The sequence below is a fragment of the Salmo salar genome, chromosome 09, assembly GCF_965601325.2.
Source record: "Salmo salar chromosome 09, fSalSal1, whole genome shotgun sequence".
NCBI lineage: Eukaryota > Metazoa > Chordata > Actinopteri > Salmoniformes > Salmonidae > Salmo > Salmo salar.
This window is the reverse complement of record NC_138299.1, coordinates 77098870-77155158: the sequence shown is the minus strand read 5'-3', so window position 1 is coordinate 77155158 and position 56289 is coordinate 77098870. Positions and strand designations below refer to the sequence as shown.

The following is a 56289-nucleotide window of genomic DNA, read 5'->3' as shown; positions in this document are numbered from 1 at the left end:
GGTTGAGAGCTTCAAGTTCCTTGGTGTCCACATCACCAACAAACTAACATGGTCCAAGCACACCATGACAGTCGTGAAGCGGACACGACAAAACCTATCCCCCCTCAGGAGACTGAAAAGACTTGGCATGGGTCCTCAGATCCTCAAAAGGTTCTACAGCTGCACCATCGAGAGCGTCCTGACTGGTTGCATCACTGCCTGGTATGGCAATTGCTCGGCCTCCGACCGCAAGGCACTACAGTGGGTAGTGCGAACGACCCGGTACATCACTGGGGCCAAGCTACCTGCCATCCAGGACCTTCTTACCAGGCAGTGTCAGAGGAATGCCATAAAAATTGTCAAAGACTCCAGCCACCCTAGTCATAGACTGTTCTCTCTTACCGCACGGCAAGCAGTACCAGAGCGCCAAGTCTACGTCCAAGAGGCTTCTCAACAGCTTCTACCCCAAGCCATAAGACTCCTGAACATATAGTCAAATGGATACCCAGACTATTTGCATTGCCCCCCCCCCCCCTCTGTTGTCATCTTTGCATAGTCACTTTAATTAACTCTACATGTACATACTACCTCAACTAACCAGTGCCCCCGCACATTGACTCTATACCAGCACCCCCCTGTATATATTATTTTTTTTTACTGCTGCTCTTTAATTATTTGTTCCTTTTCTCTCTTATTCTTATCAGTGCACTGTTAGATAGGGGCTACATAAGTAAGCATTTCACTCTAAGGTCTACACCTGTTGTATTCGGCACATGTGACTAATACAATTTGATTACCAATGATGACAGCCTACATGGAGGAAGTGAGGGCCCTGGTGGAGTAGTGCCAGGAAAATAACCTCTAAACGTCAACAAAACGAAGAAACTGATCGTGGACTTCCGCAGCGGAGAAGGTGAATAGCTTCAAGTTCCTCAGAGTACACGTCACTGACAATTTGAAATGGTCTACCCACACAGACAGTGTGGTGAAGGCGGCGCAACAAACTTTTACAGATGCAGCATTGAGAACATCCTGTCGGGCTGCATCATCACCTGGTACGGCAACTACACCACCCGCAACCGCTGTGCTCTCCAGAGGGTGGTGCGGTGTGCCCAATTCATCACCAGGGGCACACTGCTTGCCCTCCAGGACACCTACTGCACCCGATGTCACAGGAAGGCCAAAAAGATCATCAAGGACATCAACCACCCGAGCCACAGCCTGTTCACCCTGCTATCATCCAGAAGGCGAGGTCAGTACAAGTGCATTAAAGCTGGGACCGAGAGACTGAAAAACAGCTTCTATCTCAAGGCCATCAGACTGTTAAACAGTCTTCACTAGCCGGTCTCCACCCAGTACCCTGCCCTGAACTTAGTGACTGTCACTAGCCAGCTACCACCCGGTTACTCAACACTGCACCTTAGAGGCTGCTGCCCTATGTACAGAGCATTCGGAAAGTATTCAGACCCATTCCCTTTTTCCACATTTTGTTACGTTACAGCCTTATTCTAAAATGTATTAAATCTCCCTGGTCTGTGGTTGAATCTTTTTGAAATTCACTGCTCAACTGTGTGGGGTACAGTAGAGATTACATAGTCATAAAAAAAAAATCATGTTAAAAACACTTATTGCACGCCGAGTCCATTCAACTTGTGACTTGCAAAGCACATTTATACTTCTTAACTTATTTAGGCTTTCCATAACAAAAGGGTTGAATACTTATGGACTCAAGACATTTTAGCTTTTAATATATAAAATAATTATCCACTTTGACATTATTGGGTATTGTGTGTTGGCCAATGACAAAAACAATATAAATGTAATCCATTTTAAATTCGGTCTGTAATAACTAAATGTGAATAATTTCCGAATGCACTGTACAAACAGAGCACACTGAATTTTTTGGTGCCTCAGACAGGCTGAATCGACAACTGGAGGCATATACAATACATTCCATTGATCAAGCAAATAGCTGGCTGTTTTTACATAAAACACTTAATTTATTGAGGTGTAAAAAGTGTGGAAGGGAATTCAAGGGATTAAGTAGCCAGCAGATCCGACCCGCTTGTTTACAGCTGTACTAGTGTCAGACAGCATTCCTGTGTAGATTAAGACACTGCGGAGCCGGCGCCAGATATGGCTCGGAAAACTTCTCAATCCAGGGATGAGAAATGCATTGTACTCTGAATTGTCCCATTATCCCAACTGTTACACTAAAATTTAACGACTGCGACTTCTTCCGGAAAACTGTCCTTTCCGTCCTCATGCTAGGTAGCAGAAGTCACAGCAGCCATTTTGGAATGGCAGTGTTAGCCAATCAGCTCATTTGTTCAACACGAAATGCCATTCCAAATGGCTGCTGTGGCTTCTGCTACTAAAACTAGCAGTGTTCAATCTCCGCTGTGTCTTAATCCACACAAGAATGCTGTCCAACCCTGTAAGCAAGCTGGTTGGATCTCCTGGCTAAGAATGAACACATCAATACAGGGAATTGGCTTATTCAATTTGACAGAACTTAGTTAAAACAAAAATACAATTTCAACAGAAGAGTACTGTTGGTCTAACCAGCAAAGGAGAACAGAGATTTGGGGAGGTATTTACGGAGAATAAATGAAGGGGAAACCTAAATACCTCAGCACCTGTTCCTCCACCCACCAGGATCCTAAATAACTACAGATCATCACAAATTTACTTTAAAAAAAAAATATATGCTAAGACCATCAACTGCTGGTAAATGTGACTGAAAAGCTCCTGCCCAGGCCAGTCAACCCACGACATTCGGATCACCGGTCCATATTTCTCAAACCCCAAACCCGACTGCAGCCGAGTCAAATTGGTCGCACAGGTCTAGACCTTATCCTCTTTCACTTCCTCCATCTGTCTGTACTAATTTACAGGCTGTAGAACTTAAGGCTTCTGTCCATTCCGGCGGAGGAAAGGAACTGAGCATTGTCTCCAAACGCCACGCCGGTCACCAGGCCAGAGTGGTCTGGAAAAAAGAGGGAAGACAGACATGATTAAAGATGGAAAAGAGCGACATGAAGGTGACTACTGTAAGATGAGGCATGCCATATGACAGTTTTTCCTAACCATGTGTACATATGTATGAGTTGTTTTATCACTGGTGAGCAAACAAGGTCAGATGAAGGTTGAATGTGGATATAAAATGTTAGAGGCTATGAATGTTTCTCACCACTGAAGTTTAGGACCTCCGACCACTGCTTGCAGATGTACACCCTGATGTCAGATCCACCCACAGCCAAGTACGTACCGCTCTGATCAAACACCAGAGACTTAACCTGAGAGAAAGAGAATAAGGTTCCACTGACAAAGTCCACAAGAAATAACTGTTATTCGCAGTAAATTAATTAGCTATATCTGTCCGATAGATGGGGAATACTGTGACTAGCAGACTGCACGGCTGCTCATTCTCACTTCGTAGTTGTTGTCCAGGGCGATGGTCTTGAAGTTCTTCAGTTTCCTCAGATCCCACAGCTTCACAGAGCTGTCCTGGGCACCTGGAGCACAGAGAGAGACTGGGTCAGGTCATGAGAAATACAGAACACTGTTTTGTCATTACATTTTAGATTGAATTGATAAACAAAGGGCTTTATTGGCATGGGAAACATGTCTACATTTGCAAAGCAAGTGAAATGGATAACAAAAGTGAAATAAACAAAGCAGAAATGAACAGTAAACATTACACCTACAAGTTTAAAAGGAATAGAGACATTATTATGGCTGTGTACAGTGTTGTAACAATGTGCAAATAGTTAGAGTACAATCTATTGGCTCGGTGGTTGGAGAGACTGACCTGTGGCCAGGTAGTATCCGTTCTCAGAGAAGGCGATGGAGGTGACGGGACCAGAGTGGCCGGGGAAGTTGGCCACGTTGGTGCGCTCCTTCAGATCCCAGATCTTGATTTGGGAGTCAGCTGTTCCCGTCCCGAAGATCAGACCGTCAGGGTGGAACTGAGCACAAGTCAGAGCTGGGGAGAAGGGGGGATAAATATGTGACAGGGAAAACCGGAACCCAATTTCCATATTGTGTCTAGCACAAACACTTACCAACACCAGCAGCCTCATCAGTGACTTTGGTAAGGACTCGGCCAGTTTGGATGTCAGAGAAGGCCCAGTACTAAGAGAGAGAGAGAAACAGAGTATTAACACACATCCAGACCTGCCAACTTTCGAGTACCAGACGCACACGGGAAATTGGAGATTCAAATCGCACGCTTAGCAAGTGCCGAATCGGAGTTCTTTCCCCAGCACAATCGTGCGCTCACTGTTTGTGAGTCTAATCACAATTATAATCAACACTAAAAGCAAAATCATTTTGAAAACAAAAGCAAATGATCGGGTTGACACAGACCGCAAACTGGCTACACAAAGCTTCAGTTGGCCACCGCAAAGGGAATCTGACCGCTGTTCAGTTGGCCACCGCAAAGGGAATCTGACCGCTGTTCAGTTGGCCACCGCAAAGGGAATCTGACCGCTGTTCAGTTGGCCACCGCAAAGGGAATCTGACCGCTGTTCAGTTGGCCACCGCAAAGGGAATCTGACCGCTGTTCAGTAGAAGAGTCCTCTGTTTCAGCCAATTTAAAGGTCCCTATTGAATTTCTTTGCAGCGCATAGATCATTTCAGATTTTCGAAATTGATAAAATCTCAAATCTAGTGCCAAGGCATTTTAGAAGCATTGCCTCTATAGCTAATACAGGAAACTCATTCATTCTTCATCGTGCAGTCTTCTAAACTCCCCACTCCATTTAAGATGTTTATATTAGATTATACTTTTGTAATGCTTTTTGTGACGCGGATCATAATTACAGTTACAGTCTATCAGGTTGTGATATCCTCGTAATGTTTGGTGGAAAATACAACTAATGGGACGCAGAATTAAATGTATATCACACTCGCACAAATGCGACCAGTTATTTGTCGAATTTGCATTTCATTTCTTTCACTAGCAAATGCTAGTGAACTGCTTGCACTTAGAGCCCACTGAATGCCCATCTTAGGTTGGCTAACGTTAGCTTGAAACTATTAGTGTTTACCTTTCCACAACACAGTCGAGAAGAGATTTGGCCATGTTGAAGTACAGCTGACAGGCAGCAAACTCAGCATCACAACAAACAGGAGGGGCAGACACGGGGTAGCTACGTCCAATAATGATGTATTCATCTCCATGTCCGTTGACACAAACTCCGTACATGTCCGTGTGTTGCAGCTCGAGAATCAGGATGTTACATTTACTCAGTGGATTTACTGAGTAAATTACTTTATTACAACGTAATTTTTTTAATAATCAGGCCCTATTCATTTCTGCATACTTTTAACTCTGATCTTGTACCTGCGTACATGGACAGATAATTGCATAGTTGGCACGCAAAATGCGTGCATGTTGGCCGATCTGCACATCCACCAACACAGAGTTGCCATCATTTACTTTTGACAACAGTACAGCTGGTGCATTCTATTCCACAGCCCAGGGGACCCGGGTGCTGGGACAATACAGGGGACTGACCTGGTCCTCAGAGGAGCTAAGCAGGTAGTCTCCGGTGGCGTGAAGTGACAGCCCGGTCACGCTCGCCTCGTGAGCTCTCACCACCTGGACACAGTTACCCCCGGTAACAGACCACACCCGGATGGTGCTGTCTGGAGAGGCAGAGAACACCACCGACTGGAGAAGACGGAAAATATAAATAAATTAAATAGTGTGGAAGGAAATTAGGCAAGTTAGTTGGTGCGGGTTACAAACTAAAACACAGCACATGTTCAACCGGGTACACAGATCAAGTCATCTTTTAACTCCTTTACTTAGAATTTCACTGTATGCTCAATGCTACTTCATACAGAGGTTCTCTTAGATCCTATGTCCTAGAAGTTCCACCCAAGACAGGTGTATAGACACGTATTGTTACCTGGGAGGGGTGGTAGATGACAGAGGTGACCTTCTTGGTGTGACCCTTGAGGGTGGCGATGATCTGCTCCTCCTTCTTATCAAACACAACCACGTTCTTATCAGCCCCTCCTGGCAACACAGAATACAGTCATCATGTACACTGTTTAGATATGCAAGAAAAAGAGATGTGGGGGAGAGTGGGGGGGGAAATTATTTTTTAAAGAGGGTGCTTACCAGTGAGTACTTTGTTAGTATCTGAAGGACAGAGGTCCATACACAGGATTCCTGGGACACTGGCGCTATGAAGACCCTGAGAGAATCAAAAGAACAGACAGTTCAGGGCAACCTTGGATAGTACTCAGCAGCTCAGTCAGTCCAACTACAGGTTATTAGACAGACAGTAGTACTCACAGCGTGGGAAGCCACTTGTCGGTACTTGCTCAGATCCTCAGCCCTGACCAGCTCCTCTGGCACAGTCTTGCCTCTCTGGTTAGGGAGTGAGAAGGGAGGAGTGGGAAAACAAAGGACCAAATGAGGGTGTATTAAAAGATTGAGTGGTTTGATCATCCATCTGTGCAATCCTACAACGCATGAGACATCTTCCTGAATTAAAATCTGACCTTCTTTCTCTCTGTGGTAAGGACGGTGGCCTTATCTTGGAGCTGAAAAGAGAGCAGGAGAGAAGCAACAAAGATGTTAATCACAGTTCAATGAATCACAAATCCATTCCCATATTGGGAGAGTCACAGTAATGAGAACACTAACCACAGGGGATTAGGAGAGGGAGAAAAATATCTTACCTTCTGGATGATCTCTGGGGTCATTCCCACCTGCTCACTAACCTCCATGGGCTCCCCACCTGCACCCTGCGAGAGGTAAACCAACACAGAGAAGACGAGTTAGAAAAGAGTAACAGCATGAATCCTCAGTCTCTGATGGACAGGAATCCTGTTTGATGGATGGGAATCTAGGTCAATCACTCACCCCAGCGGCTGGCTGAGAGGCAGGCATAGCCTGAGGGGCGACCAATCCGGCTTGGGGCTTGAGTGTGGCCAGGGCTGTAGAATGGGAGAATGGGCACAGAGTAAGCAATGGCCTTCACAGGTCAGTGAAGGAGAGAGGGGGGGGGGGGGGGGAATTCAGACTATAGAGAACCCCACCAAGGCTCCCTTGGCTCTCTCTTACCCTCTCTGGCTGCAGTGACCTCCTTGGTGAGACGGGCGATGACTCTGCAGGCTGCGTCATGCTGGTAGAGGGCGTGAGAGAGCTCCTGGCGAGTCGTCTGCAGCTGCTGCCTCAGAGTGAAACTGTGGAGCATCACCGCATCCTTGAAAGAGAGAGGGGGAAGACATTGAGGGAGAGATTCAACACGACTGAGGAACAGTATTTGGCTGTAACACTGTCCACAGTCAGACCACAAACTCCAGACGGTCTAGACACTCACCCACTCATCTTGCAGAGACTTGAGTATGGCAGGAATACTGGTAGCGGAGGCAGCCTTTGGTCGGATAGGATGAGACACTGGGCAACAGAAGAAAGGGCAGCAAAAACAATGATTTCAAATCAATAACTAAATATATGAAAACACTGAACCAACTTAGTTCTCCTTATTTAGCCAAAACTAAAATCAGTACACGTTTGATGTGATTAACCCTACACGATTACGTTAACCGTCTACTCCTGCCCTCTGTTTACCTTTAATATCGATAAGTTGCTCCTCGGACAGTGGTTGGCCGTTCATGGGGTCAACTCCATTCTCCGCGATGAACTTCTCGATCAGTCGGCGCTCGAACACCTGGTTGGACACCGGGGACACGCAGGGGTGCTCCGGGACCTCATTGGAAACTGAATAGGGGAGGAAGATTAAATCAACGTGGCCTCATAGCATTCCATATTATTCTGTACACTCAAATTTGTTAAATAAAAAAATATTTTAAAAAATGTATATGTTAAGTATCATAGTTTCAAAACGTACTGTTACCAATTTGCAAAACGTATGATATGTTACGTTGTAGCCAACGTTAGCTAGCTCTAGGAGTTAAGGTTAGGAGTTAGGTTAAAGGGTTAGCTAACATACTAAGTAGCTGCAAAGTAGCTAAACAGTAGTAAGTTGCTAATTAGCTCAAATGCTAATGTTGTCCGTGATGAGATTCGAAAACGCAGCCTTTTGGTTGCTATACGTTTGCGTATTCATATTTCAAAACTAACATAACATATACTAATTTCAGAGTCCCGGATGTGCGTTACTATGTTACGTCTAGTCTGAGACCAGTTTGTTACGGTTAACTAATAAGCCACCATGAATAACATGTTGTGACAGACTACAATCAGCTACAAGCAAACGTTAGCTTCCTAGCGTTGCACACTGTTAGCTAGCCAATGCTAACATTAGCTAGCTCATTTATTGAGGCATGTTCAACTTACTTGCGCAAACCAAAGACATCTTTCAAGTGCACGTCCCTCCACAGCTAAGCACGAACCGTTGGTGTTACTTTTGATGGCAAACTATCTTGAAATGTTTTGCCTAAAAGGCAACTAACGTTATTGTGCCTACTTTATTTATGGTACAAGTTTGCACGCTGGCGTTTCATTGCCGCTTCAAAAACATTGCATGCTGGGATAGTATCAGTTCTCCAACACGGGCTCTTCTTCGTTTTGTTTTCAGCTCATTCAAACAGTAATATAAATCACCGCCCCCTACCGTCATTAAACTAGTTTTATTTTCTTCAACATAACATTATTTGACTCACATACCAATGATACGTTAATAATACACAAGAAAACATTGGGAAAGTATGATGTGAAAATCATATATTGACACACTTTCAGATTGTATTTATTTTGGCATCAATGTAAATACCTGGTGAAAATAATAAGTCATATACTCATATGGATGCCATTTTATAGAAATAACTCAAAGTTTCTTACTTAACGATATGTTATCTAAAAAAGATAAATTGGTTATTGTGTTCATTCATTGGATTAATAGTTGGTAACACATGCAGTTAGCTATGCTTTTAGATTGAGAGGCCATTCCCTTATCAATCTACTACAAAATCTTACAATTCCTTATCTCTTCTTTAACCTTGCCTACCATCCTAATGTAACAATATAATTACACACATTACAGCAAATATACAGACATCTATGGTTAAAATGTGTAGTCCTGAGGGTTCGAGGTAGGTAGCAGCAAAGTAATTGTCGGGTTGAGTTCTAGGAACATTAACTGTCCAGTTGTACAAATTAATGATATTCCAAATGCAGGGTATTGCTCATCTCATGCTTAAAAAGAACAATAATGAAATGATCATACATACATTATATGAAGTAATACTCAATACTCAAATAGGAAGGCACTTTTTGAGTATTGAGTATTAGGCACTATAGTGACAAAAATCAGCCATGAACAGTAATATATATATATGATCATATCTCCCTCCACTATTTTCTCTCCTCCCTTTCTTTACCTGCGTTCACTCTTCTTCTCTGTGCTTTTATAAGAAGTTGAGTTTGTCAGAAGTGTAGATGCTGCAAGTCTCCGAGGTATCTGTGTCCAGTGGAAGTGTGGAGAAGTAGTCTTCTGCTTTCCTCCATCTCTCCTCGACTCCCTCTTTCTTGATCTGGAACTGAAAACAGTCTTCAGATGAGTGGAGGCAGTCGGAGGCGCCAGCGACAGAAAAGGAGATCACCCTCTCACTACCAGCAGTCTCCTGAGGAGAGAGAGTCAATGATAAAAAGAAAGAATAGAATATACCTGTCTATTGTGAAACAGAATATAGAAATAACAGAATGTATTTACCTCTCTACTGGGAGTGTGAGTAGTGGCAGTCTCAACTCTGAGTCTGTCTGTCTCCTGTTGTCTCCCAGTCCTCACTGGCTCAGGGGAGGGCTGTGGTGCACTGTTCACTACAAGTGGTGCGCTGTGCACAACAGGAGTGTAACCCTGAAACAGACACACGTAATATAGAAATTAAGAAAGGTAAAAAGAAAAACATAAGACAGAGCCTACATTTACAACTTCACCATGTACCTACAGAATGTGTATGTCTGGGGCTCCATATTTTTGGCGTTCCAATCTGCTGTGAATGACCGTAAAAACCATAGGGCTGGGGGCTGGGCGGACTGTAGTCCTGCAGGCGACAAATAAAACAACTATGTAAATATCACAACCACTACACTGAGTATATTAAACATTAGGAACACCTTCCTAATATTGAGTTGTATATTCAGCATAGACACACAGGGGAACACACAGGAAGACCAACATAAACCATCCACAGATAAGCTGTATGTGACCCTTGACCCAATTTAAAGATGGAAGGAACTGATGCCTGAGGAAATTCAGACTGGCGTAAAGGACTGGTTCTATTTTTACTCTGACACTCACTTCAGAATGCGATATCATACAGTTGAAATAGATGGACAACATAGTACCATGACAACAGGCTCACAGCATTGCGCACATACAAACCCTGGAATAACCCCACCATATTGCTTCTACCTTCCAAGCTCACACATAACTCTCACTCTACAGCCGTCACCTGGACACTGACTCTTGGCGGGTTAGCTGCAGGTGTGTGGTGACCTCTTAGGCCGTTGATGATCATAGTGAGGCTGCAGTTAGGGTAGCGCTTCATAAACAGGATGAAACCAGCCAAAGTCACAAACATGCCAGAAGGGACGCTGATGGACTTGAGGACCGCTCTCCATCTAGCAGTCTTACCTGGAGAAAAAAAAAAAAAGAAGAATCGGTAGAGCCATAGATACAAAGGGTGTGTGAAAGAAAATAAATTAAGGGAAAGGGGGATACCTAGCCAGTTGCAATTCTGAATGCATTCAACTGAAATGTGACTTCCGCATTTAACTCAACCCCTCTGAATCAGAGAGGAAGAGCTCTGCATCACGTAAAGGGAAAAGCTGTTGCTCACAGACACACACACGATCACTGTCCCTCACCGACCACATGGAGAACGGTAGATGACACCAGGTTGCCGTCCTGATCTCGAATCTCATACATCCCATCATGCTTTGCACTCAGCCTGGTGATGACCACCTCGTTGACAGTCCTATTTCTCCCCAGAGAGATGAGGCCCCAGTACCGGGAGTCCTGATCCACGATATGCCCGTCCCTGATCAGCTGCACGGGGCGGGAGTACCGGGAGTCAAGGGGAACATTGGAGGGGTTGGACGGGTGCAGGGAGGGGGTAAAAATGAGGTGGACATGAGGGACAGGGAGAAACAGGGGAAGGTTTAGCGACTCCTTAAAGAAGCGGGTGACATTGAAGGTGTGCCCTGCACCCACACAGGTGATAATGAGGAGCGAGAAAGAGTATGGGAAAGAGTGGAGTGGAATGAGGATGGTGAGGGACATCCAGATGAAAGAAAGAATCAGATAGATACAAGCATTAAGTGTCAGTTTGGACAATTTATCAGACTGCTTAAAAACTAATATCGCTTTCTTATCTCCATCGCTCTCTTAACCCTCCATCTAGATATTTTTGATATTTCCAGTGCTCACCATTGACAGTGAGTTTGCTGCGGGAGATTACTTTCCCATTCTCATCTCTGATGGTGTAGTTTCCCTGGTCTGCCTGGGTCACCCTCTCTGCCACCCAGGCCCTCCCGTCCGACCCCAGCCTCCCCCGGCCCGCCTCACTGGTCTCGAGGTCCGTCCGGTTCCACAGTACCACCGGCTGGGAATCAGGGGGGGAGCCCCGGGGGGAAAACTCCAGCAGGGAGCCATCTTTAGGGATGTTGTGCTGAAAAGTCTCCCCATAGCCCCGTCGGAAGGTTTTTATACATTCTGAGAAAGGGAGAATGAGAGAGAGATGACATTGAGAGTTATAAAAATGTTTCAAATGTCATACAATCAATTTCAACAAATATAATTAATCATTATATAATATTATAGAGAAAGAAACATACAGTAGAAAAAAATGGAGAGAAAGAGGTTGAGAGCGGTAGTCCCTGTGGCTGAGTTGTACCTGAGACAGTGAGGCGAACAGTCTCATCTGTGAATCCAGAGGACAGCTTGATAGAGTAGAGTCCCTGGTCACTGTGTGTGACGTCCTTCAACAGCAACGTTCTATCTTTGGTCCACTCAAACCGCGGGTCCTTCAACTACAAGACACAATAGCAATGCTTAGCATACAGGAACACGCTGTGCACATGCTGTACACACGCTACTGTACCTACATTGTTATTCTCCAGTAGCACTCTTCTTGGTCCTGGAGGGTAGCTGGGGGTAAAGGTCACAATCCTTGACCCTGAGTAGACCGGCAGGCGGAACTCTTGTCCAGAACACACTATCTGGAAGTCTTCATTCCAGCCTGAAAAAGAGAGGGACAAATAGAGGGAGGCAGAATGACATGTAAGACATTGATAGGAAATGAAATGATCAAAATAAAAAATGTGAATTTTTACAAATCCATGTGTGAGTTTTTGTGGATTGAAAAACAACCACAGCAACACTGGACAAAGAAAAGCTACGGGGAGAGAGAGAGAGATGGGAATCCAATTCTTCCAACATATTACTACTGTAAAGTAAATCACTGGTTGAACAACCATCTACGACTGGAACCAACAGCTATAACACTAAAATGGCAACAACAAAAAAACTCACCCAAAGAGACAGGGATGCTGAGAAGGGTACTCAGTAGGATAGAGAGGTGCATTTTCTGAGGACAGACACAAGACAGCTGTAGAGACACACCCACTGGGTCAGAGTTTAACTGTATAGCTGGTTCTAATTACATCTCACTTGTATCCGTCAAAATAAAGCCTACTTCATAATCTATGGAAGATTTGTTATACATATTTTAACATAGTTGAAAATGTGTTAGACATAATAGATGTTAGAAAGCGGACAGAAAATTCGTTGTACAATACAATAGGCTAACAGTATGGTATTCCAACAATGAATCTAGTGCATGATGAACATTTACAACTAGGCTACAGAAAACAAGAATAGGATTGTCCATGATTCATGGCCCATGAAACATTGTTTCATCGCTGCTCTCCTTTTCGACAGTGGAGTTTATCGAAAAACATCACCAAGGTAACTTGGTCCACAGAGCTAGTGGACTACTGTACAGTCAGTTGAACACTACAATTGTCATTCACCCCACTCCCCACAATTACCGAGCCAGCAAACACTGTTCACCATCAATCAACTACACAAGGGGGTGCTAAAAGTCTATCTTTAGAATGTTGCACTGCTAATTTCACACGACCTGTGATGCTGATATTTTTCGCTGAATATTGGATTAGAGTATTAGGCTATTATCGACGACATTAAACTAATGCACTACGACAAAATATTTTCCAGTAAGCTACTTATCGGAGCAATTTCTTAGAATCAACATTGAATAAAATGCAGATGTATTAGATGCCTATATTTGCACTCACCTATGCACGACGGCAAAATATACAGTGCTAATATTTTATATTATTGTATTGCAAGCCCATGTAGTGAATGAGCCAAGCAGCGTAAACCTAATTAACTGCGTATTCTTTGGAGGTTCTTCTTCTTCTTCTCTGGTATAATAGCATTTGCAACAATTGGTGGATATGCATGTCGCCACCTACTGTACGGCTGGATAATACGATCCCTAAAAATGGAAAATGCGATGTAAAAATATTCATACAAACGATCAAAAATAAAATTAAACTAACCAAAATCAATCTGCTTTGCTCCCTACACAGCCTCAGAAGGAGCCTAGGAGGTCGTGAGGGAGGTTGTTTCCTATGCTGCTACCTGGTCTTAGGTTAGCGTTCCAGGTCGTCTTTTTAAAATCAGATTTCACACAAAGACTGGAATGTTGCAGTGGCCACTCATTAATCGCAATCTTCTAATGCGCAGCGCAACTAGAAAATTATGACCTGGAACGCTATCAAGGTGCTGCGTAGATTATCATAAATCACCCCAATTTGCAGATAGTGGGTTTATGAAATTATATACTGCACAGGCAGGAATGTAGCCAACCGGAATGTCTCCACTAGGCTACAGTCTAGGGAAGTTTCAAGGCTCTGTCGACTTTCTGGGCCTTTTCTAATTTGGGAAAAAAGTCAGTCCTCCGCTCTTTCTCCTCTAACCTCTCTCCCCAGTGACCCGGAAACAGATGAGCGATCGAGGTCGAGCCTCACCCTCTTCAACATATATATCAACAAATTGGAGAGGGCACTAGAACAGTCTGCAGCACCTGGCCTCACCCTACTAGAATCTGAAGTCAAATGTCTACTGTTTGCTGATGATCTGGTGCTTCTGTCCCCAACCAAGGAGGGCCTACAGCAGCACCTAGATCTTCTGCACAGATTATGTCAGACCTGGGCCCTGACAGTAAATCAAAAAAAAAGTCCAGTCGCCAGGACCACTAATACAAATTCCATCTAGACACCGTTGCCCTAGAGCACACAAAAAACTAGACATACTGTACCAGGGCCTAAACATCAGCGCCACAGGTAACTTCCAGAAAGCTGTGAACGATCTGCTATTCCCTAACCTTCCATAACAAAGCCATCACCTACAGAGAAATGAACCTGGAGAAGAGCCCCTTAAGCAAGCTGGTCCTGGGGCATTGTTCACAAACAGACCCCACAGAGCTAACTTTTGGGTGAAATACCACAATGTGCAATCACAGCAGCAATATTTGTGACCGTTTGCCACAAGAAAAGGGCAACTAGTGAAGAACAAACACCATTGTAAATACAACCTATGTTTAAGTTTATTTATTTTCCCTTTTGTGCTTTAACTATTTGCACATTATTACAACACTGTATATAGACCTAATATGACATTAGAAATGTCTTTATTCTTTTGGAACTTTTGTAAGTGTAATGTTTATTGTTCATTTTTTATTGTTTAATTCACCTTTGTTTATTATCTATTTCACTTGCTTTGGCAATGTAAACATATGTTTCCCATGATAATAAAGCCAATTAAATAGAAATTGAGTGTCAATTTGTAGGTAAGTTAATGGAAGAGTGTCCTCCCTCCATAGCCACCTTTCAACGAAAATAGTCATGTAGAGCCTATACCTGAGTCCTTTGCGGAAGAGTTTTGAAATATGCCACACCCCCTTTGAATCAGCTTTTGTTTTGTCGGAAGACAAACGTATGCACACTTTTAAAAACAATATGCTATTTATCTTTTTATCTATACAATGTCTTGCACAACTAACTTAATGATACTCAATGCAGAAATCGCTCTGCCATTTCCTGGTTGCTAAAATTCGAATAGTTTATTTGACAAAATAAGCAAGTATAGTATATTATAAAGCAGGTGCGTCAAGCTCATTCCATTGAGGGCCTCGTGTCTGCGGGTTTTTAGTTTTTCCTTTCAATCAAGACTTAGACAACCAGGTGAGGGGAGTTATTTACTAATTAGCGACAATTAATCAAGTACAAGAGAGGAGCGAAAACCTGCAAACACTCCGCCCTTCGTGGAATAAGTTTGACAGTTGGTGTAGAGAATCTTTGAATCATCTAAATCGCTGTTAACTATATTTTCCACAACCAAAAATATTGTATTTTCAGCTGTGTGAAGCTGGTGTACAAAACCAAAAGACACAAAAATGAAACTTAAGAACGGAAGCATAGAAATAGCGCACATAGAACGGATGTACCACTTCTTAGACTTGCTTTAAATGACAATGACAGATCTATAACTTACATTTATATGGGAATTTTGTTGGGTTGCCAAAAAGTTACATACTACAGCTTTAATTCGTTTTTATTACTTTAAACATGTATTTCTGGTCCCACCCCTGTAAACAATTTTCAAGTACAGAAGCAAGTGCATACAGAATTAAGTGCATTTTCCTCAACCTTCCCTCACTTTGCAGCTTTCCTTACGCTGGGTGTGTCCCCACGTGACTCACATTTCAGGGAAAGCTGTGATGTCAGGTGGACTTCAGTTAGGTGTTAGCAAGACTATCTTCCTTCCGCCTCTCTTCAATAACCTTCAAACTTTTTTGAAACGAGGAGAGAGTATGCTGGAGTTAAGTATTTTGGATTGAGAAAAGGCCATGGGCTTTAAAAGTGATCTCAAATAGAGTGCCACTGTATGAGACATAATACCCATAAAATGTAGCAGTCAAACAGGGAAATGGTTCCAATTGTTTTTCCACCATTAATTTTTCCCATAGGGGATTTTAGAAACACTTAAAATAAGGGCTGTGTTTTGTGTAGGCGTACCCTATTGTGATGTTTTGATAACCATGTAAATCTCTCGAGGACAAGGTGACTTTTATCAATATATTTGCCTGTATTCACCCCGTAAAAATTAAATGCTAATTAGCTGCTAATGTGGCTATCATAAAGAACTACAAATGCCATGATGATTTGGCAAAGGTAAGAATCTCTGGATTAACTATCTAACGTTAGCAAAGGTGTCAGCTAGAGATGACATGTATGAGCTTGCAGGGATTTGTAGTTTTACATGTCTATTTTACGCTAATTAGCATTTTCAAATCTGAGAGTAAATGGAGCCGAATATATTGACAAGTCACCTTGTCCAAGTGAGGAATTACATGGTAGAGTTCGCGCCCCCCTCACGTATCAGATGTCCTTGTCAGTCATCCAACATGTATGGGTGTGTTCATTATGGCCAAATAGTGCAAGCTAAAACTCCCATGCAGTGCTTTTTTAAGGTGGAATGGGGGTAATGCTGTGCTATTTGAATGTTTTGACAATTAAAAGACTGACCTTAAATACATGGCGAGGGAGAGTTATCACAAAATGGCATTGAACAAGGACTGCAACTTTTTCGGATTATTTAAAATTCTGACAAATAGCCTAGGTGTTTTCACTAGAAACAAAACGGAAGCAAACAGAGAGGGACCTACCTCAATATCTCCAAACTCGTTTCATTGCAAAATGTTTTCGCTATGGTGTGCATTAGTCTAATGAATACACCCTAGGTCTTGACATCTGAAAATAAATAGCCTTGAAGTCTAGGCTATAAATTAGTGGCCTATATATGAATTCTGAAGATGACTTATTTGTCATGTTTGCATGCCATTATGAAAGATAAGAAGTTTAAAACTCATGTGACTTGTGTAAATGCTTCTGTCCTCTGTAGATCATGTGTCTCCTAGTAAACTCAGCAAAAAGAGAAACGTCCTCTCACTGTTAACTGTGTTTATTTTCAGAAAACTTAACATGTGTAAATATTTGTATGAACATAACAAGATTCAACAACTGAGACATAAACTGAACAAGTTCCACAGACATGTGACTAACAGAAATGGAATAATGTGTCCCTGAACAAAGGGGGGGTCAAAATCAAAAGTAACAGTATCTGGTGTGGCCACCAGCTGCATTAAGTACTGCAGAGCATCTCCTCCTCATGGACTGCACCAGATTTTAAATTTCTTGCTGTGAGATGTTACCCCACTGTTCCACCAAGGCACCTGCAAGTTCCCGGACATTTCTGTGGGGAATCGCCCTAGCCCTCACCCTCCGATCCAACTGGTCCCAGATGTGCTCAATGGGATTGAGATCCGGGCTCTTCGCTGGCCATGGCAAAACACTGACATTCCTGTCTTGCAGGAAATCACGCACAGAACGAGCAGTATGGCAGGTGGCATTGTCATGCTGGAGGGTCATGTCAGGATGAGCCTGCAGGAAGGGTACCACATGAGGGAGGGGGATGTCTTGCCTGTAACGCACAGCGTTGAGATTGCCTGCAATGACAACAAGCTCAGTCCGATGATGCTGTGACACACTGCCCCAGAACATGACGGACCCTCCAAATCGATCCCGCTCCAGAGTACAGGCCTCGGTGTAACGCTCATTCCTTCGACAATAAACGCAAATCCGACCATCACCCGTGGTGAGATAAAACCGCGATTCGTCAGTGAAGAGCACATTTTGCCAGTCCTGTCTGGTCCAGCGATGGTGGGTTTGTGCCCATAGGCGACATTGTTGCCAATGATGTCTGGTGAGGACCTACAAGCCCTCAGTCCAGCCTCTCTCAGCCTATTGCGGACAGTCTGAGCACTGATGGAGGGATTGTGTGTTCCTGGTGTAACTCGGGCAGTTGTTGTTGCCATCCTGTACCTGTCCCGCAGGTGTGATGTTCGGCTGTACCGATCCTGTGCAGGTGTTGTTACACGTGGTCTGCCACTGCGAGGACGATCAGCTGTCCGTCCTGTCTCCCTGTAGCGCTGTCTTAGGCGTCTCACAGTACAAACATTGCAATTTATTGCCCTGGCCACATCTGCAGTCCTCATGCCTCCTTGCAGCATGCCTAAGGCATGTTCACGCAGATGAGCAGAGACCCTGGGCATCTTTCTTTTGGTGTTTTTCAGAGTCAGTAGAAAGGTCTCTTTAGTGTCCTAAGTTTTCATAACTGTGACCTCAATTGCCTACCGTCTGTAAGCTGTTAGTGTCTTAATGACCGTTACACAGGTGCATGTTCATTAATTCTTTATGGTTCATTGAACAAGCATGGGAAACGGTGTTTAAACCCTTTACAATGAAGATCTGTGAAGTTATTTGGATTTTTACAAATTATCTTTGAGAAGCCGGGTCCTGAAAAAGGGACGTTTCTTTTTTTGCTGAGTTTATTACTGAGTGCCTTATTTATTTATGGGTGAGTATAGTGCCATCTGTACTTCACCTCTCTCTCTCTTTCAAATACACACGCACACCTCCCATCTGTTACTCATCTGTCTTTGAAACCCTCAGGGTCAGTTGTTGAAGAGGTTGAGGTGTAATACGGCAGAGAATACATGATGCCACAATGACATTTCAATTTTGTTTACCAAACTTCTTCCAACCAATTTCCCCCTGGGGTCCCAAGAAGCTTGGGTTGGACGGACCTGAGATGAGCTGTTTTGGAATAAGGTCAGAAGGGGAACTAATATGGGGATCCATAATAAATACAAATATGCAAGTGTTTTATTTTTCACTACATGTCTTATGCACTTTTAAGACCTGAAGACAGACTTAAGTCTAAGTATGTATTTTTGTCCTCATCTCCAGCTGAAGGACCCACGCTACATAAGTAGGACCTACAACTCCTTGACAGTACCAAATGTGATGGAAAAAAAATATTCCCATCCCCCTCTATCATGCTTGATAGACATTCCCAGTCTTCAAGTTGAAGGTGAGGGATTTCAACAGTAGGTCACAATCTGATTACACCTACAAAACATATCTAATACAGATACACTGCTCTCATAACTACTATCACCACCCTCTCTCTTGTCTCTGCTCTCATAACTACTATCACCACCCTCTCTCCTGTCTCTGCTCTCATAACTACTATCACCACCCTCTCTCCTGTCTCTGTTCTCATAACTACTATCACCACCCTCTCTCCTGTCTCTGCTCTCATAACTACTATCACCACCCTCTCTCCTGTCTCTGCTCTCATAACTACTATCACCACCCTCTCTCCTGTCTCTGCTCTCATAACTACTATCACCACCCTCTCTCCTGTCTCTGCTCTCATAACTACTATCACCACCCTCTCTCCTGTCTCTGCTCTCATAACTACTATCACCACCCTCTCTCCTGTCTCTGCTCTCATAACTACTATCACCACCCTCTCTCCTGTCTCTGCTCTCATAACTACTATCACCACCCTCTCTCCTGTCTCTGCTCTCATAACTACTATCACCACCCTCTCTCCTGTCTCTGCTCTCATAACTACTATCACCACCCTCTCTCCTGTCTCTGCTCTCATAACTACTATCACCACCCTCTCTCCTGTCTCTGCTCTCATAACTACTATCACCACCCTCTCTCCTGTCTTTTTTTTTTTTTTTGTCTCTGCTTTTTTTTTTTGTCTCTGCTCTCAAAACTACTATCACCCCCAGCACCACCCTCTGTCCTGTCTCTGCTTGCTCTGATAGGGTCTGCCGTAATTATGGGGAGAAGTACGCCCTGCAGGACTTTACTGCCTGGGGCTCTACCTCTCAGCCGGTGGTCCAGTGGAACCGCACAAACCTAGGGACCTTCAATGGGGAGGGGGGAGTCTGGAGGGTAGAATGTGGGTGTTAAGGGATCTCACCCAGGCACACTCGGGCCACTATGCCCTCCAAGGCACTGACAGGAGGTTGATATCTACAACGATGCTTAATGTCACAGCTGAGGGAAGATTCTGCCTACAACTTTCACTTTTATCTTGTTTGTCATTTCCCCTCACCCCAAATAATTTAACATTATTTTTATTATATCACTCGCTAATGCAATGCGTGTGAATGTCTCTCTCAGCACGTAGTACTCTAGGTCTTTCGGTTACTGTGTTCATTGTCATCATTGCTGAGGTGGCTGCATGCTGCTGTGTGAAGAAGTGTTGCTGCAAGACTGAGACCCCCAAACTAGACGGCTCTGTTCCTATGCCAGGACAGCCGATGGTGTAAATACTACTACAACAAACCAACATGTGTATCAAGGTCTAACAGGAGGATGTTAACTCCCACAATATATTTTGGGGAATATTTAACTTTGTGTATGGTTTTCAGGATAACTGTGAACCTTCTGCACCAATTTTCCGTAGCCACCCCAGGAAACCAGCTTTACCTGTAGGTGTATTCTCTCCTCTTTTATTTTGCCCTCTGCCTATTCCTTTATTTATTTACTAATTTCAAAATCTCTCACACTATCTCTACCCCCTGAGCCAAACAGTCTCGTTGTGGACAGTGAGCCGAATCCCTCCAATGAGACGAGTTTTCTGAATCCACTGGTTAGTGTATTTGATCCTCTATTTAATTTTTGCTCTAGTCACTTCCTGTAAACTAGACATAAAACATCTCTCCTCCTCTGTTTCTCACATGTTCTTCTCTCTTTCTCGCTCTCCAACCTGACCGTGTGTTCTTTTTCCCCTCAGCTGTACAATCTTGTTGTGGACAGTGAGTCTAATCCAGCCAATGGCAATGAGACTACACATGTGACTTCCCCTCAAATCCCCCCTATGATAATTCTTTGATATTTTCGACCCGGTGATTTGTATGTGTTTGTCTAATTGGTACAATGTGAGGAAGTCCTTATTACTGTTCGCCTGGCAACCCAGAATCGTTACTCTGGCCAAAATCTACACCACTCCCACAGATGTTAGTTTCTTCTCCACAATAAATCCGGATCGGAGTACTTCCCCAACCCTTCACTGGATGTGAACACATTCGTGGCCGTCTGTTTGGGCCAGAGTCTGAACACACGTCGGTAAAGTGGTGGTTTGAAAATTCGTCATTGACTTTGATACTCTGATTGTTAGCGACGATCCAATCGCTGATGACTTTATTTTGTACAATGCCCCTTGTGCCCCTCTTCACCACAAACAACTTCAATGATGGCAGTCTCAGACAGTATGTAGCAAACGATAGTGCAGCAGAAGAAGTGTGTCAGGCTATATTACCAAAGACTTTTTTATAACTAACCCAAGATAGATCAGAACCTGTCGTTTGCAATGGGAGCAAATTAATCATAGTGGGCAGAACAAGCATGGAGGTGGGCAGAGCCAAGCACAAGCTAGTGAGATCCTATTTGCGCGTTCCAGCATTTTGCATATTTCCGTTAGGGAACTCCTACCCTTGCACTCTAAAACAATGCAAATCAAAAAAATGCAGTCCACTCGGTGTGTTACATATTCTCGTTTTGGAAACAACTGTATGGAGATCAAATGTTTCATTGATGAGGAAATTAGCGGCCAAAATGTCGGCCAAAATCCATCTCGCTCCATCTTCTCCCACTGCCGGCCACTGTGTTTTCTCTCATCACCATATTTGGTAGTGAGTGGAAACGCCAACCGGACGCTTCACATTTATACATCTGGTGAAACATCAGGCTCATTGTTCTATCCATGATATTACTGTATAGTTGTCAATGTATTGGTTCACTCTGAAATGTTTTGGAGCACCAGCTTGTGCTAGCTGATGTTTTGAATATGAATACTGATTTCTCAACTGATGAACTTTGTAATATAATAAACTACAATATAAAAAAACATTGATCAACATCTCTCATTGACTATCACTGAATGATTGTAGTTCCCGCAGAACCTGTTTTGAAATGTTCCAGGAGTTATTTACATTTACATTTACATTTAAGTCATTTACCAGACGCTCTTATTACAAATTGGTGCAGTCACCTTATAATATCCAGTGGAACAACCACTTTACAATAGTGCATCTAAATCTTTTAAGGGGGGGGGGGGGGGTTAGAAGGATTACTTTATCCTATCCCAGGTATTCCTTAAAGAGGTGGGGTTTCAGGTGTCTCCGGAAGGTGGTGATTGACTCCGCTGTCCTGGCGTCGTGAGGGAGCTTGTTCCACCATTGGGGTGCCAGAGCAGCGAACAGTTTTGACTGGGCTGAGCGGGAACTGTGCTTCCTCAGAGGTAGGGAGGCGAGCAGGCCAGAGGTGGATGAACGCAGTGCCCTTGTTTGGGTGTAGGGCCTGATCAGAGCCTGAAGGTATGGAGGTGCTGTTCCCCTCACAGCTCTGTAGGCAAGCACCATGGTCTTGTAGCGGATGCGAGCTTCAACTGGAAGCCAGTGGAGAGAGCAGAGGAGCGGGGTGACGTGAGAGAACTTGGGAAGGTTGAACACCAGACGGGCTGCGGCGTTCTGGATGAGTTGTAGGGGTTTAATGGCACAGGCAGGGAGCCCAGCCAACAGCGAGTTGCAGTAATCGAGACGGGAGCTGACAAGTGCCTGGATTAGGACCTGCGCCGCTTCCTGTGTGAGGCAGGGTCGTACTCTGCGAATGTTGTAGAGCATGAACCTACAGGATCGGGTCACCGCCTTGATGTTAGTGGAGAACGACAGGGTGTTGTCCAGGGTCACGCCGAGGCTCTTAGCACTCTGGGAGGAGGACACAAGGGAGTTGTCAACCGTGATGGCAAGATCATGGAACGGGCAGTCCTTCCCCGGGAGGAAGAGCAGCTCCGTCTTGCCGAGGTTCAGCTTGAGGTGGTGATCCGTCATCCACACTGATATGTCTGCCAGACATGCAGAGATGCAATTCGCCACCTGGTTGTCAGAAGGGGGAAAGGAGAAGATTAATTGTGTGTCGTCAGCATAGCAATGATAGGAGAGACCATGTGAGGATATGACAGAGCCAAGTGACTTGGTGTATAGCAAGAATAGGAGAGGGCCTAGAACAGAGCCCTGGGGTACACCAGTGGTGAGAGCACGTGGTGCGGAGACAGATTCTCGCCACGCCACCTGGTAGGAACGACCTGTCAGGTAGGACGCAATCCAAGCGTGGGCCGCGCCGGAGATGCCCAGCTCGGAGAGGGTGGAGAGGAGGATCTGATGGTTCACAATATCAAAGGCAGTAGATAGGTCTAGAAGGATGAGAGCAGAGGAGAGAGAGTTAGCTTTAGCAGTGCGGAGAGCCTCCGTGACACAGAGAAGAGCAGTCTCAGTTGAATGCCCAGTCTTGAAACCTGACTGATTAGGATCAAGAAGGTCATTCTGAGAGAGATAGCAAGAGAGCTGGCCAAGGACGGCACGTTCAAGAGTTTTGGAGAGAAAAGAAAGAAGGGATACTGGTCTGTAGTTGTTGACATCGGAGGGATCGAGTGTAGGTTTTTTCAGAAGGGGTGCAACTCTCGCTCTCTTGAAGACGGAAGGGACGTAGCCAGCGGTCAAGGATGAGTTGATGAGCGAGGTGAGGTAGGGGAGAAGGTCTCCGGAAATGGTCTGGAGAAGAGAGGAGGGGATAGGGTCAAGTGGGCAGGTTGTTGGGCGGCCGGCCGTCACAAGACGCGAGATTTCATCTGGAGAGAGAGGGGAGAAAGAGGTCAAAGCACAGGGTAGGGCAGTGTGAGCAGGACCAGCGGTGTCGTTTGACTTAGCAAACGAGGATCGGATGTCGTCAACCTTCTTTTCAAAATGGTTGACGAAGTCATCCGCAGAGAGGGAGGAGGGGGGGGGAGGGGGAGGAGGATTCAGGAGGGAGGAGAAGGTAGCAAAGAGCTTCCTAGGGTTAGAGGCAGATGCTTGGAGTTTAGAGTGGTAGAAAGTGGCTTTAGCAGCAGAGACAGAAGAGGAAAATGTAGAGAGGAGGGAGTGAAAGGATGCCAGGTCCGCAGGGAGGTGAGTTTTCCTCCATTTCCGCTCGGCTGCCCGGAGCCCTGTTCTGTGAGCTCGCAGTGAGTCGTCGAGCCACGGAGCAGGAGGGGAGGACCGAGCCGGCCTGGAGGATAGGGGACAGAGGAAATGAAAGGATGCAGAGAGGGAGGAGAGGAGGGTTGAGGAGGCAGAATCAGGAGATAGGTTGGAGAAGGTTTGAGCAGAGGGAAGAGATGATAGGATGGAAGAGGAGAGAGTAGCGGGAGAGAGAGAGCGAAGGTTGGGACGGCGCAATACCATCCGAGTAGGGGCAGAGTGAGAAGTGTTGGATGAGAGCGAGAGGGAAAAGGATACAAGGTAGTGGTCGGAGACTTGGAGGGGAGTTGCAATGAGATTAGTGGAAGAACAGCATCTAGTAAAGATGAGGTCAAGCGTATTGCCTGCCTTGTGAGTAGGGGGGGAAGGTGAGAGGGTGAGGTCGAAAGAGGAGAGGAGTGGAAAGAAGGAGGCAGAGAGGAATGAGTCGAAGGTAGACGTGGGGAGGTTAAAGTCACCCAGAACTGTGAGAGGTGAGCCATCCTCAGGAAAGGAACTTATCAAGGCGTCAAGCTCATTGATGAACTCTCCAAGGGAACCTGGAGGGCGATAAATGATAAGGATGTTGAGCTTGAAAGGGCTGGTAACTGTGACAGCATGGAATTCAAATGAGGAGATAGACAGATGGGTGAGGGGAGAAAGAGAGAATGTCCACTTGGGAGAGATGAGGATTCCAGTGCCACCACCCCGCTGGCTCGATGCTCTAGGGGTATGCGAGAACACGTAGTCAGACGAGGAGAGAGCAGTAGGAGTAGCAGTGTTATCTGTGGTAATCCATGTTTCCGTCAGCACCAGGAAGTCTAGGGACTGGAGGGTAGCATAGGCTGAGATGAACTCAGCCTTGTTGGCCGCAGACCGGCAGTTCCAGAGGCTGCCGGAGACCTGGAACTCCACGTGGGTCGTGCGCACTGGTTAGAGTGGCAGCGGCCACGCGGTGTGGAGCGTTTGTATGGCCTGTGCAGAGGGGAGAGAACAGGGATAGACAGACACATAGTTGACAAGCTACAGAAGAGGCTACGCTAATGCAAAGGAGATTGGAATGACAAGTGGACTACACGTCTCGAATGTTCAGAAAGTTAAGCTTACGTTGCAAAAATCTTATTGACTAAAATTACGAAAATGATTCAGTACTGCTGGCTGGTGGAGTAGGCTAGCTAGCAGTGGCTGCGTTTTTGACTTTGAACGTGTAGCTGGCTAGGTAACCTCGATAGTTTCAGTACTACACCTTGTCATGATACAAAAGCAACTCTGTAGCTAGCTAACATAACACTAATCAAGATGTTCCTTTGTAATGTATTTAGTTTCTACAATGCTGCTCGTCGGTAATAGTTGGCTGGGTTTGGAAAAATGGTTGCTATTCACAGTATTAGGCAAGACTGTCTTCTCTTCTTGTGCACCAGTTGCATGGAATAGTCTACAATCCATGCTTCATCTAGATATGTTAGTGCCCCCCTAGCAGCCCGAGTATGGTAACTGCTGGTGGTGAAGTAGACCAGACTACAGAGGTAAAGAGGGAATTTACCCAAAAGGGCTTTGTAGATGAACACATACAAATGTATCTTTCTGCGCATATAAAGTGAGGTCCAACCTACCATTTGGTACAATGTGCAATGGTGGGTGAGTGACTTCGCATTTGTAATAAAGCTCAAGGATGCATGATAAACAGAGTCCAGTCTCTGTAAGACGGAGGAGGTTGCATGCATATACAACAAGTCACCATAATCAATTACAGAGAGAAAAGTGGCCTGAACAAGCTTCTTTCTAGCGATAAGCGGGAAAAAAGCCTTATAACGAAAATAAAAACGCAATTTCAATTTAAGCTTTGTCACAAGATTATCCACATGAACTTTAAAGGACAACTTGTCATCCAACCAAATACCTAGGTATTTATTTTGGAATCCCAAAAAGAGACGCAGCGTTTAGACCGATTCTGGACCTCCGCAACCTCAATGGGTACTTGAAGGTACTGAGGTTCCACATGCTGTCCCCGGCCCACGTATTGCAGGCCGTGTCTAGGGACCAGTGGTTTGTGACGCTGGACCTGAAGGATGCGTACTTCCATGTTCCTGTTCACCCAGCTCATTGGCAGTACCTCCGATTCACTTTCGAAGGGAGGGCTTACAGTTCTTCCCTTCGGCCTCTCCTTGGCACCCCGCATTTTCACAAACTGCATGGACGCTGTCCTGGCACCTCTCACGTCCCGAGGGTTATTGATCCTCAATTACCTGGACGATTAGCTGATTTGTGCCCCGACCAGGACCCATGTCCTGTCAGACAGAGACATGCTCCTGACCCACATTGGCGGGCTAGGCATTACAGTAAACGACAAGAGTCGTCTGACGCCCACCCAGAGGGTGGCCTTCATTGGCATGGAATTGGACTCAGTCCTCATGAGAGCACGCCTGGCCACCAGAAGGGTTCAGGCAATCTTATCTTGCTTCGACCACTTTCGGCAGGGGTGGGTGGTATCCGCCCAAACTTGCCAACGCCTGTTGGGCTTGCTGACGGCGGCCTCGTTGCTGATTCCTCTAGGCCTGCTCCATCTCCGGCCTCTTCAACGGTGGTTCAACTCCCACCGGCTGCACCCGAAGCGCCACCGTCACCGCCAGCTGTGGGTGACCACACAGTGCCTCAGGGCATTGTTGAGGTGGCGCTGTCACTCCTTTCCCTCAGGTGTGGTGGAGATGCTGAGGATGTGCCGCCGGAAGCTGGTCAGCACAGACGCCTCCCAAATCGGTTGGGGGGGTGTGACCAAGGGCAGGTCGGCCAGCGGCTGTTGGCTTCCATCTTGGAGCGACAGGCACATCAATACACTAGAGCTCCAAGCTGTACTGCTGGCCCTGCAGTCTTTTGTCATGACGTTGCTCTCTGAGTACAGGGAGGACAGTTGACCCCTCCCCCTTTCACCATCCCCCAACCTACCTCCCCCCACCCAGGCCCTGTGTGAAGGGGTTGTAAAATTCTAGAGGAGAATCTCCTACCACATGGCCCAGTTGAGACACAGAGGGGTTTCATAGAGAGACACAGGAAATTCTTCCAACTCACAGAATTGGGGAACCGAACGACATTTATGTTCTGGAGAAGGTATGGAAGATTGGTGAAGAATCCAGCTACGAACTGGTCCGCTTGGTACAATTTTGTGATACTCAGAAGAGACAATATAGCCATATTACCATAAAACTGTTTATATAATAGCCTCAGCTATGGGACTTGCATCCAAATGGTTGTATAGAATGTATTAATAAGGATAAAGCTATTTGTGATACATTGAGATGCTGTGTACTGATGTTAATGTGATAGAATGTATTTATGTTCAAAGATTAAATCAGTCATCGGCACGCCCCCAGGGACACGGACAGGACCAGGCGTCATGTGACAAGCCTGTTCTAGGTTCACCTATAAAACCCCCACCCTGATTTACATTGAGCGGACCAGGCCTCAGCTCCATTGCGAGTTGGCCAATAGGTTTGACCATCCAATTCCTCTACTGAAAGTGAACTATACCACGTGGTTAACTTTTAGACTATCGATACCGACAGAATAAGAACAAGTCTTTGATATTAATTATTAGTCTGCAGCTAAGTAAATTATATCATTGAACGCGAAGACCAACGAAACATCCATTCTATAACGACATTAATGAATGTCGCTTTGAAAGATCCATTCTGAGAGAGAGAGAGAGAGAGAGAGAGAGAGAGAGAGAGAGAGAGAGAGAGAACTCTCCAACAAGGATCCCGACGACACACTGAGCCTAAATATATATTGATTGCAATTGTTCCCGAATGAGTGAGCGTTCATGTGCAAAGGCTTAGCATATCAATTGTTAATATTAATGAACTCTGTGTGCCTCCTCAGCTGACCTTTTATGACCCTTTGTTTAACAAGACACCAGCCATGCCTGTTTAGCCCACTAGGGCACATTACTCTACCAATTCTTTGTGACGATAATTACTGTTTGTATGCTTTCTGTGAATTACTTAGTTTAGTAAATAAATGATTTTAAGACAATTGATGTATGGATGACTTTAGTAAAGGCTGGATTCGTGCAGATACAACAATTTACGACGTTTGGAATGAGACTGGACGCGAGGTAAAATACACCATTTAAACCAGAAGATAATCGGCCTATACTATAATATAATATATAATGTTATAATATGGGAAAGTTAAATTAGGAAAATTATTACTTTGTAATCTGAAAATTTTCCTTGGTGCCCCGATCTCCTAGTTAATTATAGTTAAACGATTAATCAGTTTAATCGCGTGATAATAATTACAGGGAGTTATTTTGATAAACATGTCTTCAGTTTAATGGTGACCCAAAGACACGACACTTTCCTTCCACATCTGAAGGGAAGACATGTCCTGGTCAGAATGGACAACACCACAGTGGTGGCTTTCATCAACCATCAGGGTGGACTGAGGTCCCACCGCCTCCATCTTATGGCACGGGAGCTCCTTCTCTGGGCTCAGGGCCGTCTAGCATCTCTACGTGCAGCGCACGTACCTGGCATCCTGAATGTGGCAGCGGATATGCTCTCGAGGGAGGGCCCGCGACTGGGACTGGAGCCTACATCCCCAGGTGGTGCAGCATCTGTGGGACAAGTTCAGGAGGGCGCAGGTGGACCTGTTTACCTCCCTGGACAATGCGCACTGCCTCCTGTGGTACTCCATGTCGGAGTCACCAGGGCCTCTGGGCTAAGATGCTCTGGCTCACGATTGACCAGGGCTGGTGCTTTACGCATTCCCCCCTTTTCCCCTGATCCAGGCTGTGCAGGACAGGACCAGGATGGCAGAGCACCGTCTGCTTCTGGTGGCCCCATACTGACCCAGACGACCCTGGTTCAGCCTTCTCCTGTCCCTGTTGTCTGGGACACCGTGGCAACTTCCCCTGAGACCGGACCTGCTGTCTCAGGCCGGGGGAACTCTGTGGCATCCGAGGCCGCACCGCCTCAGTCTGTGGGCTTGGCCACTGAACAGCACCAATGGTCCATGTTAGGACTACAGGAGGGTGTAATGAACACCATGCAGAGTGCAAGGGCACCGGCTACAACCGCGGCATACCAGTTGCGCTGGTGGTTGTTCTGCTCTTGGTGCACTGGAATTGAGGTGGTACCCGAGTCATGTGGGGTGCACTATGTCCTCCAATACCTGCGGTCTCGCTTGGATGAGGGCTTAGCAGCCTCTACACTGAGAGGGTATTTGGCCGCTATATCTGCCTGCCATGTGGGGTGGATGGACAGGCCAGTGGGGCGCCATCCCTTGGTCTCCAGGTTTATGAAGGGGGTTCATCGCCTGTGTCCAGCTAGGACCCGCTCAATGGCGAGCTGGGATCTGGATGTGGTCTTGCCAGCTTTGGCAAAGCCACCTTTCGAACCGTTGGAGTCTGCCTCCTTGAAACATCTCTCTATGAAGGTGGCTTTCTTGGTAGCGATTACTTCCATGAAGAGGGTGGGTGAGCTCCATGTAGAGGGTGGGTGAGCTCCATGTAGAGGGTGGGTGAGCTCCATGTAGAGGGTGAGTGAGCTCCATGAAGAGGGTGGGTGAGCTCCATGTAGAGGGTGGGTGAGCTCCATGTAGAGGGTGGGTGAGCTCCATGTAGAGGGTGGGTGAGCTCCATGTAGAGGGTGGGTGAGCTCCATGAAGAGGGTGGGTGAGCTCCATGCTCTTTCAGTAAGTTCTGAGTGCTACAGGATGGACCCCGGTGGGAGGAGTATATCTCTCCGCCCCAACCCTTCATGCCTCCTGAAGGTTCTGTCAGACAGCCATGTGAACATCCCTTTTATCCTGTCTGCTTATGACCCCCCCAGCAGTGGCGGGGGAGTCTGGGCCTGACTGCCTATGTGGAGCGGACATGGTCAGTGAGAACAACAGACCCGCTCTTTGTCTGCTATGGTGAGAGAGTCCTGGGAGCTGGGCTATCAAAGCAGAGGCTCTCTCACAGGATCATGGACACGATTACGACAGCATACCGCCTGGCTGACAGGCCAGTGCTGAGATCTGTGGTGGGACAGTCAACACGGGGTGTGGCTGCGTCCTGGGCTCTACTGAGAGGAGTGTCCCTCGCTGATATCTGTGCTGCGGCCAGCTGGGCTTCTTCTTGCACCTTTGCTAGGTACTATCGGGTAAATGTGACACCTCCCTCTGCGGTTGGTTCAGCGGTCCTGGGCATGGCCTCTCCTTCCGGGGACTGTGCCGGGACCCACCTTCCACATTGACGGCCCCTGCATCTCGGTCCCATGCTGGGACTTCGCCGCTGGCTGGCCAGGTCCCTCTAGCACCGACTAAATCTGGTGCGGGTATACCAATATATTGGAGTGAGCCAATATAGTGAAACATAACGATGGTTACATATGTAACCACGGTTATGTGAGCTATATGGATCACTCCAATCCTCTATGGTGCTAGAGGCGCCTCAAAAAGGATGTGTGTCGCGGCCATGGGGTCTATATATAGGGGCGGACCACAGCCGTGACACAAGTGTACACGGGAGTTAATCTGTAAATCCTCACCTCGGATGTATCCCTCCGCCGCGGAGTGATACCAACATATTGGCGTAATCCATATAGCTCACATAAGCGTGGATACATATGTAACCTTCGTTTTGTTTGTTTGTTTACATAGCTGATTGTTTCTACCATTGTGGCAAGATGGAGTATGCCTACAGCATCATTTAGTGGTTGTGTCGGAGACAACAGTTGACAATTGTAACATTTTAGCTAAACCTAACCCTTTTCCTATCTTTGACCTAATTCGCCTGACCCACTACGTTAGTTATTTTAACATGCTACGTAAACAAACCATCATTGCCGACAAATCATCATTATGACCACACCTAGCCTAGAGGTGTAAAACTCTCGTTTTGGTTCGGGGTGCTATGGTGTGCACTAGTCTAATGAATACACACTAGGTCTTGACAAATTAAATAGCCTTGAAGTCTAGGCTAAACACCTATATAAAACAGGCCTATATATGAATTCTGAAAATGACTTATTTGTCATGTTTGCATGCCACTGTGAAAGATAAATGTCACTTGTAGCGTAGGCATAACTTCAAATGAAATATATTTGACAAGGGAAAGTTTCATTCACATATGACCTACCTGTGTGAATACTTGTGTTCCCGGTAGATTGTCTCTCCTGATAATGCTGACTGCTTCATTTGTCTATTATACAAATACGTATGGGTGAGTATAGATATGGCTGAGTATGGTGCCATACTTTGTAGTCCTCTTCTCTTTCTCAGTCTGACTCACTCAGTCACTCACACAAACACCTCCTGTCTCTGTCTCTCATCGTCTGTCTTTCAAACCGGGTCAGTTGCTGATATTGTCGAAAAGGATGAGGTGTGTTATGGCAGAGAGTTCATGATGCCATGAAGACATTTTGGTTTCCAAACCAAACTCTTCATCCAACTGTCCTCTGGGGAAGCAGTATGGGATTTAGGTCAGAAAGGGAAATAATAATGACTCAATAATCCATGCAATCTGGGAACGCTGTAAAGTCCAGAAGTTGTTGGTGGAGCTAGAAAGTTCGCTGCCAGAAGTATTACAATGTAAACTTGCGTTTAATCAGTCTCTCTGCATATTTCAAGACATATGGGGGCATAGTGAGATATCCGATGGGTTGGACGCTTCTCTTCACTCATCTTGAAAAAACATTTACTAAAAACTTGGAAATCATTCAGTCCGCCATCATTAACACAATGGAAAAATGAAATGATTTATTATTTAAATATTGAGTGACGGAGGAAAAACAAAAGGGGGCAGTTTCAGGCCATGTGGTGGAGAGTGATGTGGGTGCTGGAGATGGGGGTGTGGGTCTGGATAGGTGTGATGTATTTGATGTTTGTATGATGTTGTTGTTTGTATGTGTATGTTTTATATTGTTTATAAAATATATTTTTAAATGCAGGTGTTCCATTTTCCACTAGCTGTATAGCAGTGGGAGGAGCTATAGGAGGACAGGCTCATTGTAATGGCTGGTATGGAATATATGGAACTGAGTCAAACATGAGGTTTCCATGTGTTTGACGCTGCTCTATTAATTCCATTTCAGATATTACACTGAGCCTGTCCTCCTATAGCTCCTTCCACCAGCCTCCACTGATGTACATGTCTTATGCACTTTTAAGACCTTATGATCTTTTAAGGAAGTGTTTTTGTCCTTCTCATCTCCAGCTGAAGTACCCACACTAAGTATCCCCTATATCTCCTTGACTGTACCAGATGTGACAGAGGGGTCAAGGGGATTTTTTCCATCATGTTAAATGATGGCTTTGCATTGAAGATCCTCAAACTTTATCTTCAAGGTTATTTCAGCAGTACACTCAAAAAAATTATGGCTGTTTGGATGACCCAATTGCTAAGTCGCAGGCATTGGATTACTTAGTTGGGTGGTTTTCTACAAAGTGCATTGTTGGGTTATTGATGCTGGGTTATATAGGTCATTCCAGTCCATCTAGGTCAGGTGCCTGCGCATTTACCTCTACTTTAAATGGAGCACAGTTTGTTATCGTGTGTTAAATCATATCAAATAATGTCATTCAAATCATTTGTCTCACCCACATACTGTAAGTATACATAGAGGTACGTGTATCGACTTCAAAACATCGTTCTCTTGGTTTTGGCTAATGGCTATGACTAATTGCTTCAAACATGGCATGTGGTAAATGCATGAAATAAGATATCTTCAACCTAGCCATGAAAGTAAATGTCCTTCCTCTTCATGTATTCAGTTGTATTACAGTTTTTCCCAATTGTTTACACACTAAAATCGGAACTTGAAATGCAATCACTGAAACCTGAAACTCATGTACCAAATCCCTAAACCAAGTCTGCAAACTTGCAAGCACAATTCCTGCTTTATGCTCAGTTTTCAATTCTATATCACACTTTTTGCAAAACACTACACACAGTTCTCTACATTAGGCACAACATTCAAAATTCAAATCTCTTTAGTCCCTTTGGAAAGCAAAGCCAATCACAATGCCAAGCTCTATACACCAAGTGGCAACACCCACTCCTCACAGGTGTAAACACTAGTTGCTGAATTGTTCACTTAGAAATCAGAACTGTAGCACTATAAAAGGCCACAGATGAGCTCTCCTGTTTTGGAGGAAAATGGTGAAGCTAGAGGTGAAGGAGTAAGAGGAAGATGAAGATGAGGATGAGGAAGGACAGTTGTCTCAGATGAGATCATCCGTAATGGGTCTGCGACCAAACGACCACCTCTCATCACTGTCAAACGCTCCCTAAAACACTTCTGCGAGCAGGCCTTTCTAATCGACCTGGCCGGGGTATCCTGGAATGACATTGACCTCATCCTGTCAGTAGATGATGCCTGGCTATTCTTTAAAAGTGCCTTCCTCACCATCTTAAATAAGCATGCCCCACTCAAAAACTTTAGAACTAGGAATAGATATAGTCCTTGGTTCACTCCAGACCTGTCTGCCCTTGACCAGCACAAAAACATCCTGTGGCGTTCTGCATTAGCATCGAATAGCCCCCGTGATATGCAACTTTTCAGGGAAGTTAGGAACAAATATAGACAGGCAGTTAGAAAAGCAAAGGCTAGCTTTTTCAAACAGAAATTTGCATCCTGTAGTACTAACTCAAAAAAGTTCTGGGACACTGTAAAGTCCATGGAGAATAAGAACACCTCCTCCCAGCTGCCCACTGCTCTGAAGCTAGGAAACACTGTTACCACCGATAAATCCACTATAATTGAGAATTTCAATAAGCATTTCTCTACGGCTGGCCATGCTTTCCACCTGGCTACCCCTACCCCGGTCAACTGCCCGGCACCCTCCACAGCAACCCGCCAAAGCCCCCAGCTTTTCTTCTTCACCCAAATCCAGATAGCTGATGTTCTGAAAGAGCTGCAAAATCTGGACCCATACAAATCAGCCGGGCTAAACCATCTGGACCCTCTCTTTCTAAAAATGATCTGCCGAAATTGTTGCAACCCCTATTACTAGCCTGTTCAACCTCTTTCGTATCATCTGAGATTCCCAAAGATTGGAAAGCTGCCGCGGTCATCCCCCTCTTCAAAGGGGGAGACACTCTAGACCCAAACTGCTACAGACCTATATCTATCCTACCCTGCCTTTCTAAGGTCTTCGAAAGCCAAGTTAACAAACAGATTACCGACCAATTCGAATCCCACCGTACCTTCTCCGCTATGCAATCTGGTTTCAGAGCTGGTCATGGGTGCACCTCAGCCACGCTCAAGGTCCTAAATGACATCATAACCGCCATCGATAAGAGACATTACTGTGCAGCCGTATTCATCGACCTGGCCAAGGCTTTCGACTCTGCGAATAAAAATGTGGTGATTGACAGACTCGACAGCCTTGGTTTCTCAAATGATTGCCTTGCCTGGTTTACCAACTACTTCTCTGATAGAGTTCAGTGTGTCAAATCTGAGGGCCTGTTGTCCGGACCTCTGGCAGTCTCTATGGGTGTGCCACAGGGTTCAGTTCTCGGGCCGACTCTCTTCTCTGTGTACATCAATGAGGTTGCTCTTGCTGCTGGATATTCTCTGATCCACTTCTACGCAGACGACACCATTCTGTATACTTCTGGCCCCTCTTTGGACACTGTGTTAACTAACCTCCAGACAAGCTTCAATGCCATACAACTCTCCTTCCCTGGCCTCCAACTGCTCTTAAAACGCAGGTAAAACTAAATGCATGCTCTTCAATCGATCACTGCCCGCACCTGCTCGCCCGTCCAGCATCACTACTCTGGACGGCTCTGACTTAGAATACGTGGACAACAACAAATACCTAGGTGTCTGGCAAGACTGCAAACTCTCCTTCCAGACTCACATTAAGCATCTCCAATCCAAAATTAAATCTAGAATCAGCTTCCTATATCGCAACAAAGCATCCTTCACATCATGCTGCCAAACACACCCTCGTAAAACTGACCATCCTACCGATCCTCGACTTCGGTGATGTCATCTATAAAATAGCCTCCAACACTCTACTCAACAAACTGGATGCAGTCTATCACAGTGCCATCCGTTTTGTCACCAACGCCCCATACACTACCCACCATTGCGACCTGTACGCTCTCGTTGGTCGGCCCTCGCTTCATACTCGTCGCCAAACCCACTGGCTCCAGGTTATCTACAAGTCTCTGCTAGGTAAAGCCCCGCCTTATCTCAGCTCACTGGTCACCATAGCAGCACCCACTCGTAGCATGCGCTCCAGTAGGTATATCTCACTGGTCACCCCCAAAGCTAATTCCTCCTTTGGTTGTCTTTCCTTCCAGTTCTCTGTTGCCAATGACTGGAACGAACTGCAAAAATCTCTGAAGCTGGAGACTCATATCTCCCTCACTAGCTTTAAGCACCAGCTGTCAGAGCAGCTCACAGATCACTGCACCTGTACATAGCCCATCTGTAAATAGCCCATCTATCTACCCACCTCATCCCCATACTGTATTTATTTATTTATCTTGCTCCTTTGCACCCCAGTATCTCTACTTGCACATTCATCTTCTGCACATCTACCATTCCAGTGTTTAATTGCTATATTGAAATTACTTCGCCACCATGGCCTATTTATTGCCTTAACTTACCTCATTTGCACTCACTGTATATCTACTTTTTGTTTTCTTTTGTTCTACTGTATTATTGACTATGTTTTGTTTATTCCATGTGTAACTCTGTGTTGTTGTATGTGTCGAATTGCTACGCTTTATCTTGGCCAGGTCGCAGTTGCAAATGAGAACTTGTTCTCAACTAGCCTACCTGGTTAAATAAAGGTGAAATAAATAAAATAAAATACAGCCGGGACAATGCGTCTGCCTTCACGTTCTGGGAGCCTGGTCTATAGGAAAAGGGTGAACACAAAACGGGTGAAAAACATGGCCCACCTTGCCTGGCGAGGGTTCAGTCTCCTCGCTGCCCGGATGTACTCCAGATTGCGGTGGTCAGTCCAGATGAGAAAAGAGTGTTTAGCCCCCTCAAGCCAATGTCTCCACGCCTTGAAGGCCTTGACGACAGCCAACAGCTCCCGGTCCCCTACTTCATAGTTTCGCTCTGCCGGGCTGAGCTTCTTCGAGAAGAAGGCACAGGGGCGGAGCTTCGGTGGCGTACCCGAGCGCTGAGGGAGCACAGCTCCTATCCCAGCCTCGGACGCGTCCACCTCCACTATGAACGCCAAAGAGGGATCCGGATGGGCCAGCACGGGAGCCGAGGTAAACAGAGCTCTCAGGTGACTAAAAGCCCTGTCCGCCTCAGCTGACCACTGCAAACGTACCGGGCCCCCCCCTTCAGCAGTGAGGTAATGGGAGCCGCTACCTGACCAAAACCCCGGATAAACCTTCGGTAGTAGTTGACTAACCCTAAGAACCGCTGCACCTCCTTTTCCGCGGTGGGAGTCGGCCAATTACGCATGGCTGAAATGCGGTCACTCTCTAGCTCTACACCTGAGGTGAAAATGCCATAGCCTAGGAAGGAGATGGACTGCTGGAAGAACAGGCATTTCTCAGCCTTGACGTACAGGTCATGCTCCAACAGGCGACCAAGCACCCTGCGCACCAGGGACACATGCTCGGCACATGTAGCGGAGTATATCAGAATGTCATCAATATACACCACTACACCCTGCCCATGCAGGTCCCTGAAAATCTTGTCTACAAAGGCTTGGAAGACTGATGGCGCATTCATCAACCCGTACGGCATGACGAGGTACTCATAGTGCTCCTGAGGTGGTACTGAAAGCCTTCTTCCACTCGTCTCCCTCCCGGTACCTGCTCCTGCTCACTCCATAAGTTAGGTCCGGAATTCTGTAGGGGGTGCGTACTGGCGGCAGAGAAGTCAGGCGCAGGGTAGCAAAAACTGATTCACAACGGTGCAATTTAATAAATAAAACCACCGTTAACAGAACAATAAATCAATGGGTAAACAAAACCCGTTACACACCAGCATAACGTGCACAAGCACTACAATAAACAATTCCGGACAAGGACATGGGGGGAACAGAGGGTTAAATACACAACATGTAATGATGGAATTGAAACCAGGTGTGTGGGAAGACAAGATAAAACAAATGGAAAATGAAAGGTGGATCGGCGATGGCTAGAAGACCGGTGACGTCGACCGCCGAACGCCGCCCGAACAAGGAGAGGGACCGACTTCGGCGGAAGTTGTGACATTCATACTAAACCATCTTTGCTATAATTCAGATTTCTCAAACGGGTCGATGATTGTAGTTGCCAGACACTGTTTTTTAAAAATGTTCCCAGAAGTTTCAGCCACTCTTAAACGTCAGGGAATCCCATTGGTTGGCTGTCTTGTTAATCATCCACCGCTGGGTGTGGTTAGGCGAGCATAAACAAAGATGGTCCACCTATTTCTAGTCCGGACTGCATATCTGTATGGAATTACATACATGAATGTTAGAGCTGCAATGTGATTTTGTTACATTAAAGAAAGCCCTTGTTGATTTAAAACTTGTACTTAATGCAGGCAAAACTAAATATATATTATTCTCTAATTCACAGAAACATTTCTCACATGGGCTACATATTCACTCATTGGATGGTTCTCTCATTGAGCAGGTTCCGCCTATAAATATCTGGACGTTTTGGATTGATAAAGATCTAACGTTTAAAAAACATACTGATGAGCTAGTTAAAAAGCTAAGATTTAAGGTGGACATCTTTTTTAAATAAAGGTTACATTTTTAAAAAGTCAAAAAATTATTGTACCATCAACTTTCCTTCTTGACTATGGTGACACCATTTACCAGAATGCAGCAGCCACTACTCTTAAACCTTTGTATGTTGTCTACCATAGCGCCCTTTGCTTTATCACAGGTGATAGTTTCAATACTCATCAGTGCATCCTGTATCAAATGTCCCGTACATCACTTCATTACTCCCTTTTTGTTTAGAAAGCTCTAGGTACTTACTATTCAAGCTTACGATTTACCTCACGTCGTTGTTAAAGATGTACTATGCAGAAATCGCTCCGCCATTTCCTGGTTGCTAAAATTCTAATAGTTTGCCTATTTTCAGTTTATGTGACAAAACAAGCAAGCATAGTGTAGAGAATCATTTTGATATCTTAACCACTGTGAAATACATTTTCCATAACAAAATATATAGTATTTTCAGCAGTTTGAAGTTGGTGTACAAAAATGTAAGTAAAAGATGCAACAATGAAACTTAAGCACAGGAAGCATAGAAATAGTGCACATAGAACATATTTACCGCTTCTTGCTTCAATGAGAATAGCAGATCTATTTCTATGTGAATTTGGTCAGGTCACCCAAAAAATTACATATTGCTGTATAAAAACATGACATACCAACTCTTGAGATTCCTCGTGTCTCCACGAAATGAACATTCAATTCTCTGGCTACAGCTCTGGTGGACATTCCTGCAGTCAGCGTGCCATTTGCATGCTCCCTCAATACTTCAGACATCTGTGGCATTGTGTTGTGTGACAAAACTGCACATTTTAAAGTGGTCTTTTATTGTCCCCACCACAAGGCGCACCTGTGTAATGATCATGCTGTTTAATCAGCTTTTTGATATGCCACACCTGTCAAGTGGATGGAGTACAACATTTTGCTGTTTTAAAGCTAATTTCCTGCAATTCTACACATTTTTCCATTACCTATGCTGTGTTCTTATGCCATCTGAGTGACTCAAACATTATAACAAAATCAAGCCCCATGTCATGACATTTTCAGAATTTTGCATTCTCCCTGACTGTCAACTTTTTATTTGGTGGTTGTTAGTTGAACTTCTGACGATCTTATACATATATAGCTCCATTATCTTTTCTAGTTTAACTTGTAATTTTTTTTAGAATACCTAAAATGATTTTCATTATTATCATTTTTGTATCATATTTTTTGAAGTGGCGACAACAATTATGCAGGCGTGGCACTCTGCTGCTAAATTAACATAGGGAAAACACTGACAGTGGGTAACATTTACCTGCATAGTAAATGTCCGTGTCAAATAAATGTAATACCCTGATTTAATTGACATTGAATACAGCTTAAATTCACAGTTCCTCACAGTCAGTGAACGCAATCTCCACCTCATCTCTCTCTCTCTCGCTCCTGTCTCTGTCCATCTTCCTGTCTCCCTTTAAATGTCATGCTTTCTCTTCAGGCTTGGCTCAGCTCATCACGGCTGATGTGTGCTGGGGTGATACCTACGAGATGACACAGGATATTTACAGTGATCTTTACCGAACCAAACTCTTCTTCACCACAATTCACCACCCGGAACTCAGGAGACTTGTGATGGCTAAGCTTGTGGTGAGCAGTTTTAAATGAACTATCGTATGTGAACTAGGCCCCCCATTCCCCAATGCTCTTGACTCCAGGCTACAGTGTGCGTGCGTGCGTGCGTGCGTGTGTGGGTGTGTGTGACTTTAGCCAGAGGTCCAAATTAAATGGTTGGAGCCTGATTACTTTCCATTCTGCACTCAGCACTGATATTTAGAGGATTTTCAGGATGTGTTTTTGTCCCTCTGATCTTCAGCTGAATGACCCATGGTACACAACCACCAAGATCTTTGAGGTGCCAGATGTGACAGAGAAGGATGAGAGTATGTTTTCTCTCATGTTTAACAATGGCAAGACCAGGGACATCGTTAGAATATCTACCCTTCACTATATTGGCCCTCTTATCCAGATATAGTCTTACCCATCCTGCCTCTCAGAATGGGTGGAGGAATACAATAAACTTGAGGGCAAGGACCTCAAGATGAACTTCCCATTGGACCCCACCCTGTGTAGCATCACCTTCACACCTGGACTCCAAGGTTCCGATGGTGTGCCTTGAGATCAGGGATCTGGCACGCTATGAATCAGACACGTTCGAGCTGACAGACCAGTATGGCAACCTTGCCCTGGTGGTGAAGCTGAGGAGTGGTGGTGAGTGAGTCTTGCTCTGCATCAACTTAGATTAACAATGGACATTTCTTTGTGACCAATACTTCAGACGAATACACATTGTCTTTGTGATGAGGTATCCGATATGGGTTGTAAACTCGTAATAAGGATGTAAGCTTCTTGAAATTAACAAATTCTCTCTCTCCATCTGTCTGTCTCTCACTCATTTCCTCTCACACCTATGCCTGTATGAGTTTATATTAGTGTTTTCTGCTTATTCTCTGCTGTGGTGGCTGTATGTTGTTGTTGTGTGAAGAAGTGTTGCTATAAGAAGCAGGTAGCCAAACCTGACAGCTCTGCTGCCACACCGGGGATCAACAGGCACCCCCTTTGGTTTACGATCATGACGTACATGCAAATACAAAGCAACATCTCTATGGTTGTCTGTGGCAAGTTCTGACAGGATTTTAAATGTATTTGAAGGATTGTTTTAATATTATGCATGTCTGTACGTGATTTACTGAACCCTAGTCAACGCATTCAACCTGCTGCTTCAAGTTACCTCAGTCAACCGGCTGCTTCAAGTTACCTCAGTCAACTGGCTGCTTCAAGTTACCCCAGTTAACCCAGTCAACCTGCTGCTTCAAATTACCCCAGTTAACCCAGTTCAAGTTACCTCAGTCAACCTGCTGCTTCAAGTTACCTCAGTCAACCGGCTGCTTCAAGTTACCCCAGTTAACCGGCTGCTTCAAGTTACCCCAGTTAACCGGCTGCTTCAAGTTACCCCAGTTAACCCAGTTCAAGTTACCTCAGTCAACCTGCTGCTTCAAGTTATTCCAGTTAACCCAGTCAACCTGCTGCTTCAAGTTACCTCAGTCAACCCAGTCAACCTGCTGCTTCATGTTACCTAAACCAACCCAGTCAACCTGCTGCTTCATGTTACCTAAACCAACCCAGTCAACCTACTGCTCCAAGTTACCCAGTCAACCTGCTGCTCCAAGTTACCCCAACCAACCCAGTCAACCTGCTGCTCCAAGTTACCCCAACCAACCCAGTCAACCTGCTGCTCCAAGTTACCCCAACCATCCCAGTCAACCTACTGCTCCAAGTTACCCAGTAAACCTGCTGCTCCAAGTTACCCCAACCAACCCAGTCAACCTACTGCTCCAAATTACCCAGTCAACCTGCTGCTCCAAGTTACCCCAACCTGCCAGTCAACCTACTGCTCCAAGTTACCCCAACCAACCCAGTCAACCTGCTGCTCCAAGTTATCCAGTCAACCTGCTGCTCCAAGTTACCCAGTCAACCTACTGCTCCAAGTTACCCAGTCAACCTACTGCTCCAAGTTACCCCAACCAACCCAGTCAACCTGCTGCTCCAAGTTACCCAGTCAACCTACTGCTCCAAGTTACCCCAACCAACCCAGTCAACCTGCTGCTCCAAGTTACCCCAACCATCCCAGTCAACCTACTGCTCCAAGTTACCAAGTAAACCTGCTGCTCCAAGTTACCCCAACCAACCCAGTCAACCTACTGCTCCAAATTACCCAGTCAACCTGCTGCTCCAAGTTACCCCAACCTGCCAGTCAACCTACTGCTCCAAGTTACCCCAACCAACCCAGTCAACCTGCTGCTCCAAGTTTACCAGTCAACCTGCTGCTCCAAGTTACCCAGTCAACCTACTGCTCCAAGTTACCCCAACCAACCCAGTCAACCTGCTGCTCCAAGTTACCCAGTCAACCTACTGCTCCAAGTTACCCCAACCAACCCTGTCAACCTGCTGCTCCAAGTTACCCAGTCAACCTACTGCTCCAAGTTACCCAGTCAACCAGCTGCTCCAAGTTACCCAGTCAACCTGCTACTCCAAGTTACCCCAACCAACCAGTCAACCTACTGCTCCAAGTTACCCCAACCAACCCAGTCAACCTACTGCTCCAAGTTACCCAGTCAACCTGCTGCTCCAAGTTACCCCAACCTGCCAGTCAACCTACTGCTCCAAGTTACCCAGTCAACCTACTGCTCCAAGTTTTCCAGTCAACCTGCTGCTCCAAGTTACCCCAACCTGCCAGTCAACCTACTGCTCCAAGTTACCCAGTCAACCTGCTGCTCCAAGTTACCCAGTCAACCTGCTGCTCCAAGTTACCCCAACCTGCCAGTCAACCTGCTGCTCCAAGTTACCCAGTCAACCTGCTGCTCCAAGTTACCCCAACCTGCCAGTCAACCTACTGCGCCCGTGTTTGTGAGTCCTCCTTTAGGTGTATTTTCTGCTCTATTTAATTTTGCTTACTTCATTGTGCAAAGAGTGTTTGGGATCTTGGAAGTTACTATATAAATGTATGTTGCTCACACGCACACGCACACACACACACACACACACACACACACACACACACACACACACACACACACACACACACACACACACACACACAGTAACTCTCGTCTTCTCTGTGTCCTGGTTTCTGCTTCAGGGAGACGGGAGGCGGCTCTGTTCATCCCTCAGGGTTCAAACGCTCTCTCCTCTGACTTTGGGCCCCCAGTTTTAGCTGCCCACTTTCTTTGGGAATCCCCTATCAAGGACAGGATGAGTTAATACTCCCATTGGGTTAAAAAGTTAGCAAAGTAATGCCCTCAACCCTTGTTTCCCCCTGTTGTTTGAGTATTCTCAAGAGTAGACATGCCAGCTCTGATACCCAACAAGACGCAGCAATCTTAATTTTAAACTCACTACATGGCATGTTGGTCAGGGCTCTGCGATAGAACTGAACAGAAAAGGAAGTCAGAATTGGGTTTATCATATCCGGTCACAGGGAAACATTTAGTGAAACCACTCTCCTTCAGATTTTATACATTTATCAACTTTCTCTTCAAGTTCTCTTCTCTCGACTAATGGAGGTGGTCATGAGGTGGTCTCATCATAATGCCCACCCTCTGCTTCAAGGAAGTGAGTAGAAGGGTAAAAGAGGGAATCAAATTAAATCAAATGTATTTTATAATTAACCAATAAGGCCAAAGGGGGTGTGGTATACAGTCTGATATACAACAACTGTTAGCCAATCAGCATTCAGGACTCGAACCACCCAGTTCATAAAGCCCTTTACACATCAGCAGAATATAATTGAACACTACCTCTCTGACTGTTACTCTGTGTGCTAAATTCTATGGCCTCTTTTGTCCTGTTGCCTTTATGTGTAAATGCTCTGCTCCATTCTTCGAACTGTGAACTACCAATTGTCATTAAGAGGATGTGGGAAAACTGTTGTGTATTTTGGGGAACTTATTTGCATTGAGCTGTAGTGCAGCATCGCCTGCACAGTATAACATTTCTTGTCATGAATACTGCTTTCATGTAATATTTTTTGTGATAACAACTGAAAGTAGGCATTGTGGCAAATATTCCAGCATATGCCTTTTTTGAAGGTATGATTTATGTTTAAAGTATTGTAATAAAACAGGCAAGGAGCAGGTCTCGAACCCTCGACCTTCTAGCCCGAATTCCAGCGCGCTATCGATGCTCGAGCGGCAGAGTCGATATCCGCGTTACACTATATATGTTTTAGCAATTTATTATATAATTTGTATGCACACAAATAACACCACTGCATCATGTATTATTTGACTTCTGTATAATATACACTACTTTCTGTGATTTGTTTTGTTTGGGTTTAGTCCAAACAAAATGGCATGATTCGCCTATTTGTATCCAGTTTCAATGCGGGACTTTTATTATGAAGGCGAACCGCTGACTCAATTTATCGCTAATATTGCTCACTTCACAGTCGTGACCAGAAGAACGAGCCGAGCTAACGAATCGGCAACGTTATAATACCAGTGCAGTCAAAGCGGCCAACGACCAAGGAAAAGCAGAAATACCAGTATAACTATATTGATACCCGTTTATCAACTATAAAAGTAATATTGTCAGTTGATGAAAAGCTAGTTAGGTAGATCGCCGTACACTACAGCTAATTGCTATATGCTAGTTAGCATCACGTAGCTAGCCTTTGCTCTATCTTCGACAACCGGTCCCTACGCACTAGCAGAATGGCCTTAAAACGAATTCACAAGGTAAATTGATTGTTGTTTGAGTCTTTGCCGTAAACACAGCTAAATAAGTTAGATATGTTATAGGTCATGTGGTAAATGTGTATATTTGTCGTTTTAGTTAGCTATGTAACGCGTCGTATAGTGAGCAGTTGCCAGTTCGCTATAACAAGCGTGCTTATTTGGTTGTTAGCCAGCTTGGCTTGCAGTAGTAGCATGGCCTAGTAGCTTAGCTAGCTAAGTAGTTAAGCTAACGTTAGCTAATTTAAAGTGTATGACTTAAATATTAGTTCAGAATCTAGCTAGCAGTAACGTTAGCTCAGAATCCGAAGTATATTAATCGTCTAACGTTAGTTTAGTCGGTGTCATTGTTAGCTAGTAACGTTTTCCTCTAAACTTTCTGGTGCTAGTTAACAAACAAGTCATGGTGAAACCTGATGAGATGATGGTTGTTGTTACATACCACTACCACCAACTCGTGGCAGGTTTCGGTTTGGTGTTCCTTGCTGGAAATATAAACCTTGTCATACAAGCTGGCCAAGTCGAGTGTCATCCTCGTGTTGGTATTTTCTGGCATCTATTCCGAAATTCTGGCATAAAAATATACATGGCTGCTGTGGTAATTATTACTAAAGTAAAATAGTCAAATTGCTGTGTCCTCAAACAAAGTAATACATATTCAACACTTCTCCTAATCTTGGTTTAGAGCGATGTCATGAGTGCACTGACACTTGACTATGACGCCGAAGTCAAGATAAAAATGCAAGAGAAGGTAGTTAGTTACTCGTTAGGAAAACACCCTATTACAGTGCCTTGCAAAACTATTCATCCCCCTTGGCGTTTTTCCTTTTTTGTTGCATTACAACCTGTAATTTAAATGGATTTCATGTAATGGAAATAGTCCAAATTGGTGAAATGAAAAAAAACAACACTTGTTTAAAAAAACGGAAAAGTGGTGCGTGCATATGTATTCACCCCCTTTGCTATGAAGCCCCAAAATAAGATCTGGTGCAACCAATTACCTTCAGAAGTCACATAATTAGTTTAAAGTCCACTTGTATGCAGTCTTAGTGGCACATGATCTCAGTATATATATATATACACCTGTTCTGAAAGGCCCCAGAGTCTGCAACACCACTAAGCAAGGGGATACCATGAAGATCAAGGAGCTCCCCAAACAGGTCAGGGACAAAGTTGTGGAGAGGTACAGCTCAGGGTTGGGTTACAAAAAAATATATGAAACTTTGAACATCCCACGGAGCACCATTAAATCCATTATTATAAAATTGAAAGAATATGGCTCCACAACAAACCTGCCAAGAGGGGGCCTCCCACCAAAACTCACGGACCAGGCAAGGAGGGCATTAATCAGATAGGCAACAAAGAGACCAAAGATAACCCTGAAGGAGCTCCACAGCGGAGATTGGAGTATCTGTCCATAGGACCACTTTAAGCCGTACACTCCACAGAGCTGGGCTTTACGGAAAGTGGCCAGAAAAAAAGGCCATTGCTTAAAGAAAAAAAATAAGCAAACGCGTATTGGTGTTTGCCAAAAGGCATGTGGGAGACTCCCCAAACATATGGAAGAAGGTACACTGGTCAGATGAGACTAAAATTGAGCTTTTTGGCCATCAATGAAAACGCTATGTCTGGCGCAAACCCAACACCTCTCATCACCTCGAACACCATCCCCACAGTGAAGCATGGTGGTGGCAGCATCATGCTGTGGGGATGTTTTTCATCGGCAGGGACTGAGAAACTGGTCAGAATTGAAGAAATGATGGATAGTGCTAAATACAGGGGGGTGAATACTTTCGCAAGCCACTGTAGCTACTCGGCTTTTAATGTTACAGGGCCATGGCATTAATCTAAAAGAATGCATATTCGATTTGTAATTTGCAAACATTCAAACTAAAACACCATGGATGAAGTCACCAATATTACATTGCTGTAGTAGCCTGTACCCTTGAAACATGAGCAAATTGGGCGTCATGTGTTGATTTTACATTATCCCTAGCTTACGAGCATTCAGTTTGAATAGGTGTAAACAAATGTAGGCCTATGCTTCCAGATAGCTTCATATTCACATTGAGTGGGACAGGCCCTGTGCCTAAAAATAAGTTGTTAGTAACCGTGGATCTTGCTTCAAAGCCCTTTGAGGCCTGCCTGAAAAATAAAGGGGAAACATTGGTTGTTACTGTACAAATAATGTATAGCCTAATAACCAACCTATTAGAATTGGATGTTGCTGTTTTAAACTTACTGACACAATTGAACTGAATTGAACCCAACACAGTTTTTTAAACCAGCAACAAAATGTAGGCCTAAACATGCAGGACGATGCATGTAAACTCTGGTTTATTATAGGGCTGGGCGATATGGGCAAAATAGTATATCACGGTATAAAAAAGACGGTATTTTGCTTTTTAATAATAAAAGTTCTAAATTTGCTTAATGAGTAGTGCGTGACCCTAGGATAGCAACACATACATTCTAAGTGATTTCAATGGGTCTTTCTCCATTCTGATTGTTTTATACTGTTCAATTCAACACCAAAAAAGTAATTTTCATCAATTTCTGAATTTGAGATCATTTCCACACTGCATGTAGGGCTGCACGATATGGGCAAGTAATCTGGGCCTTATTTTTAACAAAATGTTGCAATTTGACTTGCGATTTAGAGAAAATTCCAACAGTTATCTTTTTGTCTGTAAAAATAATTATGCTACGAATTGCGGTGGAAGCAATTTCATGTCAGTACTGTCGTGTCTTTGGCATCATTAAAACTGAAGACATATTTATCAAATAACTCTCTGTAATTATTATAACGCGACTAACCTGATTAATCATGTAACTGTAATTAACTAGGAAGTCGGGGCACCAAGGAAAATATTCAGATTACAAAGTTATAATTTTCCTAATAACTTTCAGATATTTTAATATCTGATCAATTAGTCTTCGAATTAATGACTTATTTACCTCACGTCAGTCTCATTCCAAACGTCGTAAATTGTTGGTTATCTGCACGAAGCCAGTCTTCACTGAGTCATCCCTACATCAATTGTCTTAAAATCATTTATTTACCAAGTAATTCACAGAAATGCATAACAAACAGTAGATATCGTTACAAAGAAATGATAGAGGAATGTGCCCTAGTGGGCTAAACCGGCATGGCGGCTTGTTAGACAAAAGGGGAGTGTGGGTCAGCTGAGAAGGCACTACAGAGTTGATAATTATAAAAATTGAAATGCTAATCCTTTGCACATGAACGCTCACTCATTCGGGAACAATTGCAATCAATATATATATTTACGCTCAGTGTGTCGTCAGGATCTCTGTTGAAAAGTTTGATTCTGTTGGAGAGTCTGTCCGCTCTCTCTCTCTCTGTCGTGGTTAGAATGGATAGTTTCAGAGTAACATTCATTCATGTCGTTATAGAATGGCGGTTGTCGGTCTTTGTGTTCAATGATACCGAATTCTTAGCTGCAGACTAGTAATTAATATCAAAGACTTCTTCTTATTCTGTCGGTATCGATAGTCTAAGAGTTTAACCACGTGGTATGGTTAAAGTTCAGAAAAAAGAATGCATGGTCAAACCTTGGCCCTCTCGTTATCGAGGTAAGCTGGTCTCCAACCTTTAGCCATCTCGTAATTGAGGTAAGCTCGGTCTGGTGATAGAAAACCAAGGTGGGGGTTTTATTCGGGACATAGAAAAAGGCTGTCTCATGACGCCAGGTCCTGTCTGTGTCCCTGGGTACGTGCCAAGGACTTAGTTAAGACTCCAAAGGGAATTGGAGTTTCCTTCATTAAACAGTCCAAAATCACATTACACAATTTCACAAACAGTTCCATCCTTATTCATTCATTTTATACAACCATTTAGATGTAAGTCTTATACCTGAGACTCGTCTATAAACATGATTATGGTAATGTATTGTCTCATGAGTTTCACAAAATTGTACCAAACGGACCAGTTCGTTGCTGGATTCTTCACCGATCTTTTATACCTTCTCAAGAACATAAATGTCGTTCGGTTCTCCAGTTCTGTGAGGTGGAAGAACTCCTTTGTTCTCAAACATGGACACGCATGCTTTGTTTAACCTTTCTAGGGAAGGTGGGACGAAATCATCCCACCTACGTAACAGCCAGTGGAATCCTGTGGCGCGTTATTCAAATACCTTAGAAATGCTATTACTTCAATTTCTCAAACATATGACTATTTTACACCATTTTAAAGACAAGACTCTCGTTAATCTAACCACACTGTCCGATTTAAAAAAGGCTTTACAACGAAAGCAAAACATGAGATTATGTCAGCAGAGTACCCAGCCAGAAATAATCAGACACCCATTTTTCAAGCTAGCATATAATGTCACATAAACCCAAACCACAGCTAAATGCAGCACTAACCTTTGATCTTCATCAGATGACAATCCTAGGACATTATGTTATACAATACATGCATGTTTTGTTCAATCAAGTTCATATTTATATCAAAAACCAGCTTTTTACATTAGCATGTGACGTTCAGAACTAGCATACCACCCCACAAACTTCCGGTGAATTTACTAAATTACTCACGATAAACGTTCACAAAAAACATTATTTTAAGAATTATAGATACAGAACTCCTCTATGCAATGGCGGTGTCTGATTTTAAAATAGCTTTTCGGTGAAAGCACATTTTGCAATATTCTAAGTAGATAGCCCGGCATCACAGGGCTAGCTATTTAGACACCCACCAAGTTTAGCCCTCACCAAAGTCAGATTTACTATAAGAAAAATGTTATTACCTTTGCTGTTCTTCGTCAGAATGCACTCCCAGGACTTCTACTTCAATAACAAACGTTGGTTTGGTTCAAAATAATCCATAGTTATGTTCAAATATCCTCTGTTTTGTTCGTGCGTTCAAGACACTATCCGAAGTGTAAAGAATGGTGACGCGCCCGACGCGTTTCGTGACAAAAAATTCTAAATATTCCATTACCGTACTTCGAAGCATGTCAACCGCTGTTTAAAATCAATTTTTATGCCATTTTTCTCGTAAAAAGCGATAATATTCCGACCGGGAAACCGTGTTTTAGTACAAAGAGAAAATAAAAACATGGGGTCGCCTCGTGCACGCGCCTCAGTCTCATTGTCCTCTGATAGACCACTTACCAAAGGCGCTAATGTTTTTCAGCCAGGGGCTGCCTCGACATCATTCAGCTTTTTCCCGGGTTTTGAGAGCCTATGGGAGCCGTAGGAAGTGTCACGTTACAGCAAAGATCCTAAGTTTTCAATAAAAAGAGTCAAGAAGCCCAAGGAATGGTCAGAGAGGGCACTTCCTGTACAGAATCTTCTCAGGTTTGTGCCTGCCATATGAGTTCTGTTATACTCACAGACACCATTCAAACAGTTTTAGAAACTTTAGGTTGTTTTCTATCCAAAGCCAATAATTATATGCATATTCTAGTTTCTGGGCAGTAGTAATAACCAGATTAAATCGGGTACGTTTTTTTATCCGGCCGTGTAAATACTGCCCCCTAGCCCTAACAGGTTAATGCCAGTGGCAGGTCACTGGTAAAAATAGAAAAGAGTAGATGGCCTAGAGAGCTGCCCTGCGGTACACCACATTTTACGTGTTTAACGTAAGAGAACCCGAGTTCTATTAGATGGCTCTGAATCCACAAAATGGTAGAGGTTGAAAAGCCATAAAACAAGTGTTTTTCAACAACTGGTTATGGTCAATTATATCAAAGGCTGCACTGAAATCTAACAGTACAGCTCCCACAATCGTCTTATCAATTTCTTTCAACCAATCATCAGTAATTTGTGTCAGTGCAGTACATGTTGAGTGCCCTTCTCTATAAGAATGCTGAAAGTCTGTAATTTATTTTTTTTACTGAGAAGTAGCATTGCATTTGCTAAGAGCTGTCAGCAAGCTGATTTAGGTCTGCTATTAGAACCAGTAAAGGCTGCTTTACCACTCTTTGGTAGCGGAATGACTTTGGCTTCCCTCCAGGCCTGAAGACAGACTTTTCTCTAGACTGGACTTCCTGATGGGCTGTCCCCAGGTGGTGAAGGTAGGCAACAACACCTCCGCCACGTGATGATCCTCGACACGGGGGCCCAACAGGGGTGCGTGCTCAGCCCCTCCCGTACTCCCTGTTCAACCATGACTGTGTGGCCACGCACGTCTTCAGCTCAATCATCAAGTTTGCTGACGACACAATAGTGGTAGGAGGGAGAAAAAAAACTCCCCCTCAACGTTAACAAAACAAAAGCGCTGATCGTAGATTACAGGAGACAAGCAGGGAGTGCACACCCCATCCACATCGATGGGGCCGCAGTGGAGAAGGTGAAAAGCTTCAAGTTCCTCCGCGTGCACATCACTGACAACCTGAAATGGTCCCTTTACCCATACAGTATGGTGAAGAAGGTGAACAGCGCCTCTTCAATCTCAGGAGGCTGAAGAAATTCGGCTTGGCCCCTAAGACCTTCACAGACTTCTACAGAAGCACCAGTGAGCGCATCCTGTCGGGCTGCATCACCGCCTGGTACGGCAATTGCACCGTCCGCAACCGCAGCCCAACGCCCTGGCTTGGATGATCATACCATGCTCAGTTGCTTAGGACACTCGTTTAGCCCATTCTAACGTTCAATCAAGCACTAACTTAGATGCCTGTCTGCCTGCTTTATATTGCAAGCCACGGCCACGTGACCCACTATGTATAAACAATCCAGTTTCGTGAACGGGGTGGTGTACCTAATAAAATGTCAGGGAGTGTACAACGGCCGCATTCCTGGGCTTTTCACGCACAAGTGTCCAGGGCAGGGTCTCCAACCTTTTCTGAGTCAAAATGCAAGCCGAGCTCTACTGTTCAATTTTGTTTTACATTACTTAAAACCGGTATTAAGCCTATGCAACATCAACCAATTAAAACCGTATGTACAATTAGGTTTGTGCAGTAGGCTATACATTGGGTCTTTATTGGGCCTATTGGCTATGCTTGAAGTGTCCTGCCAATGTTCTTAACATTTTGAAATTTAAAAAATGTATAGATAATTTGTTACTTGAGGCACAGCTAAGTGAGCATAATAGTTTTTTTTTTATTATTATTATTTTTTTACTGGACTGATGACCTGCATCTGATGGTCAGTCTGAGGGGAGGGAGCAGCGGTTAGGCTGCCTCTCACCCGAGTCACTGTCCCTCTGCTGAGAAAAGGGGATACAGTCTTCCAGCTGATGGCGAAACTCAAATTGCACGGCATTATTTCTGTCTCATGCACCAGTTCATGTTACTCCTATGATCAGAAAAAGTGAAATATTCCTTGATATTAAAAAAAGACAAGGCGCTAATATTAACAATGCAAGCTTATCGGAACACTTTGCTTTACTCATTCATTACATCTGCAGTGCTGGTTGTAGCGTGAGTGGAAGTAGGGAGAACGTGCATTTTATAGCTTATAAAGGTGTTGAACAGTCTTGACAGTGCTGAAATAACTTAAACATGAACTTGCTCAAAAACAGTTTTCGTTGTCTCTTTCTAGTCATGGTTTTGAAAATCTCACTGTCAACTTTGCTGTGTGTTCAAGGTTTCTTATAGTCTATGGTTCGAGTACTGTGCATACACAGTGATCTGAGCCATCTGATTGGCCAGCGGTAGGCCTATGGGTGCACTTGATTTGCTCGCTGGGCCTGCCGTGTAGGTGGAGATGTACCTTTTTAGACACATGAAATGGTTCAAATTGGAACACTTCGCCTTCCCGGTGCCTTGGCTACTGAATCAAGTGCATCTACCAGCAGCAGCGCGAAACAAATTGGAACTCAAGGCTTTATCGTAGTTTTTTTTACAGAAGTGTTTAATCAACTGGGAATTCTTTAGAGATCAACCAGTCGATCACAACCCAAGCTCATCACTACGGTTTACTGAGAATGATGCGACAAACAAAACATCCAGTCAGCGGTAGTCCTGTGGGCGTAAACAGCTTTGATGAGAGGTCGAAAGAGAATGGCAAGAATCGTGCAAGCTAACAGACATGCTAACCTCTAACCATCACAATAACAGGAGGTTTGTGTTTTTGGGGGGTATGATATTTGTGCGTCTAACTTTCTCACTGATCATTATTCACGATTCATTCAGGACTATCTCTAATCATGGTAGTGTTTTTGGAAACATTTTATTCTTATTTATAATGACAGGGACGGCCTCATGATTTACCATTCATTTATATTGGGCACACATTAATCTGAAACACGGCAAATGCATCCCCAAAAAATTGCAGTCACAAGCTTGATGTAGTCATTGCGTGCTATGAATACGGGACCAAATGCTAAACTTTTGACTACTTTAACACACAAGTGAATTTGTCCCAATACTTTTGGTCCCCTAAAATGGAGGCACTATGTACAAAAAGTGCTGTAATTGTTATTAGCGGTTCACCCGATTTTATAGATGGAAAATTACCTTGTGTACGACAAATACATGCTTATTAGATTTGTATGCTAGTGACAAGATGATCAATGCTTAGCTGCCAGTTGACAAATAAAAGAGATCTTGCTCTTATGCATGTCATAACCTAACCTGTCTAGTATCCACTTTAGGAGCAAACTGTTGTCTTGAGAGCATGTGTGAAAACCAGATTGGCGACAACACTATCAGTAGTGTAAAATGCAATGGATACACAAACAAGTTATTTAAAAAAAATAAAAATAATTCAGTACACAAAAACTTAACACTTTTGTGCTTATGTGCCCTGTCATCACACACTCCCTTTTAATCCGCAACAAAGTCAGTCTGATGGAAACAACTCTGGTGGGAAAATGTGCATAAAAAAAGCTTGTTATATATAATTTTTGTGTAAATCTGTTTCAAATTTTATGGAAACCTAGCTACCGTCAGCAATGCTGCTGTCATCTTCCCCTCCAGTGTAGCACTGGTCAGGCCAGTCCACGCTCTGACTTGGGGGTTTGAGACATTGCCACAAGTTATCAGGGATAGGCCTCATCCATCATGCAAAGTTGGGACTATCGCTACACTCTAGGCTAATTATTTTCCTCGACTCACATACGCATCATTGAAGTCTATGCAGGCCTATGTTTATTACTGAGATATAGCAGGTCTGTATTTACATAATAGTAACATTTTTACCTTTTCTAACCTGTTAGCTGACCATGGGTGAGGAAGCCTAGGCCCATGTCAACACAGGCTGTTACAGGTTGAGTGACGGCTGTGTGTGTCTGTACTTTAGCTCAGCTTCGCACAGACACCAACTTTGCCTGACGGCAACACAGCCCACAGCTTCCTGCCTGCTCAAGGCTTGCACCTATTTTACTGATCTATTCGATGACTAACATTCTCACTCTCATGTCACTCCCACTTGGACCCACATGCAATATAGACAATATTACTATTGGCCCAAGAAGTTCTTACCTGATCTGTTGTCCTGAAGTGCTTGCTCTGACAGGGCTCTGCAAGATACCATATGCTCAATCACTGCAATACAAGAAACTGTTTAGTCACTGCCCACTTTCATTATGGCCAAGGCTAATCATTGAGCTACAGTTGTTATAAAATTGATTCCTCTTTTCATCAGTCTCTAATTAAACTTTCAAAATACTTCCTGTGCACCTTGCTCTTTGCAACACCAGCAATGTAAATGCTCTTCCAAGTATGACTGTGAGGTCTGTGCAGTAGCAACGATGAGTTAACAGTGTTGGTACTTGGAAGGGGAACGGGGGGCTGATGGTGTCCTGGTTTGGTCTCTCTGTTTCAGGAGCTGAACGACCTGGGCAGGGACCCTCCTGCACAGTGTTCCGCTGGCCCGGTTGGAGACGACAGTAAGGCCAAACTGAGCACTTGTATTAAACATAACATTATAATAATTTGTAATTTATTACATTTGTAAAGCGCTTTTCATTATACAGAATAATCTCAAAGTGCATAAATAAATGATCAACAGCATGGCATCTGAAACATTCCTCAACTGTCTCTCTGTTTTGGCAGTGTTTCATTGGCAAGCTACAATTATGGGGCCTGTGAGTATCATTATAAAGTGTTCCTCTGTTTGATGAATTTGAAGTTGCTTTGGCTGCTCAGTGTGACTGTTGAGATGTAATTTTGTTTCCTTTTCAGAATGACAGCCCATACCAAGGTGGTGTTTTTTTCCTGACTATTCATTTCCCCACAGACTACCCCTTCAAACCACCTAAGGTAATTATTTCTGCTCTTGTTCCTCTGTTCTTTTACAATTGAAGTTGTCTTGATGCATGTAGAAGATTGAGGAATGAGGTTTCCGTGGATCAATGTGTTTGATTGCTCCTCCAACCTTTTCATTGCAGCTTGCGTTCACCACAAGAATTTATCACCCAAATATTAACAGTAACGGCAGCATCTGCCTGGATATTTTGAGATCACAGTGGTCTCCAGCATTAACTATCTCTAAAGGTAGGGTGTCGCTTTTTATTCTTTGTGCCCTTCGTGTTACGCATTTTTACCTTGACTTCATTTCGATTCACATGCCTAAGATCCACTCCTAATCCTTCTTTTTAATCTCCCTTTCAGTACTTTTGTCCATTTGTTCACTCTTATGTGACCCCAACCCTGACGACCCGTTAGTGCCAGAGATTGCCCGTATCTACAAAACAGATACGGAAAAGTTAGTATATTGTACTCTAATCATTTTGTGAAAAATATTATGCAACTTTTTGATCCAAAGGCTTGAACAATATCGGTGCAAAGTGAGTTATACCCTATAATATTAGATCTAGATACTTATAATATAGGACTTTTCCTTCTGCATCAGGTATAATAGACTAGCGAGAGAATGGACAGAAAAGTACGCTATGCTTTAGGGTAAGACTGCCCTGCATCGTCGAGGGAGAGGATATTGTTGTGGGTTCTGACATTTATACTGTTGACAGCACTTCAACTAACTCAATGAGGCTGACATTTTGCCACTAAGTAAATTTGCCTTGGTGGATGGTGGCTTTGCTCTGACCTGTATTCCCATTGTCTGTCTTGGACTGTTTGACAGTATTGAATGCCATTTTGGTGGGACTATGGGAGAGTCCTCTGTGTGTGAACATCATGCATCTTAGGTTTATCTTGGGTAGTTGCTGTGTTGTAAGGCATGACGTTGTTCTTGAAGCTCCACCCCTTGTCTATTGTGGATTGATTTATTTTCTGTTACTTTTCCGACAGGTACAACAGAATAGCCCGGGAATGGACTCAGAAGTACGCCATGTGATAATCGGTCATGGTCGTATCAACTTGCATTATAGCTGGGAAAAAAACTATAAATTACTGTTCTTTTTTTTTGTCCATTTGGCCGCAACCCCTTACCGTCAGCAAATAACAGTAATTGATTCTTTGTTTTGCCCCCTAAATGTATTCACATCCTCTTAACAAGGACAAATGTCTCCAATACCCCTTTTCTTTCTTTACAAAAGATGCCAATTGCTCTGAACTCAGTGAAGCATGTCTGTATAAAGCCAACCACAGCCACTTTGTGAAGAGCTCTTGATTGCTCTGAATTCATGCAGGAGGTGCCAACTAAAAATAAAGATTCTCAATGCCACCATTTCTGTATTGAGAGAATCAACATGGTTCAATCACACTTTTGTACGCTTTTCCAATAGCATTAGAGAACTGATGTCTGTGAATATCATACACTTAATCTTAGTTATGATTCACCCATTTTTAATGTTTTCTATCATTCCATGTGTATCTGAGCTTCCGTTCAAGCAGGCAGAAATTCACCCGGTGAAAACCTTGTCATACCGGCCTGCTTGAACAGCAATAGCTCAGATACACATGGAATGACGCAGGAATCGATAGAACATTAGAGATGCACAAACTTTAACATTCAAAATGGGTGAATCTTAACTTTAACTGTTTTGAATGGAGAATTGCTGAAGATATCTGCAGTAAATAAGAAAAATATTTTATGCATGTTAATAAGATAATTGGTTTATGTGCTGCTGAGAATGGATTGAGAGCAAACGTGTTCACTTTGATATTTTGTTACTTTTTGTTTTTAGAACGTGGAGCCATTAGTTAATCATCATCCATAATACTGTTCTCTTTTGCACTGAATACGTTATTCAAAGTTCTCAATGGCTGATCGATCAACTAATAGCTCTGCTATTTAATGGTTACTTTTTTTTCTCAATAAAGTTGAACAAATAACTCGTTGTTTTTGTTTGTAGCAGGACTAATTTTAAATATGGGGCTGTTGATCGCATTACAAGTAGCAAACGATATGCCTCTGGGAATGCTGAGAAGCCCTCAACTGTAGGGTTATTTATAGGCCCCCCATGACTAGAGCAGCTATGGACCTTCAGATGTAGTAGCCATGTATTTTCCAATACCTTAATTTAAGAATCTGC

The 56289-nt window shown here is 44.2% G+C and overlaps 3 protein-coding genes and 1 pseudogene across 6 annotated transcripts; 2 read left to right on the top strand and 2 right to left on the bottom strand.

Moving 5' to 3' along the window:
- Positions 1–1706: 1706 nt before the first annotated feature.
- On the bottom strand, positions 1707–8511 carry LOC106611702 (pre-mRNA-processing factor 19). Its single transcript, XM_014212189.3, has 16 exons — positions 8306–8511; positions 7577–7726; positions 7326–7402; positions 7067–7208; positions 6866–6939; positions 6682–6747; positions 6502–6543; positions 6293–6367; positions 6116–6191; positions 5901–6010; positions 5504–5659; positions 4047–4116; positions 3794–3967; positions 3415–3497; positions 3173–3278; positions 1707–2968 (listed from the first exon to the last, which is right to left on the bottom strand). Exons 1-16 carry the CDS (start codon positions 8322–8324, stop codon positions 2871–2873), a joined length of 1518 nt encoding a protein of 505 aa, XP_014067664.1. The 5' UTR covers positions 8325–8511; the 3' UTR covers positions 1707–2870.
- A 68-nt stretch (positions 8512–8579) lies between these two features.
- On the bottom strand, positions 8580–13420 carry LOC106611701 (uncharacterized). 3 transcript variants are annotated; one of them, XM_045723941.2, is made up of 10 exons: positions 13289–13420; positions 12504–12558; positions 12077–12210; positions 11866–12001; positions 11400–11684; positions 10838–11173; positions 10423–10604; positions 9916–10011; positions 9681–9824; positions 8580–9591 (listed from the first exon to the last, which is right to left on the bottom strand). In XM_045723941.2, the coding sequence occupies exons 2-10, from the start codon at positions 12553–12555 to the stop codon at positions 9376–9378; spliced, it is 1581 nt and encodes a 526-aa protein (XP_045579897.1). In that variant the 5' UTR covers positions 12556–12558; positions 13289–13420; the 3' UTR covers positions 8580–9375. The 3 variants fall into 3 exon arrangements, with proteins under 3 accessions (XP_045579897.1, XP_045579899.1, XP_045579898.1); XM_045723943.2 differs by having other exon boundaries at positions 10435–10604; XM_045723942.2 differs by having other exon boundaries at positions 12504–12579; positions 13289–13414.
- Positions 13421–25469: 12049 nt separating this feature from the next.
- LOC123744787 (uncharacterized) lies at positions 25470–29002 on the top strand (annotated as a pseudogene).
- A 14642-nt stretch (positions 29003–43644) lies between these two features.
- On the top strand, positions 43645–56089 carry LOC106611705 (ubiquitin-conjugating enzyme E2 D2). 2 transcript variants are annotated; one of them, XM_014212192.3, is made up of 8 exons: positions 43645–43940; positions 53676–53739; positions 53906–53937; positions 54035–54112; positions 54241–54346; positions 54464–54557; positions 54705–54754; positions 55103–55242. In XM_014212192.3, exons 1-7 carry the CDS (start codon positions 43917–43919, stop codon positions 54751–54753), a joined length of 447 nt encoding a protein of 148 aa, XP_014067667.1. In that variant the 5' UTR covers positions 43645–43916; the 3' UTR covers position 54754; positions 55103–55242. The 2 variants fall into 2 exon arrangements, with proteins under 2 accessions (XP_014067667.1, XP_014067668.1); XM_014212193.3 differs by lacking the exon at positions 54705–54754 and having other exon boundaries at positions 55103–56089.
- Positions 56090–56289: the final 200 nt, after the last annotated feature.

Excerpts from the sequence above, each read along its gene's own strand:
- LOC106611702 (XM_014212189.3), bottom strand. Across the intron at positions 7,403-7,576 it reads GCAACTTATCGATATTAAAG|TGTCTCATCCTATCCGACCA; the intron begins GTAAACAGAGGG and ends TCTGTTGCCCAG. Across the intron at positions 3,279-3,414 it reads CCCTGGACAACAACTACGAA|GTTAAGTCTCTGGTGTTTGA; the intron begins GTGAGAATGAGC and ends TCTTTCTCTCAG.
- LOC106611701 (XM_045723941.2), bottom strand. The coding sequence starts at position 12,555 with ATGCACCTCTCTATCCTACTGAGTACCCTTCTCAGCATCCCTGTCTCT. Across the intron at positions 11,685-11,865 it reads TGTTCGCCTCACTGTCTCAG|AATGTATAAAAACCTTCCGA; the intron begins GTACAACTCAGC and ends TCCCTTTCTCAG. Across the intron at positions 10,605-10,837 it reads TACCGTTCTCCATGTGGTCG|GTAAGACTGCTAGATGGAGA; the intron begins GTGAGGGACAGT and ends TTTTTTCTCCAG.
- LOC106611705 (XM_014212192.3), top strand. The coding sequence starts at position 43,917 with ATGGCCTTAAAACGAATTCACAAG. Across the intron at positions 53,938-54,034 it reads AAGCTACAATTATGGGGCCT|AATGACAGCCCATACCAAGG; the intron begins GTGAGTATCATT and ends TTTCCTTTTCAG. Across the intron at positions 54,347-54,463 it reads AGCATTAACTATCTCTAAAG|TACTTTTGTCCATTTGTTCA; the intron begins GTAGGGTGTCGC and ends TCTCCCTTTCAG.